This window comes from Chiloscyllium plagiosum, chromosome 2 (assembly GCF_004010195.1).
Source record: "Chiloscyllium plagiosum isolate BGI_BamShark_2017 chromosome 2, ASM401019v2, whole genome shotgun sequence".
Lineage (NCBI taxonomy): Eukaryota > Metazoa > Chordata > Chondrichthyes > Orectolobiformes > Hemiscylliidae > Chiloscyllium > Chiloscyllium plagiosum.
Genome location: NC_057711.1, coordinates 15228553 through 15300641, shown reverse-complemented (window position 1 = coordinate 15300641; position 72089 = coordinate 15228553). Strand labels below are relative to the sequence as shown.

The 72089-nt window shown below is 41.5% G+C and overlaps 1 long non-coding RNA gene across 1 annotated transcript; it reads left to right on the top strand.

The window, feature by feature from the left end:
• The first annotated feature begins 27169 nt into the window (after positions 1-27169).
• On the top strand, positions 27170-55969 carry LOC122557155. Its single transcript, XR_006313759.1, has 4 exons — positions 27170-27326; positions 28935-29091; positions 53080-54535; positions 55378-55969. It is a non-coding gene; the product is annotated as an uncharacterized LOC122557155 (long non-coding RNA).
• Positions 55970-72089: the final 16120 nt, after the last annotated feature.

The window sequence follows — 72089 nt, the reverse complement described above, 5'->3', positions numbered from 1 at the left end:
ACACAGAGAGTGCTTCGTGTGTGGAATGAACTTCCAGAGGAAGTGGTGGATACAGGAACAGTTATGACGTTTAAAAGGCATTTCAATAGGTTTTACATGAATAAGGAATATTTGGAAGGATATGGGCCAATGGTAGGCACGTGCGACTAGTTTAAGTTAGGAACATGGTAGACATGGACTGGTTGGACCGATGGGTCTGCTTCCATGCGGTATGCCTCTATGAAATATAATTGAACAAAGAACACATCCTTATTCAATCATTATTTCTTCTCTCCCAACTTAATTACTTCCATGGACTCCAGCACATCACTATAAATCATTGTTAGAATATCTGAAGAAAATAGAAAAAGTCTTGGGAATACTCAACAGTTCAGAGAGTATCAGTGGAGAGAGAATTGGAGTGTATTACCTTTCAACAGATTTTCTGATGAAGTTCTGACAACATGTCACCTTGACCTGAGACGTTAACTCAGTTTCTCTATACAGGTGCTGCCTGACACACTGGGTATTTTAGAGCATAGAGCATAGAAAAGTACAGCATAGAACAGGCCCTTTGACCCACAATGTTGTGCCGAGGTTTAATCCTAGTATAAAATATAATAACTTAACCTACGCACCCCTCAACTCACTACTATCCATGTGCATGTCCAGCAGTTGCTTAAATGTCCCTAATGACTCTGCTTCCACCAGCACAGCTGGCAACGCATTCCATGCATTCACAACTCTCTGTGTAAAGGACCTTCCTCTGATGTCTCTTCTATACTTTCCTCCTAATATCTTAAAACAATGAGCCCTTGTACCAGTCAATCCTGCCTTGGGGAAAAGTCTCTGGCTATTGACTTTATCTATTCCTCTCATTATCTTGAATAGCTCAAACAGGTCTCCTCTCTTCCTCCTACTCTTCAGAGAGAAAAGTCCAAGCTTATTCAACCTTTCTTCATAAGGTAAGCCCTCCAGTCCAGGCAGCATCCTGGTAAACCTTCTTTGCACCCTCTCCAAAGCCTCTGTATCTTTCGTATAGTAGGGCGACCAGAACTGGATACAATATTCCAAGTGTGGTCTCACCAGGGACTTGTAGAGCTGTAGCAAAACCTTGCAGCTCTTAAACTTGATCCCCGGTTAAAGAAAGCTCAAACACCATATGCTTTCTTAACAACCCTACCCACTTGGGTGGCAACTTTGAGGGATCTATGTATTTTCACACCCAGATCCCTCTGTTCCTCTACACTGCCAAGAATCCTGTCTTTAATCCTATATTTAGCATTTGAGCTTGACCTTCCAAAATGCATCACTTCGCATTTATCCAGTTTGAACTCCATTTGCCATTTCTCAGCCCAGCTCTGCATCCTGTCTATGGATTTTTTGTTGTTTTCATAATTATGTTAAAACAGTTGGTCTGGTTATGAAATCGCATTTTGATGTAGCGTTTGGTAGTTAATATTGCAATATTTGTTTGCGTTCAGGTTTTGTAAAGGACCCTCAATCTGCAACTCAATTCTCTAGGGTCACAATGAACTGTGTTAAACACAAAAGCCATTATAAGCATCAGCACTGGACTATCTATTGTAAATGCAGGCTCTAAGTTAAACTGTCCTGAGAGCCAGTGCAGACAGAATGGGCTGAATAGCCTCCCGATGCAGCATAGCCATTCTATGACATGAGATTTAGAAGGAGGTTCACCAAGGAAGGCTCAGAAGATGAGTGAGCAAAGCAGAGAAGGAGCAATCAATTATTTGTTGGCTAGAAGACAGTCCTCTGGCCTTCCTCCACCATCGAGATTGGGAGTCAGACCAGATGAGTCATGAATTTACAATAGGTCGCTCCCTGAGTACAAGAGAGTTTATTCGCTCTCCAGGATAATGCCAAATATCCCATAAGTGTGCTGGTGACAATGATGCAGTCCCAAAGCTGTGTTCAGACATGCAATTTCAAAATTGAAAAGTGGTGTCAAAGACTAGCGAACTATGAGGGTGATAGTGTTAATCTTCAAACGTGCAGGTGCATGGCAGATACAATTCAATGCAGAGGAAGGTGAAGTGATTTATTTTGATAGGAATTCAATAGACAGACTACATAAAGGAAAGGACACAACTATAAAGGGATGCAGGAGCAGAGGGATGCATTTGTATATGTACTTAAATCATTCAAAGTGGCAGAACGAATTGAGAGAGCAATTAATAATGTCCACCGTACCCTGTATTTTTATACGGACATGGAGCACAAAAAAGGATTTATGTTAAACCTGTATAATATCTGGTTTGGTGCTCAATGGGTGTCTTGCATCCAGTTCTGAGGACCACACTTTAGAAAGATGTGAAAGCTTCAAAGAGGGCCTGGAAACAATGCATGAGAGTGATTCCAGCAATAAGGAACTATGCACAAAGTTTGGGGAAGTTAGGACTATTCCCCTTGGAGAAGAGTTGGTTAAGGGTTCAAATGTTCAAAATTATGAAGGATGTGGACAGTACAGATGGAGAGAATCTGCTCCCTTTGATGGAAGGATTAAGAACAGATTTAAGACAATTGAGAAACAAAGCAATGACGACAGGAAGTAAACCTGTTTTACCCAGCGTTGTGATTGGGATCTGCCTGAGTAAATGGTGAAGGCAGAAACAATCATGGCCTTCAGAGGGCAATGGAACATCATCTGAAAAGGAAACATTTATAGGGCTACAGGGGAAAAGTGCACGAACAGCTTTAAGCGGGTTACTCTTCCGGGGAGCTAAGACAGACACAATGGGCCAAATGGCTTCCTTCTGCACAGTAATCAATCTATGTTTCATTGATTGTTTGAATGGTAGAAGATGACGAATGTCTCTAGCAGTTGGGAAAGATCTGGCCTTGGTGGATATAGGTAGAGGTGCATCAGGAGTAGTTGATGACACCAGCAAGGAGAGTTTGCAATCAGCAGATCGCTTTCCTTGGCTGAACATTTATTGCCCATCCCTAATTGCCCTGGAGAACGTTGTGGTGAGCTGCCTTGTTGAAGCATTGTACTCTGTGTCCTGTCGGTGTGGTACTGTAAGGGAGGGAATTCTGGGATCTTGACCCAGTGACAGTGCAGGAACACACTGTCCTTGACTGAGATGCCTGATGGATCAAGGAAAGAACTCTTGTTCATCTCACATGATGAGTCATTAAAAGCATTTACTTTTTGCATCTGACTGCTCCGAACTCCTTTTCCCGGCGGGTTTCTTGAACTGCTAAATTCAAGTTAAAACCATGTTCTCCCTTGCCTGACCTAAATACAGCAAGGTGAGTTACCTAGCCATGGCAAGACATATACACCCTCTCAACTCAAATGAGGGATAAGTCGTGGCCTAGTGGTACTATCACTAGACTTAATTGAGAGACCTGGGATTTAGGTTCAAATCCCACCATGATGGAATCTGCATTCAGTAAAAAAATCTGGATAAAGACTTGAATTATGACTGTGGAACAATTGTTGGGGAAGATTCCATCTGATTTACTAACGTCCTCTGGCGTAGGGCTGGATAATAAATACAAGCCTAACCAGAGATGCCCCCACCTTGTGAATTAATATTGTAAAAATGAAAGGAGGTGATTTGTGTTCCAATTTCTAATGTTTAGTGGTAGGAGAGGGCTGGTGGGCTAACATTGTGTGTTCCACTTTATCTTCTAGTAGAATTAATTCAGATGCATGAACGTTCACTGCATGATAAGAGTTTACTCTCATGAGAGGTAAAAATGCATAAAATGGCACAATCCTGCCCAGTGTTAGCACAAGGGGCTTTGAACTGAAGCAAGTTCTACTGTTGACCTGTTTGTTAAACATCGTGGTTATTTGTCCCACAGCAAAAACCAATGCAGTTACTTAATTATTGCACAAGCCAGTGGCTGGAACACTTAACAACTAACAACAACTAAAAGCTTCACTAATTAAGGTAAATGGTGTGATTCTTATAGTGAGGATGTAAAAGATCCCCTGGTGCTATCCAAAGAGGTGTAGGGCTTTCTATCCAGTGTCCAAGGAAGTATTTATCCATCAAATCCACATGTCTGATATGATCTAGTCATTATCATGTTGGTGTCTGTGGGAGATTGCTGTGTGCAAACAGGTAGCTGCCGTTACTACATTCTGACAATGAATACACTTCAGAATTAACTTCAGAATGTCTCTCAAAGGGCTTTGGGACAGACTCAAGTCTTGAAAAGAACTTCACAAATCCAATTTCTTTCCTTCTTCTTCTTGTCAATTTAGCAATTAAACTGGAATATGCATAACCTACGAGATGAATTTGACACAGCAAGAAACTTCCACATTTCTGAGCCGCAACAAAGACCATTAATGTCTGTCTTTGTAACCTGAGCAGTTACTGGCCCTGCCTCAGCTCGTCTGCGCTGAGGCCCTCATCCATGCCCTCCGTACCTGCACAATTAACTCCACTGACCTATGTTCCTTCTAATTTCCCCAGTCACTATGCAGATCTCCCCGCCTTTTGGGCAGCAGTAACTGGAGAAACTGGAACTGAATGTGAATGGCAGATAGTGTAATCTGACTTCCATAAAGAATTTGGGATAAAGAGTCTAATGATGATCATGAAACCATTGTTGATTGTCAAGAAAACCTGTATGGTTCATTAATCCCCTTGAGGAAAGGCAACCTGCCTTCCATACCCGGTCCAGCCTACATGTGATTCCACAGCAATGTGACTAACTCTTAACTGTCTTCCTGGCAATTGGGGATGGGTAATAAATGCTGGTCTATCCCTCATCCCAGGCGTGAATACAAGAAAAGTGAATGCATTGATAAACACAGACCCTTGTGGTAGCAGTGCCTGTCACCTTCACCCTGTCACCCCTTACTGATCTACAATGGTGTCCAGTTAAATAATCCCTCAGCTTCAAATATATCATCTGCGCTTTCAGATCCTTCAATAGTCTTGTACCTCCCTACTTCTGCCATTTCCTTCCACACCACAATCTTCTGAGGTACTTCCACTCCGCCATATCTTTAATATGTAGAAATTTATCAATATCTGTCTTGAAAATATTCAATAACTGAGCTTCCAGAGCCCTCAGGGGTACAGAATTCCAAAGATTCATCTGAGAAATTCCATTTCTTCTCAGTCTTAAATGACCTAAGCCTCATTCAATCATTCCTAATTTCCTACCTCCACTCCAGCCAGGCAAAACATCCTCCCTGCATCAGGTTTACATTGAAACACCAAAAATAGGAGAAGGAATAGGCCATTTGGCCCATTAAGCCTGCTCCATTGTTCAACATGGTCATGGCTGATTATCCAACTCCGTGCCCATAGCTCTAAGAACTAAATCTATCTCCTCAGCCACTTTCACACATCAAATTCAAATCTTTTCACCTTATAGTTTAAATGTAACAAGGAGAATAACAAATTACAGGTAAAGCTACAGGTGCAGTTACAAGATGTTGAAAAAAACTCTGTCAGCAGGTAGAGATTTGTTTTGTAATTCACTCTGGCAACAGGCCAGAGCATAGGGAAACAATGGGGAAATGGGTTAGGGAGGCCTGTAGTAACCTGAGGGTTACAACTATGGTTTCACTCCTGCATTTGCTGGCATTTCTGTATAACTACAGCATACTTGTGGAATGCTGAGACTGAAGGCAGGGCAGTGGGTAGATATGAAACCGTTAGGCTGGGGCTGCTTTCCCTGGAGTGTTGGAGGCTGAGGGGTGACCTTATAGAAGTTTATAAAATCAGGAGGGGCATGGATAGGATAAATAGACAAAGTCTTTTCCTTGGGATTGGGGAGTCCAGAACTAGAGGGCATAGTTCATGATTCTACTTCTTGTCTTAGCAGTGGCAGCTTCCCTCATGATGTGCTGGGCTTCGTACAGCCCCACTTAAAAGGGGTCCAGACCCAGGAACATACACTGGTGGATATGGAATGATTCAACCCAACACAAGTGTTCCTCAAAGAGTAGAGTCCACCACTCCCTTCCCAGAACATTCAAGCTATTTTTAAAGACAACATACAACATAGGCGACAGGAGAAAACCATTCAGCAAGTATTTCAACTTCCCTACTTTTCCTCCTTACCCCTTGATACCTACCTCAAGCAAACTATGAGTCATGGAAGCTTCAATGGAACTTAGCATCCACAGCTCTGCAGGGGAGAATGCCAGATTTTCAAGACCCTTCTGTGAGTTTCCTGGCTTCACTCTGGCTCTAATTTGGCAATGGTTCCTCACCTTTTCTTGAAAGACTGCTGCAGTCCTCAAAGGGTTAATGAGAGGCTTTCCATCCAGAAGAATTCGAAGCAGCCTTCTGAAAGTGGACAATGGTCCCAAGTAACATCTGGCAATCTTGTGCGCCCATTAAGGATACAAAGTTTAGCAGTCACGAGATTTGTTTATCGACTCAGGAGTGCAATATTGGAGGGAGCTGCCAAAAAGGTCTCGGATCAAGCTCCAGTCCTTTGACAAAGGCAGGCTCCCAGCACTCTGAGAATAAGTCAGTTCCTCTGGCCTTTGGACTAAAATAATATTCAGTGGCTCCAGCCTCAAGCCTGTTTAATGCATCTGTCCCGAAGTCATAATTACTCGGTCAACATTACCAGGCTAGCTTCCAACAGGCAGAGTCACTTCTTAACTCTCAGGGCCTTTTTTTTTCACTTTGCTGTTTGATCTATAGGTAAAAATGTTCTGAGCTGGGAGACGGGTTTCGGGGAACTCAATATAGAACAACAGTTTGGAAATGTTAATTTAAAATGTTTTATCGTGGAATGGAGGCAGGGCAAAGACATATTTTGCTTCAGTCAGATTAGGATTAAGAGAGAAAGTAATGTAAAAGCTAACACCTGGGAATATTCAAAGATTAGCTACCTAAAGCCTGATTTGAACCGTGTGGTGTTTATCAAATTGTAGCAACCGTGCCTCCCCAGAGAGGTTTACGGTACATTTGTCCGTGCAGCCACGTGGAACATTAAATTCGGTTTCTAGTCTGGAGCAGGCCAGTGCTAGCCATTCTATTTTTAACACAGCCACGGAATTGGGGCTTACACATGTTTGAGGCGGGTGTTCTTCTCAAGCTCTTTCATTGCTTTAGTTACTGCGGCCTGATGAGTTATCCATTTTGTATTTACAGTGGGTCAAAGCCCAGACATTTCCCACAGGCGCCCACAAGGCCATCCTGACCTAACTGACATAGAGCAGGGAATAGACTTCTATTTCATTCCAGGGAACAAGAGGGGAGAGAGAGAGAGAGAGAGAGAGAGAGAATGTGCCTGAGTGAAAAAGGAAAGAAGCCTTATATCGAGTGAAGGAGTCCAGCTCTTTTTCTCTGCTGAGTTGAGTTGCGCCTTAAAAAAAATCTAAGGACACACTGATTGCAAGATGTTTTATAGATTTTGCAACTTTACATTACAAATAGACCTAATTCTTGAACTCAGTGGCTTGGTGAAAATCCCAAGCAAACATGATGAGTTGGGAAGAAATTTTAGACGTAAGCTCGGAACACCACTGATGTGAACTCTGTTGATGGTATCCATAATAAAGATTACATCGAGGAGGTGAATGACATTAGATACAGTGCCGAATTAAACCACGAAAATGCATTATTTACTCCAACCGAAGACCAATGATATCTATATGTCCTTCTGGTTTATTTCTGCATTCTTGCAATTCTGTCCTCCTACACATTCTCAATTTCCTTCACTCTCCCAACGATGGATGTCCTTTCAGCTTTGGAATTCCTTCCTCTCCACTTCTGAATCTCTCCCCTCTAAGCTTAAGACTTGCCAAGTTTATGTGCGCCTGTCCTAGTATGTGACTCAGTGTCAATTTCTATCTGACCACACTCCTGTAAACCATCTTGGGATGTTAAAGGCACTATATAAATGTGAGCTGTTATTTTGGTAGGAATACATGCCCTTGTTTGGCACTAAAGATTTGAGAAAGAGCGTCACATTAATCGGAGATGATAACCTCCCTTAGCTACATCCCTGGAATACCTCTCTTGCTGAGAAGTTATTCCAGGAAACGCAGTCAGCCAAACAGCATCTCCATCCCAGTTGGTCTCCATCAGTAATTGCTGGCAGTGGTTTTGTTTCCTCTCTGACAAATTAATATTGCAGTGTAAACTTCATGAAAGCAGAGATTGCCCAAATGGATAAATACAAGATTTAAAATCAACCATGTGGATTATCGGACTAACATCAGGAAGGAGAACCACAATTAAAATGGCAGAGAAATTGGATAATGACTGACAGAGGTACTTTGGGTGGGGAAATGAGAAAGACTGGACAAGAAATGGATACAATTCAAGTGGCAACACTTGGTAGAGAGAAGGTTTGTAACGTTGCTCCTTCTCCATGCCAAACATAGATAATACACTTGTCATTCACTAAATCATACTCTACATTTACAGTCCAGTGCAGCACTGAGGGGACACTGCAGTGTCTGTGGTGCCATCCATTATATGCTATGTTTAATCAAGAACACATTGTAATGAAAATTTAGTCAATTTAAGGCTGCTATGCACATTCATACCAGCAGAGGGGGTTGAGAAGGCGAACAAAGATGCAAGATTAACTACTTGAAGCAGTTTAGTTTCTTACTGAATCTTATTGTTTCTCCTCAAGATGTTCACAGTGGTGATGAAGGGTACTTTCAAGCATATACCTTTTAGAAGGTGTTTATCTATCTTACAGAGACTGCATTTTAAGAAAAGATGTTGCATCCGTAATCTGTTGTTCAAAACATACAACATGTGGTCTCAACAGTGTCGTGTATAAAAAAGTATAGCCGCACTACCTTTGTATTCAGTTCTCCTCACAACAAACAACAATATTCTATTTTCTTTCTTAACTACTTGCAGTAGCTGCATACTAATGTTTTGCACGTTCATCGGTTCGCGAGTGTTCTCTGATTACTGGAGCTGTTGCCATGACGAATGCAGCAAATAATGACAAATAAATGTTTATTACTGGGCAACATATCTCAGATTTCTCAAATGGGGACAGCTACACTGTGCATTCGCACTGATCTTGCAAAAATAATCAAGAAAATAGAATCAAAATATTCAGACCTACAGAAAAGAGTTTTTTTGGAAGGAATGACTGCATCCTTGAAATAGAATTTTCCTGTATTCCAGAACATTGACATTGCTTATGACCAATCTGCCACCTTTTGGAGTTCTTTGAGGAACATGTTTTGTGTGTAAAAGGGAACCAGTGGATGTTTTGTACTTAGATTTCCAGAAGGCATTTAATAAGGTGCCACATCGAGAAAAGGTAAGATCTGGTAAGATGACAGGCACAAACATGACTGGCTGAAGGGTCTCTTTATGAGGTGCAAAAACTCTATGATTCTCTAAGCCAATTAACCAAAGGGGGATGATGGCCCAGTGGCATTATTGATCAACTATTAATCCAGCGACCCAGACAATGTTTCAGGGGCTGGGTTTGAATCCCACCACGGCAGATGGCAGAATTTGAATTCAATCTGGAATTAAGAATCTAGTTCTGACCATGATAATTGCAGATTGTTCAGAAAATCCCATCTGGTTTGCTAATCTCATTTAGGGATGGAAACTGCCATCCTTACCTGGTCTGTTCTACATGCGACTCCAGACCCACAGCAATGTGGTTGGCTTTTAACTGCCCTATGGGCAATTAGGGATGGGTAATAAATGCTGCCCTAGTCAGCGTTGCCCACAATTTGTGAATAAATAAAAGAAACAATATTATATGGGATTGAGACCACTCCACCAAGCAAATGTAACTTTGGTGATGATGAATAGGTCACATATGAAATCAAACCACAATCTCTCTAGCCAACTATGTCACAAAGCAGACAAGCGAGGCAGAAAATTCTAGAAAAGCTTGGGTTAACATGATTACTACAGATTTATGGTCAGAGCTACTGAAGTTAAGGCTGTCAACACTGCATTTAGAGTTCAACTTCAGTAAATACAGAAAGGTACCACATATACATACACCAAAAATGGTGAAAGAATTTAACCAAACTATAGGTGGATGACCTTGAATATATTTTTATGTTGTCTTTTGGATACAGTTACCAGCCACTTGTGACAGTGACCATTCATGGCTGGGAAGTAGACATTCTCACAGATCTTGGAGCATCTGTTGGTGTCATTGGAGACCAAACGTTTAACTGAGATGGGGAACCCTACTTGGAAAATGTGAGTCATTTGCCATTTTCCATTACAAAATCTGATCTGCACACAATTTGCAATTCCACACATAATACACTGCAATGCCTAGAACATTCTCGAATTGAGTACTCATTGCATGGTAGAGCAACCAATCAGTGTTTGCTCAAGCAAATACAATGTCAAATCTTTGTGATTCTCTCAAGATGTCAGACCCAACTCCAAGACTGTGGTTTGAAGTTAGTGCACACTGGTGAATACCTGTTAATTCTTACTGACCACTGCTGTAAATTCCCAAATGTGGAAATCGTTATATCTACTTCAATAAAAGCAAGACTTGAGTAGATTTTTAGTTTGCTTGGGATCCCACAACCAGTAAGAAAATATAATTGATCCTATCTCATCCAATACTAATGAGTTCAGTAAACCTGAGAACAATTTAGGCTTTATCAAAAAATCACATCCCTCTGTCCACTAGCTAAAGGAGAAGTTGAGAGACATTTATGTACCTTGAGATAAGTGTCAAGTCCAACTACAGTTCAGATCAAGAGATTCATCACTTTGCAATTTACTGTAAAGAGTCCATCTACCTTCATTTTGCACACCCTGTGTGCACAGCTGGGGACTGTATGAGAGGGCAGAATGGAACAGAAGGACCAGAGGAAAATAACTACAGAGTGAAATATGAAATTTAGGACTGAAAATGGGAGATAATGTGCTAGTGAAATGCAATGACCATGTTGAAGAACAAACTTATGGCATCCAGCCTTTGTTCTGACTAATGCAAAAAGATTGCTGATCACTGCTAGGTGAGGTTTGCAAATCATCGCATAAATCACTCATTCTCCAACGCCTTGGATGACCATTCATAAGTGTTGAGTCCCATTCCCGTTGAATCAACATCTCTTAAATGACAGGATGAGTTAAAATGACATCACACCTGATATAAGACAATATCCTACTCATGAGAGAAGATGTCTGCTTTTTTTTGACTGAATATATTATATAGCAAAATATTTTGAAACTGGTGAATTTCAGACTATCCTGCCATGTCCAAGTATGGTTGGCCTTCATCTAAAATATTTAATAGCATTTTTTTAGCCTTTGTCATTGAGACAGAATTCCTTGAAACATTTGTGGAAGACAGGTGAACAGCTGCAAATATGAGAAAATAGTCTTGCATTTTCCCAGAGGCAATTATTAGATGCATTTCTTGTGTGTATTAATGTTTCTACTGCCGCAGGAAGCTAATACTGCTTGATGGAAAGCTCAGAGTCAAGAGTGTGGTGCTGGAAAAGCTCAGCACGTCAGGAAGCATCCGAGGAGCAGGAGAATCAATGTTTTGGGCAAAAGGCCTTCATCAGTTCATTCCTGTTGTAGGCTTATACCCAAACTGTCGATTCTCCTGCTCCTCGGATGCTCCCTGACCTACTGCGCTTTTCCAGCACCACACTCTTCACTCTGATTTCCAGCATTTGCAGACCTCACTTTCTGCTACCTGCTGGAAAGCTCAAACACTGCTCAGAGACTGGCTAGAGCAGATGCCAGATCTTGTTCGTGTAACAGTAAATTCAGGATTAATCAAGAATTACTTTGGGTTAACTTACTGTCTGAAGGGGGATGAAGGAGACTGCTCTTGACTGAGACAACTGTGCAAGGGAAACGAGTCAAACTGCTTCTTCAGTTGCTCTATTGGCTCTTTGTATCTAATGATGTACCATTGATTGTCTCTGTTGAGTTATGAGCAATGTGTGGTCAAGTCGTGACAAATGGAAAAAGGAACAGATCAGCATTTCATTGCTAATTTACACAAGGATTTAGAATAGATTTCCTTACTGGGAAGGAGGAAATGAAAAATGCCAGGAAATTGCAGACAAGGGAATGTTCAACGAGTGAAATGAGAACAAGCAGGATGAAATGAGTAACTCGTGTAATAAATAATCAAAAGTAAGGCAACCCACAAAGACACTCTGAAGCTCTCCTTGCAACGTGGCAATCTTGACACTAAGGATTGGGAGGAGCTGGTTACCAAGTATTCAATGTGGCGATAGCCTTTCCTTCAGGCTGCATCATGCTATGAATCCTAATGTCTTAAAGGTAAGGCAGAGAAGGAAATCTCATTGGGCATTTTGCTCCTGGTGATCAAACAGCTGTGGGTTAAAAATCAGCTTGTTCTGTCACATGATATCTCATGACATCATCCTCAAATTGAGGAACAGGCAACAAATATAATTCACAGCAATATGTGCTGAAGGATGTTTGAATGTGTACCTTTTAAGTGTGTTGGCGATCCAACCCAATAAGTTTGACACTCATTTTGACAACTAATAGGCAACCTCATGCAATGAGATACAACTCTTGTTTTCATTATAAGCTGTAGACTTTCAAAGTTATGCCTACAGCACACTTTGAATTTTACAGCCTCTCCAATAGTTTGTTATGGTCCAGGCCAGACACCCTGAACATTTCAAGAAGGTAGCTCAGACCCTAACTTTGCCAGTTATTTTAGGCAGGTGTAAGTGGATATTCCAGGAGAGATGCAGTTGTTCAAACTACTGAGTTTTAAACAAAACAGAATTTATTTACAAGATTACAGAATGAAACACAAACAGAAGAGACCAGAATACTGAATAACTTAACCTATCCAAAAACCCAACAGATTATCCCAACTTAATAATGCTGTTCCAAATACTTGCAACAATCCCCCTAAACACCCCTTGGCACAAAATTTAAAGTTGAACACAGGGTCTGAGAGGAGCGAGAGAGATGGCAGAGGGACTCAGCATGGAACATGTTCTTCCATACAGCTGTTTCTTGGACCAGCAGTCTCGAACTGACTGCCATCTTTCAGTAAATAGCCAGACTGCCAAAACCAAACCCAACCGGAGAAAAGCTGAGCTGGGAGGACTGGCCACTTCCCTTTCATTGTACAAGTGTTTTTTTTAAACTTTAAAAACCTTTTGCCTGAGGCTGTATCTGTTAGCTACAATCAAACTTCCCCAAAAACCCATTCAAGCCAGACGTTTTGGAATCGCTGCTTTTATGACATCGCTGAAAAAAAGCCAAGGGCAACATAACCTTGCTAAAGGAGCAGCATCATCACAAATTGCCTATTGATCTGATTGGCAGAGTTTTCACTTGAAAGTCCTAAGAATCAAATAATTGGGATCCTTTTTTCTTTCACCTAAATGCTGCCCCTTGATAGCCCATTGTTAGTAAACTTGAGGTCCACATGTTCTTTGAAGCCTTCTACTGCCTCTACTGTTTGTTGGATACCCAGTCTTGGAAGAATTGCAAATTTTCTCCAGTTAACGATGAAGAAGAGCAAACCTGTAGTTGCCAATCCCAGCATTATCTCTATGTCCTTGCAATATATACCATCCCCTTTCCACAGCAATGTCTCATGCTGGTCCAGGCTGTTTGTAACTCTGATGACCAATGCAACACTGAGCTATGCTTCTATCATAAAATAAGCTTAATTTCACATTCATATCATTTCCTGTTTCTGCCCCTATATCAGCCTTACTGTTGTTGAAACTTTCTACCATAAGACCATGAGACATAAAAGCAGAATTAGATCATTCGGACCATTGAGTATGCTCCACAATTCAATCATGGCTGATATACTTCTCGACCTCACTCTATTGCCTTCTCCCCATAATTCTTGATCCCCTCACTAATCAAGAACCTTTCTATTTCTGTCTTAAATACACGCAATGACTTGGGCCCCACAGTGTCCTGTGACAATGCGTTCCACAGATTCATTACCCTCTGGGCTGAAAAAGATTCTTCCTCATCTCAGTTCTAAAGGCTCATCCTTTCACTCTTATGCTGTGCCCTTGGGTCCTCGTCTCTCCTACTAATGGAAGTATCTTCTCTCCATGTTTACCTCTTCAGGCCTCTCAGTAATCTGTATCTCAATCAGAACCCCCTTCCTCATCCTTCTAAATTCCACTGAGTAAAGATTGAAAATCCTCAACAGTCCTTCATATGACAGGTCCTGTATTCCAGGGATTATTCTTGTGAATCTCCCATGGACCCACTCTAAGGCCAGCACATCTTTCTGTTAGTGTACACCAAAAGGTGTGGTCTGACCAGAGTGTTATCCAGCCTCAGCAGTATATCTCTGCTGTTGTACTCTCGCCCTCTTGAAATGAATGCTAACATTGCACTTTCCTTCCTAGCTGCCAATGACCTTCCTTCCTAACTGCCAACTGAACCTGCATATTAATCTTAAGAGAATCACGAACTCAGACTCCCTTTGTGCCTCTGATATCTCCAAAGCCTTTCCCCATTTAGAAAATAGGCTCCACAATTTCCCACATTGTATTCCATCCGTCACTTCTTTGCTCTCTCTTCTCTCTAGGTCCTTCATCAACTCTAGACTCAGTTACTCTGATGTTGTCTTGGGCAGTCTTTTATCAAGGAGAAAGTGAGGTCTGCAGATGCTGGAGATCAAAGCGTCACTTCTTTGCTCTCTCTTCTCTCTAGGTCCTTCATCAACTCTAGACTCAGTTACTCTGATGTTGTCTTGGGCAGTCTTTTATCATCCAGCTTCCATCGGGATGTGGAGCCTGAGTGACCTTGGTAGATTCCAAACTGATTGCCAATGAGCTGACTGTTGCTGACACCATCACCCACCTCCCCACATCACCAAGCTGCTGTGATGTCGTCGGTATGGTATTGTTTGGTCACGGCCTTTTCTAACTTATAATTTTCTGCCTTGCTAATGTGGTCCAGCATCCCATATCCCTCTAAATCCTTTCTGTTTATGTACCCAACTTTTAAATGTAACTGTACCCAACTCCACCACCTCTGGCAGTCCGTTCTATACACGCACCATTCTCTATGTGAAAAAGTTGCTTCTTAGATCCCTTTGAAATCTTTCCCCTCTCGCCTTAAACTTATGCCTTCTAGTTTTGGACTCCCCTACCCTGAGGGAAAGACCTTGGCTATTCACACTATCCATGCCCCTCATGATTTTACAAATAAGGTCACCCCCTCTGACTCTCCAGGGAAAACAACCCCAGCCTATTCAGCCTCTGCCTCTCCTTATAGCTCAAACCCTCCAATCCTGGCAACATCCTTGTAAATTTTTTGTGAACTTTTGAAGTTTAACAACATCTTTCTTGTAGCAGGGAGACCAGAACTGATATGAAGTATTTGAAGATAATGTATCTGTGAAGGACTTGAGCATGATTTATTAATTTAAAGTGCCATATATATACAAGTTATTGTTATTCTTTTGAATGGTCTAGGGTCAAATCTAATCATTTAATAAAATTTAAAGTTGAATATCCTATACAGTAAGCATGGAATTTCTGTTTGTACTCTTGGACATTGTTGAAATCAGACAATTGTAGTTTATAAGACATTTGAAATGGGCAAAGGGATAAATTTCATCCCGCCAGCTGGTTAGCTCTCAGACCAAGTCATTGACTGAAACCTATTGCATTGGCTGATCTGCTAAATTTCATCTCGACCTTTTATTTAACAAAAGGCATGCTTTTCCTCAATACTACTAAAGTTTATTTTAAGCAGAATGGTCAGGGTTACAGATTTTGCAGTAAGCATTTCCTTGTTTATATAAATACATGATAAGCAAAACTGAGAAAATGCCATTGACACCACAATGAGGTAATTGCTTCTGCCACTAGGAATTTATAATTTTTTTTCCCTCAGGTTTGTTAAAATCTAAGATTAAAAATTCTTTGGATTGATTATAGTTATGCCAACTTGGTGCTTGAGTCACAGGCAACAGGACACTAAAGAACTAAGTCATTAACTACACCAGCTCGGAACTCAAGACTTACACACAGCAGCGGCAAGAAGCATGTCAACTTCAGGGCTAATTTTCTGCAAGCTGTAATAATGATCATTAGCAAAGGTGTTTAAAGATTGCATTTAAGCATTATTTGCTGATTTATGTGAAAAGTCCTATTTTGGTGCATTGGTTTGCTTCCATGTGTTATGTTAAGACCCTGGAGCTATCTCAGAGCTGCTCCTCACTGGACAGAAATAGTACAATGTGGGTGGAGTTAGAAAGAAGTGAGCGAGAAAAAGAAAACAGGGTGGGCTAGGAATAATTCTGAAGTCTAATCAAATGAATGTTGGAAATAATTGCCAGAGCAGCCAGTGGAGTAGACTGAATAGCATTAGACTGGAGAGTTAGTGGAATAGACTTTCAACAATGTAACAGCAAGATTAGAGATAGCTTTATCTCTGTAAAACCTCACACTGTAGTATTTAATCTTAATATGTAATAAACAGTTTTATAAAGAAACCAAAGCTTGAACACAAGTTTTGATCTTGCTTTCCGCTTCGTTAATGTACCTTGGACCCACACTCATAGATGATGACGTAAAGCCACACAGCAAAAGACCATGGCTGCAAACCTGCTTTACTCTGCCCAATGGCATCTGTCTACACTGCACTTCTTGGGGTGCTCTAGCTCCAAAAGCTCTGAGTTTCCTTCACCTCACTCTCCACCTTAATGAAGCGTGACAATTGTCTCATTTTCAGTAGTTCCAATAAACTCTCTAAATGCATTCTATCGATTGCAGCTCTCTTCTTCCATTTCTCTCCTCTCAGAGCCTAGGTTGCATGTGACTGTTGAAATACAGCATTATTAGCATATTCATTTCCCCGTTATGCCACACATATAAAGTCACACAGCACGGAAACAGACTCTTATGTTTAACTAATGCTCACATTTAAGTGCGGAATACAAAGTGATAATCTGATTGGGGAGATTCCGAAAGCTAAGAGCTTGATAGGATAGGTAGAGATTGACTGTTTCCTCTGATAGGGGATCCCAGACCAAAGGATCAGAGTTTGGTCAATTAGGGTGGTGTTTGGAAGTTCTTAATCACTCAGAGGATAATAGGAATGAGGAAATCTCCCCCTCAAAATTTTGTTGGAACCAAATAAAAATTACAATATTGATTTTAGTTGCTTATTGTTGATTATGCCTTGCTGTTCAGTGGAGTTGAGGTACAGATCAGGCTAAATGGCAGAATAGGCTTGAGGAGCTGAATGATCTATTGTTGTATTCTTTTGGTTTGCATATTAGAGGGAATAATGTCGGATTTGTATGTAAGGAAAGATATGAAAGAATCTAACCTCTTGAGACTGCTCCAACATTTGAAAGGGGCATGGCTAATCTCAACTTGGCTTCAACTGCACTTTCTGCTCATGCTCTATAACCCTTCAATTATTGCACATTAAAAATCTAGATTTGCCAACTTGGTATTTGTCTGATTGGAAACAGGTTTTCTCTGGGCATCAGACTCCTTACCCACATTTCAATTGTTTTGGTCCTATATTTAGAACGGTAATAAGCGCAAGCACTTGCCTTTTGGAAAAAGGAAACTACGCTTTTGTCCAAGATAATTTTTGCATGGTGCTGCAATCCAATTATTTAAATATTTACTGTCAGTGGAAACCAAGTGTTTACTCAATTGAAGGGCAGTTCGAAATCTTTCTGTGAGTTTGCCCTCAAACTGCTCTGTGACTGAACACAGGAAAACAGGAGTAAAAACTGTTCTCTGACCCAGGCTGAATAAATAAAACAGCAGGACGACTCATTAAATTGTGAGATGCAAGACACATAATGTAATAATCAGTAACTGAAATAGCCCAGCAAATCACTGCTGTACCAAACTGCTACGCAAAAAGTCAAAAAGAAATGAAACTCTACAGGTTACTGGGTGTTGACCGGAAAGCTGGAAATGATGAGGGTGCTCTGTCAAGATTGTACACAATCCTCCTCACTACTGAGTGTGGGCTTGTGATAAAATTGGGAGAGCTGTCCCACAGATTAGTCAAGGAGCCATGTTTGTTGTATGGGCATGCCAGCTCCCTAAATTCTTTGAGCTGTTGATCATAATGAAGTTGCCATCATCATCCTCTCCAAGGGTAGGAAGCTACAAAGTATTGAAACATAGAAAATAGATGTAAGAATAAGTCATTTGGCCCTTTGAGCCTCCACCACCATTCAATAAGATCATGGATGACCATGCAATCAGGGTATCCCACTCCCACTTTCACCCCATACCCTTTGATCCCTTTAGCCGCAAGGGCCATGTCCAGCTCCCTCTTGAATATATCTAAGGAACTGGCCCCAACAGCTTCCTGTGGGAGAGAATTCCACAGGTTCACAACTCTCTGAGTGAAAAAAGTCTTTCTCATCTCAGTCCTGAAAGGTTTGCCCCTTATTCTTAGACGGTGATCTCTAGTTTTTGGACTTCCCCAACATAGGGAATGTTTTTCCCACATCTAGCCTGTCCAGTCCGATCAGGATTTTATGTTTCTCTGAGATTTCCCCTCATTCCTATAAATTCCAGTCAGTACAAGCCCAGTCAATCCAGTCTTTCTTTATATGTCAGTCCTGCCATCCCAGAAATCAGTCTGGTGAACATGGTCTGCTTGATCTAGTGTGATAGAGGGATTTCTCGGTCGAACTGGAAGAGCATTTTCTTGTTCACTCTTAGTGGTTTTGCACATTAGCAACTGGTTGATGTGACATTCATATGATATGCATTGTTACCGAAACTTTGTGGAGGGCTGTTTGTTAGATCTCAGACCTTCAAGATCCTCAGCTCTTCTGCCCATTGATTGTCAGGACATCCTCAAAGTTGGTGCTTGCAAACATTAACCCTTTCAGACCTATATATAACAATGCTGATTGAATGTTTCCTTAGAGATAATGCCCTGGACACCATCCTAGCCATGCCTAAATATAGTCTGTCCCACGGACAGGACTGACCCAGCACAGATGGTAGTAGAGTGGTATCCAGTCAGTAGGGAGTTGGTCTGGGAGGCTTTAACATTTATGCTGGACCAGATAAAGTCTCATCTCAAAATTGCTGAGTTCTGTATTATCAGAAAACAGACCAAATCTAACTTGGTCAATTACAGTCCCTTCAGCCTACTCTTGATTTTTCTTTTGAAGATATAACTATGAAGATGGACAAGAGAGAGCCAGTGGATGTAGAGTACCTGGACTTTCAGAAATCCTTTGATAAAGTCCCACATAGGAGATAAGTGAGTACAATTAGGGCACAAGGTACTGGGGGCAAAATACCGACTTGGACTGAAATTGGCTGGCTGACAGGAAGCAAAGAGTAGTGACAAAAGGGCCCCCTTCCGGAATGGCAGGCGGTGATCAGTGGGGTACCACAAGGTTTGGTGCTGGGACCGCAGCTGTTTACAATATACATTAATGATATAGATGAACGAATTAAAAGTAATATTAGCAAATTTGCTGATGACACAAAGCTGGGTGGCAGGGTGAAATGTGAGGAGGATGTTATGAGAATACAGGGTGACCTGGACAGGCTAGGTGAGTGGACAGATGCATGGCAGATGCAGTTTAATGTGAATAAATGTGTGGTTATCTATTTTGGTGGAAAGAACAGGAAGGTAGATTACAATATAAATGGAGTCAAGTTAGGTAAAGGGGCAGTACAACGAGATCCAAGTGTTCTTGTACACCAGTCATTGAAAGCAAGCATGCAGGTACAGCAAGCACTGAAGAATACTAATGGCATGCTGACCTTCATAACAAGAGGAATTGAGTATAGGAGCAAAGAGGTCCTTCTGCAGCTGTACAGGGCCCTGGTGAGACCGTACCTGGAATATTGTGTGATCTTTTGGACTCCAGATTTGAGGAAGGACATTCTGGCTATTGAGGGAGTGCAGCATAGGTCAATTCCCAAAATGGTGGACGATCATATGTTGAAAGATTGGAGTGACTGGGCTTGTATACACTTGAGTTTAGAAGGATTAGAGTGGGCCTGATTGACACGTATGAGATTATTAAAGGATTGGACACTCTGGAGGCAGGGAGCATGTTTCCACTGATGGGCAAGTCCAGAACAGAAGATATAGTTTAAAAATAAGGGGTAGGCCATTTAGAACAGAGTTGAGGAGAAATCTCTTCACCCAGAGAGTGCTCAGCCCCAGAAGGCAGTGGAGGCCAAGTCTCTGGATACTTTCAAGAAAGAGATGGATGGAACTCTTAAGGATAGTGGAATGAAGGGTTATGAAGGATACTAATTGTGGATGATCAGCCATGATCATAATGAATGGTGGTACTGGTTCGAAGGGCCGAATGGCCTGATCCTTCACGTATTGTCTGTTGTCTATTGTCTATTATCAGCTGAATGGAAAACGTGTCATCAACAGTGCTGTCGAGTAGCAAATGTTCAGAAATAACCTTCTCACTGACCCTTTGCTTGGGTTCCACCTGAGCCACTCAGTTCCTGACCTCAGTCTTGGCATGGCCTAAAGAATGGAACTCCAGGGGTGGCATGAGACCACCTTGATCTTTAATCTTAAGGCATTCTTTGACTAAGTGCGGCTTCAAGGAGACCCGGCAAAATCAAAGTCAATTGGCAGCAGGCGAAAGCTGACATGGAGTCATAAGGAAGATGGTTGTGGCTGTTGGAGGTCAATCACCTCAATCCTATGACAGCTCTCTGGGAATTCCTCAGGGTAATGCCCTAGGCCCAACCATCTTCAGCTGCATCATCTATGACCTTCCCTCCATCATAGGGTCTGAAGTGAGGATCTTCACCAAGAAATGCACAATGTTGAGCACCACTGATGACACCTCAAGTCTGGAACACTCTGTGTTCATATGCAACAAGTTCTGGATGTCATTCACACTTGAACTGATAAAAGTAACATTTGTGCTACACATAACAGTGTTGTCTGGCAGAATAATATTATGTATTGGCATAACGTGGGGCCATGATTGAAGAGAACTGATTTCTTTCAGACGTTGCATGGGTTATGGTCGTTGGTTTTCATTTGACCTGCATTAAAAGAGGAATCCTGTTTAAGTAGTGACAAGGATGTTCCCAGTGGCTTCTGCTTGTTGCAACATATATGGATGAATCCACATTGATCATGAACTAGGAAATGCAAACGTAGGTGATCAACTCTCAGAATCATGTCCTGCTTAGAAGCCTTACCTTTCCTCATAAATGCTTAGACCAATGTAGCACAGAATCTTAGAAATCTTCATAGAAGATGCAAAGAGAAATAATTTGCATTTATATACCACCTTTCACAGCGTCACGGTGTCTCAATGATTTTTGCACAGCAGTCATGACTATAATGTTGAAACAGAGCTGAAAATGTGCAGCAGGTCAGGCAGCATCCAAGGAACAGGAGAATCGACATTTCGGGCATAAGTCCTTATCGGGTGACTTCATCCAGAGAATTTCCCACAGATAATCCAAACATCAGTGATAAGACCATAAGAGATAGGAGCAGAAGTATATCATTTGCTGACCTGATAATCTTCAACTGAACATTCCTACTTTCTCTCCATAACCCTTGATTGACTTACCGATTAAGATCTACCTATCTCAAACTTGAATATGCGTAATCACCCAGGCTCTGCAACCCTCTTGTGGAAAATAATCTCACAGATTCGCTACCCTCTGAGAAAAGAAATTCCTCACCTCTATCCTGAATGGACAATCCCTTGTTTTGCGATTTTGCTCTCTGTCAACTCTCCCAGAAGGGGAGACAACCTCTCTGCATCAATCCTGCATCATATAAGATTCTGACAAGGGTAGATGTTGAGAGGCAATTCTCCTCTGGTGAGATAGTCTCAAAATAAGAGTTTTGTCTCAAAGACTGAGTGGAGGAGAAAACTCTTCCACTGCGAAGTTTGTGAATCATTACAATCTGTACTGGAGAGCTGTGGGTGCTCAGTCATTGAGTATATTCAGGACAGGGATTGATTGATTTTTATAATTTAAGGGAATCAAGGGATCAGGCAGAGTAGTAAATTTGAGGTCAAGGTTAAGAAATAATCTCGTTACATAACAGAGAAGACATTAAGGGCCTTGAAGCTTACTCCACTGCTATTTCTTTTGTCCATTTCAGCCAGAATAACATAACTATTGAGTAGGAACAGAGATATAGCCTGCAGTCAAAGGCTTACACACTGATGTAGGACATTTAGGAATAGGCAGAATGCAGGTCACTGAGTGCACCACTCTGATCAACTTCCTCTGACAGGGGGAGGTCGCCACAGGATGTGTATCTCATGATCGTTGCTGTATGCGCCAATGCTTTCCTAATCATAAACAGTGAGGGAAAGAAAGTCAGGAGCTGTCTGCCTGCAATTTCTCAGTATGAGCTCCATGTATACAGCAGTCCGCACTGGGCACCAATTTGTATAATCAACATTATTTTGTATGTGAGTTCAGCTCAGCAGATTGTGCACAGATCTGGGTCAGAAGACAATGGTTTTGACTAAATGTTGAAGTGGAGGAGTGTAATCTATGTTGCAATCACTGAGAGAGAGATGAATTGGTCATTTGCTTTAGAGCAAAACAAAAGGTTAACACCTCATTGCAGTACTCATGGGGTGCTACACTGTCTGAAATGCCATCTTGAGGAAGAGATGGTAAATTAATGTCCTTCTTAAATGATGCAAAAGAGTCCACCTTGAAGGAGAGTAAGGAAATTCTCCCTTGTGCCCTGGTCAGTATTTATTGCTCAATTCACATTGCAAAAACCAAAAGGCTCAAATGTCAAAGATACCCATCTGAATCATTCACAATCCTGCTGCACTGACTATGTGATCATTGCCCGAGCAGTTGAGATTTCGAATAGGAATTTATCTGGTGTCTGGAACTGTCCAAGAAAGTCTCCCTGACGCATCAGAGGGCTTTCACTCATGCACCTGGATAGTTACTGTGGAAATGTTAGAGGAATTCAAACCTGGGGAACTATAAAATTGATCTTCACTTATTCACATCCATCAGACCAGACTCCACTTGCATATGTCTGGACAGCCAATCTGATCGCCTAACCCACAGACAGCTAATAAGACCCCACATCCTCAACATTGACTTTCCACAGACACCTGACCCCAACCCAACATATATATATATATATATGTTGGGTGTATGTATATATATATATACACATACACCCTTGCCCGTTTGGACATCCAATTGACCTTTCGTTTAAGGAGAATTCCTGCCCAGCGCATGTATCAATCTACATTCTCACCTACTTACCCTCCCTCTGCGACAAGAATATTCTTGTATAATTCCTGCAAAAGCTCTATATAATGCCTGCAGGACTGCATTACTCCTAAACAAAGTTAAAAATCACACAACACCAGGTTATATTCCAACAGGTTTATTCGGAAGTACAAGTTTTCTGAGCACTGCTCCTTCATCAGGCAGCTCGTGAGGCAGGATCATAGGATTCAGAATTTATAGTAAAAGATCAAAGTGTCATACAACTGATGCGATGTGTTGAGTCTTTAATCACTTAGAATGGGGTTGCAGGTTTCGATTCATTGGTATGTAAGTCCCAGAACTTCTTTCAAGTCACAGTCAATACATCGCATCAGTTGTATGACACTTTGATCTTTTATTGTAAGCTCTGTGCCCTATGATCCTGCCCCACTAGCTACCTGACAAAGCAGCAGCACTCTGAAGGCTAGTGTTTCCAAATAAACCTGCTGGACTATAACCTGGTATTGTGCGATTTTTAACTTTGTCCACCCCAGTTCAACATTGGCTCCTCCACATCATTACACTTAGAGATACCATTTGCCTTTCTAATTTGTTCTTTCACCTGCGTATCAGACAAGCTATTCTTGGATTATCCATTTTTTGGAAAAAAGGAAGGGCATAATGACAAGAATGTTCGCAGGAAGAGTCTTGGTGATAAAATTGCAGGTGGTGTATACAAAAGAAAGGCCATTGCCATGGAAGAGAAGTTAAATGTTATAAACCTATATGAGCATAAGGAGAGAAGATGTGATATAGCTCGCTTAACAGGAATGAGGGAGTCTACCTTACGCACCATTGGAGACAACACTGAAAAGATTAAAGCAAGCTGTATTGCTGGCAAAAGTCTGAGTGCCAGTAAATCTGAGAGGTCACAGCCAAAGGAACTTGAGGAGAGGCTTCAAAGTGTTTGGATAGAAAATCAAACAAAAAGGTGATCTGGGATAACTTTTCTCACCATAAAGGAGAAAGACTTATCCATTTATGAAGATCTGAAGAAAAAAGCTCAAAATCCTGCAGATGGCCTGCCTTTAGTGCTAGCAGTGGGTAGTTGGTTGATTTTAAGAGCCGCTATGCATTCCATAACGTAAAGTTAATTGTTGAATATGCCTGTGCAGGTGAGGAGCATTCGCTGTCATTTCTTTCCATAGTAAAAAATATAATAGACGAAGAAGGCTACACCTTTGATCAAATCTTCAGTTTGGATGAGACAGGTTTATAGTGGAAGTGAATGCCAGCACGAACCTACATTTCTAAGAATGAAGCACATGCTCCAGGCTTTAAGGTGGCAAAGGATCATATGACCGTGCTGCTTGCCAATGCCAATGTAGACTTAAAGCTTAAGTGGTGGTGTACCGCTCTGCCAACCCGCGAGCCTTGAAGGGTTACCCCTAAGTCTCCTCTAGGCCCCTACTTCAGGTCAAGCAACAAAGGGTTGGATGACGGGGCAAATATTTTCTGACCTTATTGTTGATGTTTTGGAAGATGTTGTTAGACGGTATTGTAGGCAAAAAAAACTTGGATTTCAAGGCTCTCCTCATCCTGGATAATGTGCCAAGCCATTCTGCCACCCTTGGTGACCTTTATGAAAACATCATAGTGTTATTTCTATCTTCAAACACAACCTCTCTCATTCAACCCATGGACCAGGATGCAATAGCAGCTTTTAAAGCTTATTATTATTCATGACACACATTCGAGAAGCTGACTGCAGCTACTGATGAGGATAATGAGGATGGTATTCTTCAATTTTGGAAGAGCTTTAACATCAAGCATGTTATTGACATTATTGTGGAGGCCTTGTGTGATGTCAGTAAGGTCTGCCTGTACGCAGTTTAGTGGCAACTTCCTCTGGATTTTTTTCCAAGATTTTAAAGGATGTGAACCGTCAGAGGAGCTCCAAAAATCAAAGAGCATTATGTTGGTCTTGCAAAGCAGGTTGGCTTTGAAGAAGTTGGAAGTGAGGATACTGAAGAGCTGCTCGAGTCCCACTGTGAAGACCTCTCTACAGCTGATCTACAACAGCTTGCTACTGAGGGAGAAGTGGAAGCTGGAGAAGAAAAACATGAAGTCCAGGATGCAGCACCACGAGAGTTTTCCACTTATCTCTTGTCTTCCATCTTGAGGGAAATTGAGAGGCACTTACAGCTCTTCAAGGGCAATGATCACAGCACAGAACACAGCAGGGTAACAGTTCATTCAATAAGATGTCATCTGGCACCCTATGAGCAGCTTCTTCAAGACAGAAGAAAAAGGCAAAGCAGCAAAAACTGGATGTCTTTTTTAAACCAACCCGCAAGAAACAGCCAGAAGCTAATCAACCCAGCCATCCACTCTGCAACCATAACTGCACCTGAAGGTGGTGATAATGATGATCTTAGGACCATGCACTAACAATACTTTTTCAATGTAATGAGTTAACTTTGCTTTTATTTCATTAATAAATATGAGTTAAACCTTCATTCAGGCTGTGCTATACTTTGTGTTAGGATTTTGGGTGATTTTTGAACTATCATGACTGATATGTTTTGGTGGTCTACCCCTAACCCCAATGTTCCCAAGGGCCCTTTATTTCTATGAAGCAATTTTCTACTAAGTGAGGTTTCGCTGGAACGCAACTACGGTGTTATAGGAGAACTAGCTCCAAGAAGGCAAAAGTAAGGAAAACAGATGCTGGAGATTAGAGTCAAGAGTATGGTGCTGAAAAAAAACAGCAGGTCAGCCAGCATCCGAGGAGCAGGAAAATCGACGTTTCGGGCAAAAGCCCTCCTCATTTCCTGATGAAGGGCTTTTACCCGAAATGTCGATTTCCCTGCTCCTCGGTTGCTGTCTGATCTGCTGTGCTTTTCCAGCACCACACTCTTACCTGTACCAGGAAGCCTACCCCTGATACATCAGACACTCAAATCTGACCGACATTATACCTGACTATTTGACACTGCCCATCTGCCAACCTAGATATCTGGTCCACCTGGAACCCTACCCCTTCACCCATCCACCTACCCACTGCTTCGCTCCCACTCCCACTCACCATTACTAATACCTACAATAAGTAGCTGTCAAATTAGCATTTGGAATCTTTAAACATTTTACTTCCTGGAATATGGCAGCTAGTGCCATAAAAAGAGGGTGCAATTCAGTTTCTGTGGTGATCCATTTTAGTGCTGCCTATGTTGATTGTATTGTTTTGATGGATCTTGTATTGAAACCTGCTGATAAACTGCTGTGGAGGTAAATGGGCAACTGGTTGTCTGATCTGAATTGAAATAGAGATTCCAACTCTGATCAGAGAATTTGCACCAATATTAGTCCTTATTACTTTGCTGCTTGTAGGAAGGAGCGTGCTGTGCATAAATTGCCTGACACTTTTTCTATGTTACATCAGTGACAACACTTCAAGAATTGTCAATAATGAATTGGCATATCCTGAGGTAGTGAAAGGCACTATACAAATACAGAGATAAAATGTAGATCCAAAGTTCACTCTGTCTGTTCAAATGATTCAGATGGCCTTTAAAGATCTAATAACTATTGGCAAAAGAACAGAAAGCTCTTCAGGCGTCTGTGATAACATTCCCACAACTAATCTTACCAAAGCCACTGATATAACTGGTTATTTATCTAATTTGTAAGTTCAGCGAGAAAGATAGCTGGCACATTGCCTTACAATAAAAGTAAGTATTCCTCTTCATTGAATGTGAAGGACTAAGTAGCACATCTTATTTTTACATTTGTTTATGTGGCACGGACTTTACTATCTCAGCCAGCAGTTATTGCCCATCCCTAATTGCCCAGAGGGCTACAAAGAGTCAAATGTATTTTTGTGGGTCTGGAGTCACATGTAGGCCTGATCAGATTTATTTTCCTTAAAGGGTGCTAATTAACTAGATGGGCTTAATTAACTAGATGGGCTTTTGTATTAATTAACAACAGCTGCATTTAGGCCAATTTTCACTATCTTCCACAGTGGGATTTCCCCAGAGCATTTACCTAGGCATGAGTCCTGTGACATTACCATTACACCACCCACCTCCCTAATCTCTATCTGAAGATGTTAGGACAGTATCGTATTGCAAGCTCCCTGTTCTTCACAACTTCTCAATGATGTTCTTCAAAATTGTGGGAAATATCTGCTGTTGTGCAACAAATTATCAAATAAGTAAGTCCAGCAATTTTTTTTTCAGTCAAAGAGTGGAGTTTGCACATTCTCCCCGTGTCTGCGTGGGTTTCCTCCGGGTGCTCCGGTTTCCTCCCACAGTCCAAAAATGTGCAGGTTAGGTGAATTGGCCATGCTAAATTGCCCGTAGTGTTAGGTGAAGGGGTAAATGTAGGGGAATGGGTCTGGGTGGGTTGCTCTTCGGAGGGTCGGTGTGGACTTGTTGGGCCGAAGGGCCTGTTTCCACACTGTAAGTAATCTAATCTATTATGAATGCTCTGACTAAACAGATGACTCAAAATAATAGCGAACATTGCCTGCGCTCTAGGGCTTCCTGAACTGCATGTGAAATATCCTCATGCACATGTTCTGTGTCATAAGAAATCAGATTTGGCCAAGTCACCCACACTCCATTTATCCTGCTTAGTTCCACAAAAGATTTCCAAAAACATCAGACAATCTAAATCTAGTAGCTGTACTCACAAATCATTGCCAAGATGACAGGCTATGGGTTTTGTTCCTTCAGATGTACATGGTCTGTTCTTCGGCTCAAGAAATGTATAGTCTTTCCTTTGCTGCTATTTTCTGCACTGCTAACTTCAGATTTAAAATAAAAACTGTACTCTTCAAATTGCATGCAGAAAGTCTTGAATGTCAAGCAAAGAGTTTAATGCTGCAAATAGCACAGAATGAGTTTTGAAGCAGTATTGCAGAAATATGTTAATATAGTAATTTAAACAAATGCATTAAGGGCTTCATGCTAGTAATTATGCAAATCGGACTAGTAGATTAAATTAGATTAGATTCCCTACAGTATGGAAACAGGCCCTTAGGCACAACAAGTCCACATCGACCCTCCAAAGAGTAACCCACCCAGACCCTGCCCTATATTTACCCCTGACGAATCCACCTAACAATATGGCTGGGAAAGTGAATAGCTATCAGTGGAAACTGTTAGTGGCTAATGATGGGTTGTGTGTTTTAACAGACTATTTGATAACAAGGCCTGGTGTGTAGGGGTGGGGCTAGGAAATGGGGGAGATCAAGCCCTAAAATTATTGAACTCGATATTGAGTCCGGAGGGCTGGAGGGTCCCCAAGTTCAAAAATGAGATGCTGTCCTTCCAACTTGCGCTAAGCCTCACTGGAGCACTGAAGTAAGCCTGAGACAGAGATGTTGGCCAGGGAACACAATGGTGTGTTAAAGTGGCAGGCAACAGGGAACTCAGGGTCTCTTTTGTGGGCAGAATGTAGATGTTCTATGAAGCAGTCAGCAGTGTATGCTTCGTTTATCCAGTGTAGAGAATACCACATGGTGAGCAGCAAATGCAGTTGATTAGATTGTGTGAAGTGCAGTTAAAGTGCTGCTTCACCTGGAAAGTATGTTTTGACCCTTGGATACCGAGGAGGGAGGAAGTAAATGGGCAGGTGTTACATCTTCGACAGTTGCAGGGATGGTGCCGTGGGGCTGTGCAGGGTTATTGGAAGTTAAGAAAGGGTGGACTAGGGTTTACTCCTTATCTTTTGCATAGAAACTGACATTTTCCTAGCTACCATCAGCTCTGAGGAAAGGTCACTGGACCCAAAGTGTAACTTTGATTTCTCTTCACAGATGGTGCCAGATCTGATGAGCTTTTTCAGGAACCCCTGTTTTTACACCTTATGGAAGTAATGGTTCAATCTGTTATGTATCCATGGGCTGCAAGAGAGAAAGGTGTTTCCCCTGTCTAGAGCTCTCAAAGCTACACTACAACATTGAAGACTGTGAGGTGGGCAATGGCCAAATCACGTGTCAATTTACTGTAAATGTGGAGTCGAATGGAGGGAATAGATCTCCATATCGCAGCTCTTACTGCAGGAAGTGTTGTCAAGGAGGATGCTCAGGCACTACGTAGTTATAGTGAAAATCCATTGTATTTTGCAATACTACAGGGTCAGTGAGGGTCTAAGACATAAGGAGCAAGCTTAGAATGTAGGATAGTTAGTCGTATTCACCAGAGAGTGGACTCCCTCATGTGACTCAAATCGCTATGGTTCAGGATCTATTTTTACACAAACATCTGGAAAACGTGTGAAAAATGTTGCCCCTCATGTCCTTTTTAAAACTTTCTCTTCTCACCTTAAAAAAAATACCCCCAAGTTTTGAACTCCCTCGCCCCATAGAAAATACCTTTGCTATTCAGCTTATCTATGCCCCTCATGATTTCATAAACCGATATAAGGTCATCCCTCAACCTCTTGTGCTTTAGTGAAAAAAGGTCCCATCCTATCCAGCCTATTTCTATAACTCGAATCCTGCATTTCCGGCAATATCTTGGTCAATCTTTGATGAACTCTGTCCAGTTTACTAATGTCCTTCCTAAAACCGGCTGACCAGAACTGCATTCACTACTCCAGAAGATGCCTCACCAACATCCTGTACAAACACAACATGACATCCCAACTCCTGTACTCAATGGTCTGAGCAATGAAGGTAATGGATGGAAGGCTGGTTTGCATGATGGACTGGACTGTGTCCACAATTTTCTGTGGTTTCTTGCGGTCTTGAGCAGACCAGTTGTCATACCAAGCTGTGATGCATCTAGAAAGGATATTTTCTAAGGTGCATTTTTAAATATTGTTAAGAGTCATTGTGAACATGCTGGCTTTCCTTCACTTTCTGAGGAAGTAAGAGGTGTTGGTGTGATTTCTTAACTGTAGTGTTGATGTGAGTGGACAGGACAGATTGTTGATGATATTTACTGCTAGGATCTTGAAGCTCTCGACCATCTCCACCTCAGCATCATTGATACAGAGAAAAGCATGTCCTTCGCTCCATTTCTTGAAGTCAATAACCAGTTCTTTCAATTTGTTGACATTAAGGGAGAGATTGTTGTCTTTATGCAATGCCATTAATCTCTCTATTTCTTTCCTGTACTCTGTCTCATTGTTGTTTATAGTCCGATCCACTATGGTGGTGTCATCAGCAAACTTGTAAAGGGAGTTAGAGCTGAATTTGATTACACAGTCATGAGTGTATAAGGAGTACACAGCCTTACGAGGCACTTGTGTTGAGGATTATCCTGGAGGAAGTGTTGTTGACTATCCTTACTGATTGTGGTCTGTGGGCCAGGAAGTCAAAGATCCAGTTACAGAACAGGAAACAGAGTCCTCGATCTTGGAGTTTGGAGCTGGATTTGGTTGGTATTACGGTATTGAAGGCAGAACTAAAGTCAATAAGTAGGAGTCTGACATAGGTGTCCTTGTGATCCAGATATTCCAGGGATGAATATAAGGCAGGGGCATCAGCCTTGGACCTGTTGAAATGGTAGGCAAATTGTAGTGGATCAAGGTAAATTGGGAGGCTGGAATTACTAAAGCTACTGCTATTAAGCTTTTGATGCATTTGATGGATGTCAGAACCACCAGATGGTAGTCATTAAGGTACGCTGACTGATTTTTTATTTTGCTCCAGGATAATAGCAGCTTCTTCAAGAGGTGGGAAGCTCCCATTGTAGTAAGGAGAGGTTAAATATGTCAGCGAATACTCCCACCAGCTGGTTCATGCAGGATCTCAGTGCACAGCTGGGGCCTCCATCCAGGCTGGTCGCATTCTGTGGGTTCACTCTTGAGAAGATCAATCAGACATCTGCAGCGGTGACTGTAGGTACAGTGTACCTCAGGCTGTCGGGGCAGATAACATCATTTCACTGAACTTCTGCTCAAAACGAGCATAGAATCCATTTAGTTCATCATGGAGGAATACATTGCTTCCTTAACTGCAGCATCGTGTCTGAAAGCAGCTCACCACCATGTTCATCAGGACCATTAGAGATGGGCAAAACATTCTTGCCCAGCTAATGATATCCACCTCTCATGAATGAATAAAAAAAGTCATTTCATTTTCGAAGGAGGGAGGAGTGAATGCCAAACTTTCTCTCCACGGTGAGAATCTGATTTTTGGGTTCATGAACAAGACCATCAGAAATAGGCCATTCAGTCCATCGAGTCTGCTCCACCATTCAATAAGATCATGAGTGATCTCACAATCCTCAATTCCACTCTCTCACCTTTTCCCTATAGCCCTTCATTCTCTTGTTGATTAATATCTATCTGTCTCAGCCTTGAATGTACTTAATGACCCAGCCTCTCCAACTGTCTGTGCTAAAGAATTCCACAGACCATCAACTCTAAGAGAAGAAATTCCTCCTCATTCCTGTCTTAAATTTTTGACCCCTAATTCTTGGATAATGTTCTCTGGTGAGTGACTCTCCCACAAAAGGAAATAAACTTTCCATAGTTACATTGTCAAGCCTCCTAAGATTACGTCTTATTTTTCTATATCCTATCAAGTACAGCCCAAACCTACTGAACTTCTCCTCATAAGACAATCCCTCCATACGGGGTATCAGCCTAGTGAACCCACTCTGGATTGCCTAAAATCTTTTCTGAGGGTAGACGCCATAACTGTTCGTGGTCCAACTGTGGTCTGATTAGTTTCTTATACAATTTTGGCAAAAAAAACCTGGTAAACTCACCAGTTTTCTCATCTCCTTGGGAAGTGAAAAATTCTGTCCTTAGTAGCATAAGAGCAGAAAAACTAGGAGCAGGAGTAGGCCATCAGATGCTTCGAGCCTGCTCTGCCATTCAATAAGAACATGGCTGATTTTGTTTTGTGGACTCAGCTCCATTTACCTGCGCTCTCACTGTATCCATTAATTCCTTTATCATTCAAAAAATGTCTATCTTAGCTTAAAGAACGTTTACAGAAGTATAGCCCCCTACTTCACAGGGGAAGGAATTCCAGAGACTAACAACCCTCTGGGTGAAGAAGTTCCTTCTCAATTCAATCCTAAATCTGCTCCCTCTAATCTTGAGGCTATGGCCTCTTGTCCACATTTCACTTGCCTGTGGAAACAACCTCTCTACTTTTATCTTATCTATTGCCTTCATAATTTTATATATTTCTACAAGATTCACCCTCATTCTTCTGAATTCCAATGAACATAATCCAAGTCTAGTCGGTCTCTCTTCATAAGCCAACCCCCTCAACTCCAGAATCAACCTCGTGAACCTCCTCTGCAACCCCTCTTGTGCCAGTAGATCCTTTCTCAAGTAAGGAGACCCAAAACTGCACACAGACTCCAAGTGTGGCCTCACCAGCACACGGTACAGCTGCAACATAACCTCCTTGCTTTTAAATACAAATCATTTAGCAATGCAGGACAAAATTTCATTTGCCTTCCTAATCACTTGTTGTACCTGCAGATGAACCCTCTGTGATTCATGCACAAGAACACCCAGGTCCCTCTGCATAGCAGCATGCTTCAACTTTTTAACCATTGAAGTAATAATTCTTTTTACTGTTACTCCTAACAAAATGAATGACTTCACATTTATTAACATTGTATTCCATCTGCCAGACCTTTGCCCACTCAGGTAAAGTCTCTATGTTCCTCTGCAAAGTTTCACAGTGCTCTGCACACTTTGCTCTGCCGGTCATCTGCCAACTTTGACACACTACATGTGATCCCCAACTCCAAATCATCTATGTAAATTGTGAATAATTGTGGTCCCAACACTGCTCCCTGAGGCACACCACTAGTTACAGATTGTCAATCAGAATAGTACTCATTTATCTCCACTCTTTGCTTACTTTACCCTTAAGCCATGCATCTTTATCTTCGGCAGAAGCCTCTTGTGCAGCAGCTTGTCGAAGGCCTTTTGGAAATCTAGGTACACCATATTTCCCATTGTCCACCTTGCTCATAATGTCTTCGTAGAATTTGTTAAGATGTATTAAGGATAACCTGCCCTTCATGAACCCGTGCTGTGTCTGCCCAACGGGATAATTTCTATCTAGATGCCTTGCTATTTCTTCCTTCATCATAGATTCAAGCATCTTCCCCTCTACAGATGTTAGGTTAACTGGTCTCTAATTCCCCATCTTTTGTCTACCTCCCTTTTTAATAACATATTTTTATTAAGAAAAAATAGATTTTTAAATATTACAACAAATACAAAACAATGCAATTCAAAACAGTACAAAAATAGTACAAAACTAAACCTAAATAATAAAAAACATTCCCCAACCCACCCTCCTATACGAATGTATAAACATATATAGAGAAGTATAAAATTTAAAAAAAAAATCTAAACTAGCTATATAACTAACTAAATAAATACCCAACAACAAACAAAGAAACAATAATAGCTCAGCCCAGCCAAACAAAACACTCATACATTCACAGCTTCCTCCTCCCTGGATATTGGACTCATGAAACACAATCGTTACAGCTATATAAAAGCCCTTGTTAGTGTGGCAGATAAATCTGTGTCCAGGTATTTCAAAAAGGGTTGCCATGTCGTGTAAAAATTCTCAGTTTTGTGGTCTACCATATTTGTGAGAAAATCCAGGGGAATATGCACCATGACAATCTTCTGCCAACCCGACAGGCCTGGGGGTGGTTTCTGATATCCAACCGAGCAAGATATTCTTCCTTGCATAGAATGTAAGAATATTGAAAAGTCTGCAGGAAATACAATGGGTAGGCCCAAAAGGAGCGAAATAGGGTCCTTCTCCACCCCTACACCTAAAATCCTCTCCATTGCACCCACCACAGCACTCCAATATGTTTGAAGCCTGTCACAAGACCAAAGACAATGAGTAAGAGTGCCCGTGCAGACCTTGCACTTGGGACATGCTGAAGATACCCCTGGGTTTAAATTTTGACAAAGGGTCTGGGGCTAAGTGGACCCTGTGGAGAATCTTCAACTGTAAAGCATGGGTCCTATTGCAAATTGATATCTTCCTTGCATTCTCCCAAATATCCTCCCAAACCTCTGAAGAAACTTCAACACCCAGCTCTCTTTCCCACATCTTGCAGAGTCGATCAGACTCATCTGAGGTGGCACCCCCCAATTGGTGATATAGAGTACTGACAGAGAGTGTACTCTTAGCCCTTAGTACCCCTCTTTCTATGTCAGATTTGTAGGGATCAGTCAAAAGTATGGTCCTTTTTTGAATAAAATCCCTAACTTGAAAAAAACGAAAGAGGCCTCTATTAGATAACTCATACTTCCGTACTAACTGATGAAAGGATATCATTACATCTCCCTCAAATAAATCACCCATGCAAGATATACCCCTAGCTGCCCAACATTTAAATCCTGAATCTAGCATACCTGGTTGAAAACTCGGCATACCCACTAAAGGTGTAAACAAAGATGTTTTGCCAATATTACCTTCCCTCTGCCGAATTGCCCTCCATGGTTTAACAGTATTATAACTATTGGGTTATGGCAATATTCCTTAACTGTCCTCACCTTGTCCAAAAACAGCAAACTAGTAAGGGGGCACCTTGCCTGGGAGACTTCGATATCTAGCCATATTGAAAGAGGGTCCCTACAAACCCAATCACTTATGTAGGTCAAAAGCGAGCTTAATTGGTAATTTTTAATGTCCGGAAGGTCTACTCCCCCCAATCTGTGAGGCAACTGCAGTTTGGCTAATTTAATGAGGGGCCGTTTACGGTGCCAGATAAAGGAGCTGAACCAACTGTTCAGTCTCCTGAGTGTTTGTTTATTGAAAATGAGGGGGAGCATCCGTATAGGGTATAGCAAACCAGGGAGAATATTCATCTTAATAAGCGCTATCCGACCCAACCATGAGACTGGAAGTGCCTCCCATCTTTGGAGATCTTGTTTAATTTTTTCAAATAATTGAGTAAAATTGGCTTTGAACAGCCAATCCAGAACTGGAGTAATGAATATGCCCAAATACACAAAAACCCCCTGTGACCACCTAAATTGGAATCGAAAGTCACTCTCAAGGGCCAACTCTTTTGTAAGACCGCCCATTGGCATAGCCTCTGATTTAGCAAAATTAATCTTATACCCTGAAAAAGCACCAAACGTGTGAATGCATTGTATCAGGCAAGGCACTGAGACTGCTGGATTTGTCAAGAAAATTAGAACATCATCTGCATACATCGAGATCTTATGTAATTTTGACCCCAATTTTGGAGCTGATATATTGAGATCCCCACAGATGGCCTCTGACAACGGTTCAATCACCAACATAAAAAGTAATGGTGAAAGGGGACAGCCCTGCCGGCTGCCCCTAGAAATATTAAAATTGATTGATCGTACCCCGTTGGTAATGACCACCGCGAGAGGTACACTGTAGACAACCTTTACCCGTCTTATGAAAACTTCACCCAGTCCAAACCGGTCTAGAGTATAGAAAAGGTACGGCCACTCAACTCGGTCAAATGCCTTCTCTGCATCTAAAGAAATCACCAATCCCTGTATTGACTGCTGTTGGCATGCTTGAATTACGTTAAGCAGCCTCCTAACATTATTGGAGGATCTGCGATCCTTTATGAAGCCCGTCTGATCCTCTTTAATAATAGAGGGTAACACAGTCTCCAGCCTTAACACAAGAGCCTTAGAGAGGATGTTAAAGTCCGCATTTAAGAGCGAGATGGACCTGTGTGAAGCACAGTCTTCGGATCCTTCCCTTTTTTAAGGATAAGTGAAATATTGGCCTCTCTCAGAGATGGTGGGAGACAAACATGACTGTATGAATCATTAAACGTATTCAGCATCGGGCCTGATAGTATACTTATAAATTCCTTATAGAATTCACTGGGAAGTCCGTCAGGACCGGGCGCCTTTCCACTCTGAAGCTGCCTCACAGCTTCCTGCACTTCTTGCTCTGATAATGAGGCATTGAGAAAGGACTGTTGTTCGGGAGTCACACCCAGGAGCTTCAGATCTCTAGAAGAGGATTCCATTTTGGCCTGCCGCTCCTCACAATTCTCAGACTGATATAACTTAGAGTAGAATCTCTGGAATACCACATTAATCTTTTTAGGATCACATGTTAGGTTCCCAGACCCTTCCCTAATCACTGTAATGGTTTGTGGGGCACTTCCCTTTCTGGCAAGGTATGCTAAGTATTTGTTTGGCTTGTCATCATGCTCGTATAACCTTTGCTTTGCAAAAGCCAGCTCCTTCTTTGCAAAAGCCAGCCACCAATGACATAGGTAGGAAGAGAGGTGGGGAGGTCATTCAAGAGCTCAGGGAGTTAGGCTGGAAGCTGAAAGCTAGGACAGACAGAGTCGTCATCTCTGGGTTGTTGCCGGTGCCACGTGACAGTGAGGCAAGGAATAGGGAGAGAGTGCAGTTGAACACGTGGCTGCAAGGATGGTGTAGGAGAGAGGGCTTCAGGTATTTGGCACCTCCAGGCGTCCACCCATCCTAATTCCCCACACAAACCCAATAACTGTTTAGTTTGTGCAGAGGGTATCGAGGGACCTTTAGGCAACCTGTCTACTGTGGCATCCATGAGGCAGTTAAAATCTCCCCCTATAATGATGTGCCGAGACTTGAGACTTATCAGTTTAGAAAAAGCATCTACCAAGAATTTAAGAGGATGAGCTGGGGGACAATAAACATTTAAAATGCCATATTCTTCCCCATTTATCAAGGCTTTAAGAATTACAAACCTCCCATATGTGTCTTTAACACATTCCAACAATTTAAATGAGAGATTTTTCCCTACCAGTACAGCCACTCCCCTACTTCTGGTATTAAATGATGAAAAATAAACTCGGTCAAATCCATTCTGCTGTAATTTCAGATGCTCCTTGTCAACCAAATGTGTCTCCTGTAACAAAGCAATATCCACCTTCTCCTTTCTAAGACTCAAGAGTACCTTCTTCCTCTTAATTGGTGAGTGACTTCCCTTGATATTACAGGTACACCATTTAATCAAATCATTAGCCATAATCTTCTGCAATTACATTTAAATTCCAGAGAGGAGGAACCCCAGCCACAAATTGCTGAGCCTTAGTGTCACATGGTCCACCAAATATAAAAACTACATAAACTAAAACCATTACATTTAACAAACATACAAAATTATTAAAAATAAAAAACAACAAAAACCAGAAAACAAACCAACATATAAAGCGCCAATAGCGCTGAGTAGGGGAACTCACCCCCGGCCCGGAGGGGGCAACTACCCGTCCTGAACTGCCCATAAATAGGCATCTAACCATCTCAACCACCTTCACTTCTCCCAGCTAGAGCCGCATCGCAAGCACAAGCTAAAAAGAATAAACATGCCATAGAATATCAATATGAATAAAAAAACATTCTTTTATAAAAAGAAGGGGGAATAAATACCCCACCCATCCTTTGGTATGCCGTAACTTAGAAATTTAAAATGTACATCTTAACCACCGCCAGACATAGTTTGAACAAATTATTATCAATAGAGGGAAAAAAAGGGGAAAAACAAAGCTCCAACTGGATTTCCTCCATTTCTTTTACAGAATGATAAACGCATAACCAAGCAACAATATTTATACATGCTACAATTATTTAAATTAGGTTAGTTTGTCCACAAAGTCTCTTGCCTTCCCTGATGTGTCAAAGAGATGCATGGATCCATCTAAGGTGATCCGAAGCACAGTCGGATATCTCAGGGAGTACTGAAGCCCAAGCTCCTTCAATCTTCTCTTGACACCATCATACGATTTTCGTTTTTGAATCACCGCTGCTGAAAAGTCCTGAAAAAACATGATCTTAGACCCCTCGTAAATTAGGGCCTTTGGATCCTTCCCCTGGAGTCTGGAAGCCTCCATGACTCTCTCCTTATCCCGGTAATGATGGAACCGCACCAGGAAAGGACGAGGGCGTTGACCCAGACCCGACCTCTGTGCTGCGACCCGGTGAGCCCTCTCTATCTTCAATCCTCTCATGCCAGTCTCCAAGTCAAGGAATTTCGGAAAACCAATCTTCAACAAATTCCGCGGGCCGCTCACCTTCCTTACCCTCAGGCAGACCAATGATTCGAATGTTTTTTCTCCTGCCCCTCGAGATTTCGAGAGCTGGTTCACCAGGTCCTGGAGAGTAATCGGCTCCGAGGCTGCTGCAGGCTGAGCTGCAGGCCCAGCCTCAGATGCTCCTCCTCCCTTTGTAGGCATTTTTGGACAGCTGAAAATACAGGTAAGTCAATTTTTAAATGTTTCTTGGGGCTCCACAATCTTTCCAATGCCACAAGAAATCCTGATGACCTGGGTTGGGTGGGTTAAAGAACCATCCTGCTCCTGCTGCGATGCGAAGCTCTGCAGTGTGATCTTCTCAGATCGCCGCCATCTTAGATCCCCCATCTCGCTTTTTAAACAGTGGCATCACATTTGCTGTTTTCCAATCTGCTGAAACTACCCCAGAGTCCAGTGATTTTTGGAAAATTACCACCAGTGCACCTACTATCTCTCCCACCATCTCTTTTAGTTCCCTGGGATGTATTCCATCAGGACCTGGAGACCTGTCTATCCTTAGCTCCATTTGCTTGCCCAACACTACCTCTTCCGTAATAATGATTGTTTCCAGGTCCTCACCTCCCTTCGTCTCTTTGTCAATTACTGGCACGTTATGAGTGTCCTCCACTGGGAAGACCAACACAAAATATATGTTCAATATCTTGGCCTTTTTCCTCATATCCCATAACTAAATGCCCCTTCTCATCCTCTAAAGGACCAATATTTACTTTAGACACTCTTTTTCGTTTTGCATATTTATGGAAACTTTTGCTACCCATCTTTATATTCTGTGCTAGTTTTTTTCTCACATTCTATCTTACTTTTCTTAATAGCTCCTTTTGTGGCTTTCTGTTGACCTTTAAAGTTTCCCCAATCATCTAGATCCCTGCTGTTCTTGGCCAATAGACAATAGGTGCAGGAGTAGGCCATTCTGCCCTTCGAGTCTGCAGCACCATTCAATATGATCATGGCTGATCATCCTTAATCAGTATCCTGTTCCTGCCTTATCTCCATAACCCTTGATTCCACTATCCTTGAGAGCTCTATCCAACTCTTTCTTAAGTGAATCCAGAGACTGGGCCTCCACTGCCCTCTGGGGCAGAGCATTCCACGCAGCCACCACTCTTTGGGTGAAGAAGTTTCTCCTCATCTCTGTCCTAAATGGTCCACCCCGTATTTTTAAGCTATGTCCTCTGGTTCGGCACTCACCCATCAGCGGAAACATGTTTCTTGCCTCCAGAGTATCCAATCCTTTAGTTTGATAGCCTCCCTTATCTTCTGAGACACCCATGACAGATTATCCCTTTCCTTAAAGTTCTTCCTTTTCACTGGAATATACTTTGGCTGAGCACTTTGAAAAATTGCTTTGAAAGTCCTCCACTGCTCATCAACTGTCCCACCACAAAATCTTTGTTTCCAGTATACTTTAGCCAAGTCCTCCCTCATCCTATTGTAGTCTCCCTTGTTTAAGGACAGGACCCTGGTATTGGAGTTTACCTTCACACTCTCCATTTGTATTCTAAATTCAACCATACTGTGATCACTCCTTCCAAGAGGATCCCTAACTATGAGGTCATTAATTATTCCTGTCTCACGACACAGGACCAGATCTAGGATAGCTTGCTCCCTCATCAGTTCCATTACACTCTGTTCAAGAAAACTATCATGGATACATTCAAAGATCTCATCCTTAATGCTACCCTGACTGAGCTGGTTCGACCGAATGACATGTAGGTTAAAAACCCCTATGATAATTGTTGTACCATTTTTACCAGCATTAGTTATTTCTTTGTTTATTGCCAGCCACAATGTGATGTTACTATTTGGTGGCCTATAGACTGCCTATCAGTGAATCTTTCTTCTTAGAATTTCTAATTTCCACCCAAACGGAGTTAGCCTTATTCTCCATGGAATCTATATCATCTCTCAGCACTGCCCTGATGTTGTCCTTGAATACCAGAGCTACACCACCTTGCTTACCTTCCTGTCTGTTCTGAGCAAGCACAAAAGTTGCTTGAAATTAAGAATAATTTGAAATTGGTAAGTCTTTTTCAGGCATATTATCAGGCATTTTAGCTGTGTTCAACACTGAGGGTGCTTTGCAACAATGTGATCATTTCATTGGACCCTCACAAGCCTCTCTTTGCCAGTAATGAAACATTTGCCTCCTGCGATCTTTCCTTTTTAAGCTCACCAACCCAACACCAAGGCAAAACACTAAACTATTTCTTTTGTTTTATTGCTCAAGCTCTTGAGTAATGCTGTCAAGTGTCTTCAGAATCATTTTATAGGAATGCGATTGCATTCTTGGACAAAATATGCTCTTTCCTGTGGTTAAGAAACTGTCATTATTGGGGCCAGATAATAGGCTGCCATGACTCAGTTGACAGGGCTTATGATTCGGACTCTTCTGTTTCCAATCTCACTGCAGCAGCTTGCGCTGACATTCCAATGCAGTATTGAGAGAGCACTGTAATGTCAGAAGTGCTGTCTGCTTGGCTGAGGTGCTAAAGTGAAGTACTCCCTTCCTTCTCATTTGTAAGTTCCAATGGCACCATTTCAAAGAAGAGCAAGGGAGCTCTCTCTGCTGTCCCGACCAATAATTATCACTCAACAAACATCTAAAAAGGTGATGAGCTGGTTCTTGTCATGTGAGAGCTTGCTGTGTTCAAATTAGTTGCTGTGTTTCTTCCTTCACAGCAGTAACAACACTTCAAACAGCACATTGTTGACTGTGTAATGCGCTGAGGCATTAGGAACATGGAAACATAGGAATTAGGAGTGGGCGGAGGCAAGTCAGCCCTTCGAGTCTGCTCTGCCATTTGACATGATCATGGTTGATCTTACCCTGGTCTCAACTCCACTTTCCTGCCTGCTCCCCATAGCCCTTTATCTGGCTTTCTATCAGAAACATGTCTACTTCTTTCTAGAATCTGTTGATTGATTCTGCCTCCGCTGCACTTTGGGGCAGTGAGTTCAACAGATCCACAGCCCCCTTTGAGAAGTAGTTTCTCCTCATCTCAGTTTTGAACTTACCTCCTCTCACTCTATGTCTCCGAGCTCTTGTTTGAGACTGTACCACGCAGGGGGAATAACTATTCAACATACACCTTATCAATCCCCTTTGGTATTTTATGTCAGATCCCTTCTCATTCTTCTGTACTCCAGCAAGTAACAAACCCAAGCTATTCAACTGATCCACATAGGACAGCCCTTTCATCCCTGGAATCAAGCTGAACCTCCTTTGAACTGCCTCCAGTGGCACCATATCCTTTGTCAAGAAAGGAGACTAAAACTGGACACAATACTCTTGACACAACACAGTGAGGTGTTGAAAGATACTATAAAAATGCAAGTTCTTCCATTCTTTGCAATCTAACCGACTGGTTGAGACATCCGACTGGGAGGTCAACTCAATTCCATAGGAACGTCTGTGATTGCCACTCCCAAACCCCTCTCAATAGTCATAGAGTCATAGAGATGTACAGCACGGAAACAGACCCTTCGTTCCAACCCGTCCATGTTGAGCAGATATCTCAACCCAATCTAGTCTCACCTGCCAGCACCCGGCCCATATCCCTCCAAACCCTTCCTATTCATATACCCATCCAAATGCCTCTTAAATGTTGCAATTGTACCAGCCTCCACCACTTCCTCTGGCAGCTCATTCCATACACGTACCACCCTCTGTGTGAAAACGTTGCCCCATAGGTCTCTTTTATATCTTTCCCCTCTCACCATAAACCTATGCCCTCTAGTTCTGGACTCCCCAACCCCAGGGAAAAGACTTTGCCTATTTACCATAATCATGCCCCTCATAATTTTGTAAACCTCTATAAGGTCACCCCTCAACCTCCGACGCGCCAGGGAAAACAGCCCCAGCCTGTTCAACCTCTCCCTGTAACTCAAATCCTCCAACCCTGGCAACATCCTTGTAAATCCTTTCTGAACCCTTTCGAAATGGTCTTTTCGATAGGAAGGAGACCAGAATTGCAGATAGTGCTGTACAGTAACCACTGGAAAGGCACCTTGTGCTTGCTGAAGATATATTTGGGATTGCAGTTGTACATTTTTCCAGTCTGTAACATGCATGAGTTTCCAATAAGTCAGACTGATCCCTTCAGATTTTTCAGATGTTTGTGATGTAAATCTGACATATGCAACTAAAATGGGTAAGGAACAAAGTGATTGGAATACAACTTCAGAGGGTCTCTCAATCTGCTATCGCCCTGGATTTCAAGTATCACTCTGCAAAATCTTGGTTGATATCCCAGTATAGCACAGGGGGTGTGCTGCATTGCCAGAGCTGTTATCTTTTTAGATGAGCCATTACACAGTTGCTCCTTCTCAGGCGAATATAAAAAACTCTACTTCAAAAAAAAACAGTAGAGTTATCTTTCACAGTGTGCTAGTCAATGTTTATCCATCAATTACTATAAGCAGATGACCTGGACATTATCACGTTGCTGCATGCGGGATATTGCTGTGTGTATATTGGCTATCGTGTTTCCTAGATTATAACAGTAACTGTAAGTGAAAAGTGCTCCGTGAGCTGTGAAGAACATTGGCAATTCTATGATTACAAAAGGCACTGAATAAATGCAAGTCTTTTAATTTTATCTTCCTCATCTTAAACTGGGGCAGTGATGCCAATTGTAGCACTCCATCTTCTTGTCCAGTTCTGTTTTACTACAATCTTTATTTAATGTGCAAACCATCCTGGCAAACAAACTTGTAATTATCAGATTTAACTTACAAACTCACATGTTAAAGGATTCACTTGAATTTCCTTTGCATTTTATTTTAATGAAGGTGTTAGGCTGTTAAAATCAATTAATGGCTTTGCTAAAATGGTAAAATAAAGGTTTTAATGTTCCATTTACTACTGCAGGTATCTGCATATAATTCAACTTCCAAAGCCTTTAAAAATCCCTTGGAAAAATCTGAGTCAACTCATATGTTGTGTGATTGGGTGGTTGCTGGTTTGTAATATCATTGTTAGCTAATGCAAAGTGTTGGTGTGTTTTAAACTCCCAATTCAGAATGCAGCCTCTGTCGGTAGTTGGGTTGCCTGTGCCAATTACCATATAAGGTAAAAGTAAAATAGTAAAGTCACCATAGCCCCAGGGCTGTTCTCTTCTTAAAACCTGTTGGATTATAACCCGATGTTGTATGATTTTTAACTGTTCTTAGAGTGTGGTGTACTGTCTGAGGTACTGGTAAGTAAAACATGCATTTGTTGGGTGAAAAATTGAGGTTGTCTTCTAATGTCATGGCTAATAGGGGGAAGTCAACTTAAGCAGTCTGTGTATGCCAAACCATGATATTGGGGATGAAAAATGGTGTCACCTTAGATGTTGTGATGACAGTACTAATATTAAACTGCCTGAGGTAAACCAACTCATCTCCCAACCCTGTTGCTTGAGAAATGATTGGCCAGGTAAATGGATATCACGAAGGGGCATAATTCTCCGAGACACCCGCACCAATCAACCAAACCAATGGCTCAACATTTCAACTCCCTGTCCCACTCTGCTGAGGATATGGAGGTGCTGGGCCTCCTCCACCGCCGCTCCCTCACCACCAGACGCATGGAAGAAGAACGCCTCATCTTCCGCCTCGGAACACTTCAACCCCAGGGCATCAATGTGGATTTCAACAGCTTCCTCATTTCCCCTTCCCCCACCTCATCCTAGTTTCTAACCTCCAGCAAAACTGTCCCCGTGACTTGTCCGGACTTGTCCGACCTGCCTAGCTCCTTTTCCACCTATCCACTCCACCCTCTCCTCCCTCACCTATCACCTTCATCTCCTCCCCCACTGACCTATTGTACTCTATGCCACTCTATCCTCACCCCCACCCTCCTCTAGCTTATCTCTCCATGCTTCAGGCTCTCTGCCTTTATTCCTGATGAAGGGCTTTTGCCCGAAACGTCGATTTCGAAGCTCCTCGGATGCTGCCTGAATTGCTGTGCTCTTCCAGCACCACTGATCCAGAATCTGGTTTCCAGCATCTGCAGTCATTGTTTTTACCTCGATAATTTTAAGGTGATTGGAGGAAGGTTTAGGGGAGATGTCAGAGGTTCGTGGGTGCGTGGAATGCACTGCAAGCAGTGGTAGTAGAGTCAGATACATTAGGGACATTTAAGCAACTCTTGAATAGGCACATGGATGATAGCAAAATGTAGGGTATGTAGGTTAGTTTGATCTTAGAGTAGAACAACAGTATGGCGCAACATTGAGGGCTGAAGGGCTGAAGGGACTGTACTGTACAGTACTGTTCTATGTTCTATATTCTATGTAACATCTAAAGGTGACATTGTGAGAGTTAACCAGCTTGGAAGTTACAAATGGAGAAGAGGACCAAGAGTGTAATTGTGTAGTGACTCTATGGGCTGTTCATCCAGGTATGACTTCTGGAAAGAAAAGATGTGAACTGTACTCTATGGGATTGTTGTTAAAAATCCACCTGGTTCACGAATGCCTCTTAGGGAATGAAGCAAGTTGTCCTTACCCTGTGGCATTCATTCAATTTCAACTGACCTGCCATTAGAAAAATCGTGAGTACTTCGTATTAACCTGGGACATTGGACAATACACCATCAGGTTTATCATGTTCATAATTGAGTAAATATTTCATCATGTTTAATTGGGATGAGAAACAGAAAAGAAAGTATTGGAAATGCTGGGGCCTTAATGATCTTGCAATAATTTAACTCTAAGAGTTTATTGGAAATAGGTCAAGGAATAAGAAAGCTTAATAATAAGAATAAATAACAACTAATAATAAATAAAATAAGAATATAAAAGATTTGATCAAAGTGTGTAAAGAGACTTGGTTTGTTAATAAGAGAGAGCAATTTTGAAGTGACTGGCAAAACAAAAATGGAATCAGCATAAGAAAATAACCCTTTTGAGCAAAAGTGAGTAGGGTTTGGAATGCATTGACCAATCAGGTCTTGGATACATTGCTAATGTTCAAAACAGAACTGGACACATTTTTGAAGCTACTAACTTTGCAGGAAGATTGAGATGGGGCTGAGAAATGGAATTAACCAGGTTGTTTTCAAAAAAGCCAATGCAGCCTCGACAAACTGAGCAAGGACCTCATTGATTTTATTTCTTGGGAATAGATTTCACTATTATTTAGATTTGAGGATTTATTGAAAATTTATCATAGTTTGAATTAATCTTATAAGAATATTTCAATGGCCTTGAAACATTAGACCAGACCTCAAAGCAATGGACAAATTTGGATTAATTTAAATGAATGTTTTGTTCAGATCATCAAATGTTCGGATAATCAAGTGCCAGATAACACAGTTTAGCCTAGCACCAAGACCTTGTGATCTTGTTAGGATGATCTGAAATTCGGATAATCGAATGCCGGATAATTAAGGTTCTCTGTATACATTACGCCAGTACTGAATTAAAATCCATTTAAGGTTCAGGGCTTACATTGCAGCTGAGGGTCAATAGGAGAACATTTGTCATTATTATTTTCATGGGACATGGGTCTCCCCAGCTAGATCAGCATTTATAACCCAGTAGGTAGTTAAGAATCAACCACATTGCTGTGGATCTAGACTCACCAAATTTCCTTCCCTAAAATGCATTATGGAACCAGATGGTTTTTTTTATGATAACGAACTGTGGTTTACATAGTCACCATTCATCTCGCCTTTTATTTCAGATTTTAGTTGGATTCAAATTTCACTTTCCGCCATGATGGGATTTGAACCAATGTCCACAGAATATCAATCTGGAGCTCAATATTGTTAGTTTATTGCCATCACTCTACTGCCTCCCCACACTCAGAGTGTAATTGTTACTCTGGTTGGAATAATTCAGGACCATCCTCCATCACATTACTATTTGACACATTGAGACCAATGTTTATGATCTCCAAATCACCTACCCTTCTTTTCTTGCCCAGTTTTAACACAGACAGATTACAAATAGAGGATACTCCAGAGGCCCCATTTGACTAAGAGAAATCCTGGTAAGTGGACACTAGGATATAATCAATGACATTGAAGCTCTTTGAGTCTCCCCAGTGGTATTCTTTATAAACTACTGATGAGGCATACTAAACATTTGGAAGCACTTTGGAGGGCTGCTCACAACCACCTAAAGAAGGAGCAGCACTCTGAACGCCAGTGCTTCCCAATAAACCTGTTAGACTATAACCTGGTGTTGTGTGATTTTTAACTTTAACTGTGCACACCCCAGTCCAACACCAACACCTCCAAATTACAAAATGTTTCTTCAAATGTGGAGACGAAGGAAGAAGAACTGCAACTAAACTAGAAGTAGCATTGCATCATGCGGACAGCGCTCAATATAAATTAATAAGAATTAGGCTTGCTAGGCCGGCACACAAGACATCATTAACCTCTCCAGTTCATTGATGCTGTACATTATCATCTAAAAAGTGTGAGTCATTACTTGCAAGATGGAAGGAAAAATGAAGAACTGAATGTGTATATCAGCTGACAGGAATCTTTTGGAAACAGAAAATGCAATTAATGCTATGGCAACTTAATCGATCTTGAATTGCTTGCACCTGCCTCCTTGTGTTGAGTGCATTTTAGTTGTGATTGCTGAGGGATTGGAAGCCTGTAGTCCAGGGCTATCATTGAAGAGATTCAGATCAGTTCTGTTCGCAAGCATTTGAGTTGACAACTCTCTAGAGTTGCGCTGGACTTTAAGGGTCAAAGGTTAATCTCCAGATCATTGAAGAAATTTAGGAGAAAAAGCTCTTATAGGGAAATTGTTCATCTCTTGGTTAAGATCAATGTTATGATAATGCAAAATATGGGCTATTCATTTGGAATACAGAGGAACCTCAATTATCCGGCATTCGATTATCCGAATTTCAGATTATCCCAACAAGATCGCAAGCTCTTGGTGCATGGCTAAACTGTGTTATCTGGCATTCGATTATCTGAGCATTCAATTATCCGAACAAAATACTGCCCGCCCACGTCATTCGGATAATTGTACCATCGTCCGATTTGGTATCTGAGACTTTCATGGACTGAAAAGAGAAAGAAAAATACTAACGTAAAATAGCTACAGGCATCACATGACCACAAGTGGACAAGTTTAATATTAATTAGAAAACAGATGACTGAACTGATAAAGCAAACATTTTATCCGAAGGTCATGAAGCCGTTTTTCATCTGTTTGTCATTTGCAACTTCAACAGAATACAACACCTGAAATTATCAAGCTTAGATGCAACAAACTCAGACTGGAAATGCACAAGCAGGCTTGTATTTCATGATGCTGCTTCTGGCAAAGAGATGTTTGGCCTTACTGACGGTTTGGGGAACTCCCTATTTTCCAAGAAGAAAGGACTCCTGTGTCAATGCAGAATGAAAGAATAATCAGAACAGCAAGAACTCATGGGATAGCTGCACTGTTTGCTATTGTTGATGATCCAAGACACCAGGTGAAAAAAATACATCTCAAAACACGCTGAGCATGTTGAACCCCATGTTAACCTTATTTTGTACTAGATACTTTCCCTTTTTAACTTTGTACAGATGTGTGTGTGTGCTTAACATCATCACTATTTATTTCTCTTAGAACTAGCATTTGATATTTCTTTCACCCAATTAAGTCCTTACTGCTACAATAGAAATTACTTAACTGCATTTTAATTAGAGAGAGATGTGTACTAAAGACAGCACGAATTTATACTGTGGCCAGTTGGGATGTGGAAGGAGGGGAGCTAATTCATCCTTCCTCACCTGATGGTCACATCACCGTAAAGCATTGCTGTTTGGAGGGGCTTGAATGGATGCAAGCTGGCTGCTACATTGTCATAATTACTGTTTCTAAAAGGAAATTCAATGTCTGTCATGTGCTTTGGGATATTGCAAAAGGTGCTACATAAATGCAAGGTACTTTTTCTTGTACCAACTGAGGCAAGAAGGATGGATGGCAAGGTTCCTGTGCTGAGTCTTGGATTGTTGATTGGATGATATGGTTGCATTTTGTGTTTCAATCATCCTTCCCTCTATAGGTTTGAAGGGATTTTCTCTGCTTATTTAATGTTCAAGTTGATTATTCCAGTTTGTGAGTTGTTCGTGTGCAGCATCCTGCCACAATAATTGTCCCACACCATAAAGTAGGATCACCAAGAGCTCAGCTAGTGCATGGGCACTATCTCCTGTTAACTCCTTAAATATATAACAACCTTTATCAAGTACAGTGTCAGCACTTGCTGCTTTGTTTGAAAGAGAGCCTGTCAGCCTTGCAGATCATGGTTTCAAACTTCCTCTAGGTGGCAGGGATTCCTGCAACTGAGAGTTGGCTTGTTCGATGTGGCCTCAGTCATCACAGGGCCAGAGCAATTCTCCTGCTTTAACAGAGGACAAAGCCGTGCCTCAGAGAATCACTTACAACCTCAAGGTGAAGCCTGGCGCAGTCTGGAGCCAATGGCTGGTGTGGACTGGAAGCTGGGTGCCAGTGTGTTCCGGGTTGGATGACTGTTATTCTGAACTTTCATTTCTACAATACTGGGCTTTTTACTTCTCTATTTTTCTAAAGTCTTGTAACTGAAGAAGCTGTATCTCAGTACCTTTGTACCTACGATAGTTCTGTAAGTGGTGACTTATGAACTTTTCACTGTAGTCATTTGAGTGCATTTGACAATAAAGCTAATTCTAATGAAAAAGGAAACCTGATAAAGGGCTCCGGCCCGAAATGTCGATTTTCCAGCTACTCGGATGCTTCCTGACCTGCTTGCCTTTCCAGCAACACACTCTCAACGCCCAGAGGGTTGATGACGGATAATTCAGCAAATGGAAGACAGTAGTTTGATGGGAATGGTCTTTAACTAGTATTTGGAAGGCTCAAACATTTAGATTGTGAATCAACGTAAGTTAATTCTTTCACAAACCACTCAAGTTTTATTTAATATAAAGTGGAGATTTTTAAAATTCATTCACAGTATATGGGCACCACTGCTGGAACAGCACCCATCCCTAATTATCCAAAGGGTAATTAAGGGTTAACTGTATTGCTGTGGGTCTGGAGTCGCAAGTAGACTAGACCAGGTAAGGACAGCAGAGTGCTCTTCCCTAAAAGCCATTCATGAATCAGATGGGCTTTTCCTCAACAATTAACAGCAGTTTTACATCCATCATCAGACTCTTAATACCAGACTGTTATTCCACTATCTACCATTGCAGGATTCAAACCCAGCTCCCCCGAACATTGATAATCCAGTTCTGGATCAGTGGTGCTGGAAGAGCACAGCAATTCAGGCAGCATCCGAGGACAGGCAAAATCGACGTTTCGGGCAAAAGCCCTTCATCAGGATAATCCAGTGATAATCCTAGTGGGCCATTTCCTCCCCTGACTAGGGAATATTTGCAGATTGTGGGGAAATAGCTGGGAAGTGGGATGAATTAAAATCATTCTTTTAAAGAGCCGGTACAGACATGAGGGACTTATTGCCCTCTTTCTGTGTTGCACAAATCTGTATTGATCAATGTTAAGTGTTGACTGGAATGATGGATAAGGAGAATGAGTGTTATTCCACTGTCACAGTAATATCAAACACATTTTAGGCAAATGTGCATTCAATTTGTTAGGCCACCTTTTTCATGCACTGAACTTTAAAAGAAAATAGGTAAAAACGAGGACTGCAGATGCTGGAAACCGAGTCTGGATTAGAGTGGTGCTGGAAAAGCACAGCAGGTCTGCTAGCATCCAAGGAGAAGGAAAATCCTTTTTAAAAAAAAGCCTACCATAGCTGAACCAGAGGTGTTGTCAGGCTGTTGACCTATGGGGGTATCAAAAGTCATACTGATCTTGTCCTCCACATCTTTACATTCGCACATCTGTACTTACAGTCAGAGCTGCTGCAAAACAACCAGGTGTATTATCTCCTGCTGACAATGGACAATCATGTCCACTCGATATTTATTCCTGGTCTGTGTTACTCACCTTCCTGATATCATCTGTGGCTCAGTCACAAGGGCAAGTGGAGAGACAGATAGTGGTGAAGAATCAGGGAGACTGCAGAAGAACTTGGACAGATTAGGAGAGTGGGGAATAAGTGGCAGATAGAATCCTTCATGGGGTTATTCACTTTAATAGGAAGAATAGAGGCAGAGACTATTTTCTAAATGGGGAAAGGCTTCAAAACTGAAGCAAAAATGGATTTAGGAGTCCTAAACTTAAGAGAGTCACGATTCTTATAAGGTTAACAGGCAGGTTCAGTTGTAAGTTAGGAAGGCAAATACATTGATAGCATATATTTCAAGAGAGCTGGGATACTAGAACAGAAATGAACTGCAGAGGCTGTATAAGGCTTTGGTCAGACTGCATTTGGAATATTGTGAGCAGTTTTGGGCCCTGTATCTAGGGAAGGATTTGGTTGGTCTAGGAGGGAATCTAGAGGAGGTTTTCAAGAATGATTCTGAGGATGAAGGTTTCTCATATTGAGGAGTGGGTGAGGACTCTGGGTCTGTACTCTTGAAGGATAATGGGAGGATCAGATTGAAACTTATAGAATAGTGAAAGGCTTAGATAGTTGTTTTCACTAGTAGGAAGCCTAAGACCTGAGGGCACAGCTTTAGACTGAGGAGGATGACCCTTTAGAACTGAAATGAGGAGGAATTTATTCAGCCAAAGGGTAGTGAATCTGTGGAATTCTTCATTGCTGCAGAGGGCCATGGAAGCCAAGTCATTGAGTGTACTTAAGACAGAGATAGGTAAATTCTTGATTAGTAAGGGGATCAAGGGCTACAGAGGGAAGGTAGGAGAATGTGGTTGAGGAAATATCAGCCACGCTGGAAATGTGGAGCACACTCAATAGTCTGAATGGTCTAATTCTGCTCCTATATTTTACAGTCAGTAACACTGTCTGGTCTGAATCTGAAGATTGGGGTTTCAAGTTGCATCCCAAGCCTTGGGCAATGAGCTCTTGATAGCTCAGCACAGAAGGGTATGCAGCAGGCTGGAATAACCAACTTCAGAGTAAACGGGCACCCCTGCCTGGTCGCTCAGACAGATGTCTTGAAGACATTCAGCCAGCAGCTTGCCCCCAACAATGTCTCACAAACAGCTCTATGAAAATGAACAGATCATCTATTGCTTTAACGTTGGTTTAGAGATAATTTTTGTTAAGGGACAACTCTTTGTCATGGTGCATGGACACCCGAAGTGCTAAACTGAATCTATCAATCATGTTTCAAAAAAAAAATTGTAGAAAGACAGACTCATTCATAAAAGATTGTAGCACATCCTATAGTTGAAAATGCCCAGGATGGTTGCCATACCAATACTGTTGAAGGAAATTTCAGGCAGGTTGAAGTCTGAGCAAGACGCAATGGTCCCAATGAGGCTACAATGCTTTTTTAATACCTTACATTCCAGATGATATGAAAGTATAAGCCCTGCTTTAGTTGGAAAACCTTCTTTAGGTGATTTGCTTGTAATCCCAAACTCTGATAATTGATGGATTTGGACTGATTGTGAGAGCCTATATATACACGAAAGGTTTTAATCCAGACTTGATCCAAATAATTGATGAAGAAAAGGAGATTGTAATATAACGGGTGTTAGAATGGATGCACAAAATCGTGGAAGTATGTTTGACTTTTAGAAACAGCAATGAGTCAAGAAATTAAGTAACAAATCAGCCCAGGTTTACCATAAATATCAATACATGATATCGTCCAAGGATGCATTTTGGATCTGCATTTTTAGGTTGTGAAGGTGACTGTATAAACTGTTCATGGCCTGGATGAGAAACAAGCAATGAAGGACTCAGAAGCTTGAAAATGGGTTAGTGATAATCTGTAACCCCAAAAGAGTTTTCAGGCAGACACAGGTTTTGGCAAATCTCTTGACATACCATTATTTCCCAACACGTGATTATCCTGAACATTGCTTCTCATAAGCTATTATCCTGTATAATGATCACAACGCACTGTAATCATTCACATTCCCCTAATAGGTTCTTCCCTTCAAGCTTCAAGTTTCTAGGAGTGAATATCACCAACGATTTGTCCTGGTCCATCCATGTCAATGCTGCAATCAAGGAAACACACCAATGCATCTTCTTCCTTCGGAGGTTAAGAAAATTCAGCATGTCCACAATGACTTTTACCATTTTTTATAGATGCACCATAGAGAGCACCTTATCTGGATTCATCACAGCTTGGTATGATGATTGCTCTGCCCAAGTCGCAAGAAATAACAGAGAGTTGTGAATGCAGCCCAATCCATCATGGAAACCAGCTTTCCTTCCATTGACTCCACCTATATTTCCTGCCGCCTCAAGAAAGCAGCCACCACAGACAAAGAACCCTCCCATCTCAAATTATACTCTCTTCCACTCTCTTCCATCTGGCAGAAGATACAAAACTTTGAAAACACATATGAACAGCTTGTTCTCCATTGTTATCAGGCTTATGAACGAACCGCTCATATATGAGAGTTGATTCTGCATTCTGTTCTATTACCCTGATGCACTTACGTAAGGTATGATTTGCCTGGTTAGCATGGAAAGCAATACTTTTCACTCAATCGCTGTACATGTGACAATAATAAATAAAATAAAATCAGATCAAAACAAATCATATCAAATCAACACACTATTATCCTGCATAAGGATCTCAGTAAACTATTATCCTGCACACTACTCCCATAAGCAGCTATTCACTGGAATATGGAAGAGTACAAGGTGAATGAAATATATAAGACCTCGAGGATTCTTAACAAAGTGAATATTGAAAAGGTGTTTCCTCTTGTGGAAGAATTTAGAAGAGAATAGCAATTTATTGTCACTTTTATTGATGAAAATGCAGTGGGATGTGGGTACGTCATCACAATCTGGCACCATTTTAATTACAGAAATTATAAAAAGAAATAATTGAGACAAAATCAGGCCAAAGTTCATCTTTTGTTCCCTCCACAGTTCCTGGGACACAGTGCCAAAGCAAGGATTTCCACCACATTGCCACTGCTGAAGCCGCTGTATCGCCGCCATTGCCAGAATGGACAGAGTGGGCCCATCGGGTGCTGATGCCGCTGCCATCGCCCAAACCATCGCCACTTCAGTCGCTGGCCGGAGGTTGCCGCATTGCCGCCATAGCCACACGGAATGAACCAGAACCACTGCGCTGCCATTGTTACAGTCACTTGGGGTCATGGTTGAAAACTAGGGGCTTGCCCATTTAAGACAGAGATGAGGAGAATTTATCTTTCCCCTAAGATTGTGGGTCTTTAGAACTCTGTTCCTCAAAAATGACGAGAATCAGAGCCCGGAAATGTTTTCAAGGCAGGCATGGATAAATTTGTGAGAAACAAAAGTGTGGCATGTGAAATGAGTGGGAATGTAGAGTAATCAGATCAGCCATGATCCTATCGAATGGGGGAGCAGATTTGAGGGACCTACTCCTGCTCCTAATTTGGATGTTCATATTCTAACACACTGTTATCCTGCGCGATGATCAGAGCATACTATTAGCACACACACTGCCACTTCTACAATGTCATCCTATGTGTGCCTGCCAACACAAAATCAAGCTGCTTTCTTTTCCCAACACACTATTGTCCTGCACATCTGCTAGTACTAATTCAGGGCCTAAAATGTTTCATCAGGGGATTCAAAGATGCATGCACAAGTGATTGGCCAGCGTGATTGGCCAGCATTATTGCTGCGCCCACCCTCTCCCTTGCCCTTTTGAATGGATCTACATTGCCCATGAGATGCCGCAGTCTCCTACGATTAGAAGCTGTGATGTTAAAAGTTCAAATTCTGTGGTCTGGCTTTCAGAGCTGGTTCTTTGTAGTTCTGCATTCACAGCCCTACACTGCATTCCATTGTAATGATCAGCTTCAATCGCGTGTTTTGATCCTGTTTCCCCACCCGTCCCGCAAAACCATGGATAGCCTGAAAGAATTAAGAGCAGGAATTAGCAGTAAGCATGTGCCGAGATGTCGTTCTTTGAGGTCGTCACTTAAGTGGACAGTTGCTGTTTACCTCCAGTGCTGAATGCCACCGCATGCCCTGTGTTCAGTTACTCTCAGAATGAAACTTTGAAGAAATTCGAACCCCCACAAAAATCCTGTTCAATTGATTTTATTTAATTAGCCATCTCCTGTGGCCTTTCCAATTGCCACTGTTCCGGTGCAACTTCCTCTCCTGACAGATGTGGGGCTAAGCCAATGCCAATTCTCTGCTCCTTCCTGACAATGCCTCTTTTTCTCTCTCCTCCATATGCCACCCTGCCATCCTCCCAGCCCATACGTTCCCCTCCAACTGTTAGCAGAAGATGCACTGTTTCGGTTCATAAGACTTTTATGAAGGGCCCATGGCTGCAAACTCGGTGGTACACCTACAAGATGTGTGGGACCCAAATTAAGCTAAGGTATTATCTGCCTTTCTGAATCCAAACTTCACTGCCTGTCTTGCCTTGGCCTTTTTCCTCTCTTGAGCCTCTTAGGCATATGTTTTGTGAATCACCAGGGCCAAATGTAGCATTTGTTTCAATATCCCCATTAATTATCTAATTGTAAGATGATACAGCCCACAAGGAGGCCTTTTGGTCTGCTGTGCCTATGCTAGCCCTTTGAAAATGCTCTCTATTACATCCCAATTCCCTATTCTTTCGCCACAGCTCCATACATTTAGATGTATTTACTCAAATTATCTTCTGAAAGTTATTATCCAGTCTATTTCCATCACCCATTATGGTTCTCTCTTTTTAGAAGCTCAATCTCCTTCCTCTTTGAACCTTCTGTCATCACCCCTCACAAAGCTCAAATGCCATTGAGCCCTCCAACCATCTCCAACCATCCTTCCCTTTCCAAATCACTTGAGCATGTGATGTTTCCCGGGTTCATATCCAGCCTTTCTGAAATTCCATCCTTCAAGTCCTCCAATTGGGTTTCCACCCCTGTTACAGTCATTAAGCTGCTCTTATCAAAATTCCAAATGAAGTCCTTTGTGAATAAGCTAACTGTTCCCTCTTCATCTTTTTGATCTGTCTGTAGTATTTCGTATAGTTAACCACTTTCAAACTATCTCCACTACCCAGCTGGCTGGGTCTCCCATTTTCTGGATTAGTGGTGCTGGAAGAGCACAGCAGTTCAGGCAGTCTCCCTTTGTCTGTTTTCTAAACTTATCTAGATAATCATTGACCAAGCTTATGTCCATCAGGCCTAATATCTTCTTAAGTGATGCATTGTCATATTTTGTTTTATAATACAGATCTGAAGTGTCTTATGACTTTCCATTACATCAAAGATACTATCAGAATTGGATTGTTATTGTTTTAGATAGTGTATTCCAGATCATGACAACTTGGATAAAAATATACTCCCCACCACCCTTTAGTTCTATTGGTAAGTAGCTTACTTCTGTGGCCCTCTGGTTACAAGGCCTGCTGATACTGAAAGCAATTTCTCCTTACTCATAAATCTCCATAATTTTGATCCTCTTTAATCATAGATCACTTTGATCTTTTCTACTCTGAGGAGATCAAATGCATTATCTCTGGGCTCACCGCATGACAGAAGTCTTTCATCCTTTCTACCCTCCTCTGCTCTCTCTTGAAGGACTTGTCATCAGTCTGAAAGTATGGTGCCAAGAATTGGCCACCACATCAGAACTGGGACCTAAACATTGCTTTAAAAGTTGTCAGGATAGTTTACTTGCATAGTTCGTGTCTATATTTATAAAGTCAAGAATCCCATATGTCTTGTTAACATTCTTCTCAACTTATGTTGCCTCTTCAAAGTCCTTTGCTGTTCTTGTGCCCACACTCTACCCTGAAGATTGAACCTTTTAGTTTGCATCCTTCCTACCAAAACCAATGTTAATGTGTCTGAAACGGATCTTAGGAGTTCTGATTTAGGATTGAAATACTTACAAGGCAACAGACCAAACCTCAGCTGTCTTAAAGCCCATAAGTTTAAACAGGGATACATCGTGAAGTAACAGGAATGAGCAGAAGGGGTTATGAGTGGTACAGGGATCAAGGCATGATTGCTTGGGGCTTGCTGGTGGTCAAGAGGCTTGCAGTTCAAATATCTGTTAGGTGTCAAACAGAGTGTTCTTGCTTGTTTATCAGAAGGTCCCCAGTTCAGATTCCACTGCAGAGACTTCAGCAGCAAGTTTCAGCTGCCACTCGTGTGCTGCTGAGGATGCCATCTTCTGCATGTTGCATTACCAGGGCTCAATTATTCTTCTCCAGTGATTGTTGAAGATACCATGGCACTGCGTTTTGAACAGCTCCGGCTACTATTGGTCTTACAAATATCACCATTAATCATGTACACATTGCCCTTTGTGGGAGCTTGCTGTCTGCATGTTAGCTACTGCAATTCTGGTGACCTGCCATCTAAAACCACAGCAGTCTTTGGGTCATAAATACTACAGTGTTGAGAAGCATCGCTTCTGGACATTTTATTTAAAATAAGGACGATCATCATTAAAATGAGCTACCAGAAAAAGCAGGCTTCTAGAATTACCTGTAGGAGTTGGGCTTACCAATGTTTGGTACAAGTGATACATTTCCCTGAATGTCTTTGATATGGCTCATCTCATGGGGTAGGAGGGAAAGTAGCAGCATGGATGTGAAATTGTCTGCAAGATGGAAAACAGACAGTAATGGTCAATGGATGCTTTTCAGGCCTGGTATAGGTTTATCATGGAGTTCCGCAGTCTGGGACCCTTGCTTTTCCTGATTGACATTAATGTTCTGGAACCTTTATATACAGGCACAGCTTTAAAGGTTGTAGACAATATGAAACTTGGAGCTATTGTAAACTGTGGGGAGGGTGGTGTAGAACTACAGAAGAATGTGGACTCATTAGTGGAATGGGAGTCCAATGCGGAAAAATGTGAAAAGATTCATTCAGATAGAAAAAACTATGGAGAGCTACAGTGAGGAAAAGGGTACCAATCCAATAGGAGAGTCCAAGAGCAGAGGGACCTGGGTGTAAATGTTGCAGGGCAGGTTGAGAACATATTGCATTAAGCATAGTTGGTTATCTCAGTTGGCTGGATGGCTGGTTTGCAATGCAAAGTGATACTAACAGCGTGGATTCCATTCCTATGCTAGATGAAGTTACCATAAAGGGCTCGCATTCTCACCTGAAGTGTGATGACGCTTGGGTTAAACAACCAGTGGCCATCCCTCAAATCAATGAGGGAGTTTGCTCAGATTATAAAGGCTTTATCTTTATTAAAGACATTATTAATAGGAGCACAGAGAATAGGAGCAAGGAAATTATGTTGAACTTGTTTAAATACTTGTTCTGCGGAAGTATTATATTCAGTTCTGGGCACCAACTCTTAGGAAATATGGGGATTAATTGGAATGGGTGCAGAAAAATGTCATAGAAATGGATTCATGGATTATGAATTTCAGTTATGAAGATAAATTTTGAGACTGTTTTCATTGAAGAAGGCAGATTGAGAACAGATTTGTTAGAACTATTCAAAACCATAATGGATCTTGACAAAATAAATATGGAAAATTTTGCCAACACATGAAAGGATTGAGAATGGGATGGGAAAGTTTAAATTAATTAGCTAATGAAACAATTTTGACATGAGGCGAAATTTATTCACACAGCGAGTGATTAGGATCTGGAATACACTATGTGGAAGTCCGGTGCAGGTGGGTTCCACTCAGATGTTGAAAATGGAGCTAGATTGTTATTTGAAATAGAAAATTGTGCAGGTTTACAGGGAGAAGGTGAATGAATGGTACTAGATGAATGGGTCATTTAGAGAACCAGTGCAGTCATGATGGACAGAGTGGCCTCTTTCTGCAATGTAACAATGTGCAATTTTGTGAAGTGAGATTTTTTGTCCAAATTATGGCCATATATCAGGGAAACTCCACACCTCACACCAGAAACTCCACCTGATCTATACGCTGTTGGGTGCTAGTCAGATGGAATGGCAGCCACAATCATCTGCTTCTTCCCATTTTATCCATATTCAAGTTTTGAGATTTATGGACAAGAATTGTATTTAATTGCCTATGCATTTTTAGCCTGAGAAGGTCAACTGGGTGCTTGGCTGGGCTACATCAAAGGGTAGCCGGTCAGGCAGGATCCGAGGAGCAGGAGAATCAATATTTCATGCATAAGCTTTTTATCAGGAATTAGGTTTATGAAGGGCTTATGCCTGAAATGTCGATTCTCCTGCTCCTTGGATGCTGCCTGGGCTACATCCAGCATCTGCAGTCCTCAGTTTCTCCTACTTCAAAGGGTAGTTAACTTCATCAATATTGTGATGAAGGCCTGATCTGTTGAGGACAATGTTTATCTACATTGAGCATTCAATGTAACGCAAGACTCCCATGGAGCCTCTTAGAAGCTTTCCAAAACAATAGGTGACTCTGAGCCAAATAACGAGATATTATCAGATCACCAAATGCTTGGTCAATTATTTAAGTTTAAAGTATATCTTAAAAGAGGAAAGTGAGGTGGAGCAGGGAGAAGCGTAGGGAGGGAGTTCCAGAGTTTAGGACCTAGGCAACTAAAAACATGGCCACGTCAGAGTGATTGAAATTGTTGGTGCTCAAAAGGCCAGAATGAAGTAAATGCAGATGACTCAGAATGTTGTGAGGCTGGAAATGGAAATACTGAGGGATGATACAGGGATTTGAAAACTAGATTTAGAATTGTAAAATCCAAAGATTTCTGGAGAGGATGTCACTATAGACAGCAGGAGCAATGGTGAAAGGAGCCTTGCTGCCAGTTAAGACATGGGTAACAGAGTTTTCGATGATCTCGAGTGTACAAATGGTAGAATGTGAAGGTCAACGATGACTGTGTTGGAATAGTCAAGTCTGGGGTGACCAAGACATGAGTGAGGAGTGCAGCATAGATGAGCTGAGACAAGAGTGAAGTCAGCAATGTCAGAGGGGTAAGTGGACAGTGTTGGTAATCATGAATATGTGGTAGGAAGCTCATCTCAGTGTGAAATATATGGCAGCAAACACAGCAGGTTTCACTCCTATAGGACAATCAAGAACTTTATAGTTTTTCCAACAATCTAACTTCTCAAAAATTTCAGAGCTGAATTTAAGGAGAAAGTGAGGACTGCAGATGCTGGAGATCAGAGCTGAAAATGTGTTGCTGGAAAAGCGCAGCAGGTCAGGCAGCATCCAAGGAGCAGGAGAGTCACCGTTTCAGGCATGAGCCCTCTCCTCATTCGATTCTCCTGCTCTTTGGATGCTGCCTGACCTGCTGCGCTTTTCCAGCAACACATTTTCAGGGCTGAACTTAACTCCTGTTCTACTTCGGTAGAATTAGTTCTAAAACATCGCATCTTGCTTTCATGGCCAGCCAGTTGATGAGGGACTTTCTGATTGCTTTAGAAGGAGGTTGTTGATAAACAAAGAGAAACTCCACCTGGGATTATGAAGATAACTTCTCTATGGTTTCTCTAGCAGGAAAATAGAGATTAAGATGACACACCAGGAGAAGGTGGGGAGACAATATTGTCACACGAGTTGACAATTCCCAGGTTTGATGGTTTTCATCCTCGGGTCTTAAAAGAAGTAGTCAGTGTGATAGTTGATTCATTGGTTTTTAATTTTCTAATACTCATTGGATTCAAGGAAAGTTCCTTTAGTTTGGAAAAAAACTAACATTATTTAACTCTTATTAAGGGACAGAGGCAGCAATTAGGAAGCTACAGGCAAGGTAACTTATTATCTGTCAGAAGGAAATGTTAGAAGCTATTATTAAAGGCATTATAACAGGGTACTTGGATACATTCAAGGTAATCAGGTAGAGTCAAAATGGTTTTGTCAAAAAGAAATCGTAAATTTTTGGAATTCTTTGAAAAAGTAAAATATGCTGTAGATACAAGGAGCCAATGAATGTATTGTACTTAAATTTCCAGAAAACATTTGACAATGTGCTACATCAAAGGTTATTATAGAAAATGAGCCCATGGTGAGGAGGTAAAGATATTGGCCTCGATAGAAGATTATCAGGCTAACAGGAAGTTGTAAGTCGGGATAAATGGATCTTTTTCATGTTTGCAGAATGTCACACATGGTGTGTCTTAGGTGCCAGTGTTGAGGCCTTAATTCTGTAATTTATACAAATTATTTTGATGAAGGGATTAAAGGTACAGCAGGTAAATTTGCTGATTTCATGTAGATAGGTAGCAAAGTGAATTGTGAAGAGGATATAAAAATTCTACAAAGAATATAGTTAGGTTAAGTAAGTGGGCAAAGCTCTGACAAATGCAGTACAATGTAGACATTGCAAAATTCTCCATTACAGCAGAAAGAAAAAAGGAAGCTTATAGTTGAAATGATGAGAGGTTCCATAGCTGTGAGATATAGAGAGTTCTAGTGCACAAATTGCAGAAGGTCAGTATGCAGATACAGCAAGTATTCAGGAAAGCTATTAGAATGCTATGGTTCATTGTGAGAGGAATTGGATGCAGGAAAAGGGAGGTTATGGGAAGGTTGTGTAGGGTATTGGTGAGACCACTATTTACTGTCTGGCGTGTTGTGTACCCTACCAGTTGTATGGAAGGATGTCAATGCATTGGAAACAGTTCCAAGAAAGGTTACTGGACCTGAATAAGCAGATTGCCTTATAAGAAAAGGCTAGACAGGCAAGGCCTGAATTCACAGGAATTGCGAAGATCAGAGGTAACTTAATTGAAACATATAGGATCCTGAGGGAACTTGACAGAGTGCATGTCAGAAGGCTGTTTCCTCATGTGGAAGAATCTCGAACTAAGGGTCATTGTTTCACTGTAAGAGGTCATCCATTTAAGACTGAGAAGAGGAAATTTCTTTTCTCTTGGAGGGTTGTGAGTCATTGGAATTCCCTTCTTCGGAAGGCAATGGATGCAGAATCTTTTCAATATTTTCAAAGTAGAGGTACAGAGATTCTTCCTTAACGAGGGGATGAAACATTATTGGGGATATGCAGAAATGTGGACATGAGTTTGGAAACAGATCAGTTGTGATTTTATTGAATGGCCCCCTACTCTTGTTCCTTTTAATTATATTAGATTCCCTACAGTGTGGAAACAGGCCCTTCAGCCCAACAAGTCCATACTGACCCTCTGAAGAGCAACACACCTAGACTCATCTCTCTTTGACTAATGCACCTAACACAATGAGCAATTTAGCATAACCAATCCACCTGACCTGCACATCTTTGGACTGTGGGAGGAAACCGGAGCACCCAGAGGAAACCCACACAGAGACAAGGAGAATGTGCAAACTCCACACAGTCACCCAAGGCTGGAATCAAACCCGGGTGCCTGACACTATGGAGCTGCAGTGCTAATCACTGAGCCACCGTGCCGCCTTGTTTGCATGTCTGTGTTTTCACATGGAAGAAGTGAGACAGATGACAGCATAACATCTGGAGTTTGTCAGAAGACATTACAGCATCACACCTGGACAGAGTAAGAGCAAGAGGTGTTCCAGCAATTTGTTTTTGTCGGGAGTTACACTGCCACCATCTGGAAGAGGTAAGAGTAACAAGCACAACCTTTGCCGATTTTAGGCATTGGAATTGTGTGACATGTCATGGGTTTCAAAAGACAATATAAGTACATGTTTAATTTCATTCTTCATATTCCCTTAATACTAGGCTAACAAAATCTGGACTGTTACATTAATTTGAATATATCCTGCTTAACAATTTAAAGCAGTTTAGAATCCAAGGGTAAACAGTGAATAATTTATTTGAAGTAAGATGTACACAAAGCAGATTTTTGTTTAAAAATTAAAACTGTCTTCTGAACAGTCACATTTGAAATGGATGAAGCTCATCTCAGGGTCAAATATACAACAGTAAATCCAGCAGGTTTCCATTCCTAAAGGGTATTAGCATGGAAAAGGCATGCTCTGATGAATCAACCTTTCCTTTTCAACATACTGGAACTATATAAATGTTACCATTTCCCAAAAACGTTTGCTTTGTATGTGTCATGCATTATGTTTTGTCAGCTCAAAATACTTCCCTGTAAATCCCAAACAAGTTCATATCTATCACGGAACTCCTACTTAAGTGTCTACCAAATATTTGTGGCTCATTTAATATATTCCATGTTGCAATACTGCAATATCAAAGGCTCCTTCACTCAAAGGGCAGTAAATTACTTGGAAGCATTCATGCTTCTTAAAGAGTATTTAATAATATTATATCATCAGATCATTATAGTCGGCAAGTAGCTGACATTTTAAAAAGCATTTCTTTTTACATATTCTTTCATGGGCTGTGGGCATTGGTTGCCCTTCTCTAACTGCCCTTGAACTGAGTGGCTTGATAGACCATTTCACAGTCAATCACGTCGTTATGGATCTGGAGGCACATGTAGACTAGAGAAGTTAAAAACAGCAGATTTTCTTCCCTAAAAAGCATTAGTGAACTAGACGGATTTTGTATAACAGCTGATGATTTCATGGCCAATTCCAGATATATGTATATTGAATTTAGACAAAAGCTGAACTCATAGCCTCCAGTCCAGACACTTCAACTGCCTGTCCAGTCTCACAAAGAAATTAGTATGTGGATGTCACCTCCATGTAAAAGCACTTCGCAAATTCTTTTATTTCTTTAGAGGGGAATAGAAGGATCTATCGACATTTTATTTCAATGATGTTATGTGTGAGTCAGCGCAATGAAGAATTTCTACCCAGTTTCATTCCTGTTTCAGCAGCGCTCTGAAGCAGACAGAAAGGTGAGTCAAACTCTGCCCATGCCCCTATTAGTATTAATCCAACAGCATGTCCTGTGGCTCTAAAGCAAAACAATAATGAAAGCAATTCATATTTTCTGACTCTGCCTCATTCAGAGGGAAGCTTCAAGCAGTTTTAGTGGAAATCTGCATTTGTATGTGTATAGCTCTCATCCTATAGTATGCATGACAGAGGTCACAGACTGTCCAATTGGACTAACAGGATGTATGTTATGAGACTGTTAAATGCATAACTCATAGCTGTCTCAGTACATAGCATTCTCTTTTATGCCTCTAGAAGGATGTGTATTCAAATCCTACTCAGAAGATTTAGCAAAAAATCAAAGATGACACTGTCAGGGCAGAACTGAGAGAGTGCTGTACTGTCAGGGGATGTAAGTCTTTGGATGAAAGGTTAAACCAAACTTCCCTCTGTCCATTGAGTTGAACTCAGAAGATCCCACAGCACTATCTTGAAGAAAAACAGTGGACTTCTACTTGACATCCTTGTCAATATATCCTTTATTCATCAAGACTAAATTTGATTCACCAGTGACTGGATAATATGTGGGACATTCTGACACCTTGCTGTCCTACAAGTGACTGTGCATCAGAAGTACTGAATTGACTGTGATTTTTTGAAAGGCAGTACATAAATGTAAGTCGTCCTGTGGTACACTATATGCAGTTTACTGATAGACTATGATACCATGCTGTCTGGTTTTATAATTCAATAATCTGAATGGGTCCGACATGCTACAATAAATTTGTTTTGACTTTTCTAATGCATTTTTAATTCACAAAATGAAATCATTAATAAAACCTCCTAATGAGAACCAGCATCCTTTTGTAATGAAATGATATTTCCATCAGTTGTGGTTTTGGAAATACATTGGAACAATTCTCCTTTGCATCCCCCTCCCCTGTGAACTCACATTCTAAGGTAAAGATTCTGGCCTAGATTCTATGACTATTTCCCACTTTTCTGGATATTTTTTTCTCCCTGCTTGTCAAGAGAAACTGTCCAAAAAGCTTGCTTGGAAAGATTGCTACATTTCACGTGTTTTTTTTCTAGTTTGAAAATTATGTGCAAACGAAAATTGTTAACAAATACCCCAAAAAAGATTCTTGCCAAATTTGGCTGCTTCCAAAACTTCATGGCAAGCTTGTGTATTTTTATGACTGCAGAATTACTTAGAGGAGCTTAGTGCCAGAAAGTTACAAGAGAACTAATCATGCTATCAGTTCAAGCAGATTTTTATTTCAGAGTGTGAACACAATAACACAAGAAATAGGAACAGGAAAAGGCCATTTGTCCCTTTGAGCCTACTACACATTTCCATAAAATCTGAGCTGATCTCATTGTAGCCTTAGCTCCACTATCCTGTCTATTTTCCCAAATCCTTGACTCACTTGTATACTATAAATCTGTCCATTGACTACATTCAATGATCCAGGCTCCACTGTTCACTGAGGAGAGAGAGTTCAAAACATTAACAATCCTCTAAGAGAGGAGGCACCTCCTTATTTTCACCGAAACAAGAGACCCATTACTTTGGAATTGTGCCCCATAGTTCCACTTCAGCTCGTGACAGTAATATCTTCTCAGCATCCACCCTGTCAAGACCCCAACAATCTTATCCATTTCGAAAAAGATCACCTCTAATCCTTCTCCAAATTCCAAATGAGTGTAGGCTCAACCTGATCAAGTGTTCCTTAAAAAAGTCTTCCATTCCAGGAACCCATTGAAGTGAGCCTTCTCTGAACGGCCTCCTGTGCAAATATGTCCCTCTTTAAATAAATTGACAAAATGAACTCAGTAATCCAAGTAGTGTCTCACTGGCATCCCGTAGAGTTGAACAAATGTCGACTTCTCCACCTCATGATGCTGCCTGGCTTGCTGTGTTCTTCCAGCTTCCTGCCTATCCTGTACAGGTGAAGCAACTGTATATTTAATTTTTATTTTGCTTTTATATATAATTCTCCTTGCAATAAAAAGCACCTCTCTACTTCTCAAAAACTTGTTGTATCTGAATGCCAACTTTTTAATGAATCATGAATAAAGACTCCCTGGATCCTTCAAGTATTACAGCATCCTGCAGTCTCTCTCCATTTAAATAATATTCTGATTTGTCATCCTTCCCATCAAAGTCAACAACTTGCAATTTTCCCACACTATTGGGACTGTATTCCCTCCTACCCATTGTGGGTGTGGGTAAACCCTAAAGAGTGCAGCCATTGAAGAGGGAAGGTCACAAACTCCTTCTCAAGAGTAATTAAGGATGGGCAATAATTACTGATTGTTGTTGAAACTTTATTGCTGGAACAGCACAGCAGGTCAGGCAGCATCCAGGGAACAGGAGATTCGACGTTTCGGGCACAGGCCCTTCTTCAGGAATGAGCAGAGAGTGTTCAGCAGGAGAAGATAAAAGGTAGGGAGGAGGGACTTGGAGGAGGGGCGTTGGAAATGTGATAGGTGGAAAGAGGTCAAGGTGAGGGTGATAGGTCGGAGTAGGGTGGAGGCGGAGAGGTCAAGAAGAAGACATTTCCAACTCCCCTCCCCAATATAGAGGAGACCTACCTTTTATCTTCTCCTGCTGAACACTCTCTGCTCATTCCTGAAGAAGGGCCTGTGCCCGAAACGTCGAATCTCCTGTTCCCTGGATGCTGCCTGACCTGCTGTGCTGTTCCAGCAATAAAGTTTCAACTTTGATCTCCAGCATCTGCAGACCTCACTTTCTCCTCAATAATTACTGATCCAACCAGCAATGCCCACATCCCATGGATGGGAAAAAAAACTGCCCACATGCTTATCCAATGCAAAATCTTTGTAATTGGCTCACAACTTGCTTTCCTATTTATTATATCATCAGCAAATTAGATGCAATCCACTCTTATCCCTTCACCCAAGTCATTGATACAGATCGAATTCACATAGACTAAATAATCTAAACAATACCCAACACTAGAATAGGGTGGAATTCATGTGCTGTCATGGTTGAAATACCAGGCATTCTACATTAATAATCTAATCAAATGTGAGTTGGAGACCCACTGTGGCAGTTAAAGAACTTGATTCAATTTTTTAAACTGATTTCACCGCATTGGAGCGCTTCCTTCTGCAATTCTCGGCGCCCTCTGTCTTGCAACTTTCCCAATGCCGAATGGCCACAGCTGAACGAAGGCTGACCCTATCTCATCAGCCTCTTTGGGCGCACTTTTCTGAGCCCGAAACAGTTTGGGGATTGGGCAGTGGCTTGAAAAATCTAAAAGAAAAGTTAAGCTGAAGATGGAGCCTTGCTTTCTATCGCGTTTGACAACCGAACACTTTCAATGTTGGACGAGCAGGAAAGTCCAGCGCCCAGTTAGATTGCACAGAACAATCCTGGCTTCGTAGAGGGCTATGAACTCAGTGCTGCTTCAAATTACCCTGCTGAGAAGGAAGCCCTGAATGAAGAAATTGCCCTGCTGTCCCTGTCCCGCCCAGTTCATCCTGAGATGAATTGACCCACCCCTCGGTACCTTTGTGCAGCTCCTGTCCCTTGCAGCAAGGAACAGTAGCTCTCGTTTCTGTAGTTCGCAGCCATTTAATCGGCAATGCTTTAACTTTTAACTTTTAACCCAGGCCCGCCTGAATTGGTGGGCAGCCCATTATCTGCTACCTGATATTCCTGGTCTCTCAGGTCAGTCCTGACAGCGTGTATCGTGAAATTTACAGCGCTTGGCTGATGCACGGAAGAGACAAAGGGCCAAACATTTCTATGGTTGTGGCTGCAGTTTTGTTGAACTCTGTAAGTATTTTAGAGTGCACAATTATTTCGTTTTAACCAATTAAGCTGTACCCAGAAACATAGAAAATCAAAAAAGTAGGCCATTCGGCCCTCGGACTCTGCTCTACCATTTAATATGATCATGGTTGACCATCATGTTGCAGCTGTTCCTACAGATTTCGATCCCCTTATCCCTAAGAACCATATCTAACGCCTTCTAGAAAACAACAGTACAAAGCCTTTGTTAACGGGATCCAAAAAAATTTAACAATTCAATTTAGAAAACCTCGAGACCGGAAGACATGGAAACATAAGTAGGCCATTCAGCCCATCGTCTGCTCCATCATTCAATGACATCACGGCTGATCTAATAACCTTCAACTCCACCCTCCTGCTTCTTTTACCCATAACCCATGTGTTAGGTGCATTAGTCAGGGGGAAATGTGGGGAATGGGTCTGAGTGGGTAACTCTTCGGAGGGTCGGTGTGGACTAGTTGGGCTGAAGGGCCTGTTTCCACACTGTAGGGAATCTAATCCAAAAAACCCTTGATTCCCTTCCTGATCAGAAATGTCAGCATTGAATATGTTTAATGATCCAGCCACAACAACCCCTTGTGATAAAGAATTCCATTGATTCACTACCCTCTTGAGGGAAGAAATTCCTCCTCATCTCTGTCTTAAACCCTTTTATTCTGAGATTATGCCTCCCATTCTAGACTGTCCCACAAGGGGCTAACAATTTTCCATATCTGCCCTGCAAATCCCCTAAGCATCTTTCAATAAGGTCATATTTCTAAACACCAATGGGTACAGGCCCAACCTACTCAACGTGTCCTCATAAGGCAAACTCACCATATCTGATATCCACCTAGCGAACTTTCTCTGGATTGCCTCCAATGCCAATATATCTTTCCTTAGATTAGGAGCCCAGAATTGTTCGTCCAGAGCCGAATCTTAATTATTTTCCTATAATCCTCAAAGTCTTGGTCAGTATCTTCATGTCCAGTTTAATTTGCGAAAAGTCCGAAGTCGGTGATTATTGGGTTATGTGACTACATACAGAACAGTTAAGGTGCAGAGGTAGCAATTCGGCCCATCGCGTCTGCCCTACCTATCCCAATAAACAGTACCATCCTCTTACCCTTTCCCCACAGCCCTGCTCATTATTTATATTGAAATAACCATGCAATGATTACTTTGTAGTGAATGAAACCGCTTTAATCTTTCAGACAGTGAATTCTAGACCCGAATCATTCACTGTGTAAAAAAGATCGCTTCTTACTTTCCGCTTCCTTCTTTTACAAACCGCTTTCAGTCCGTGCGCTCTCGTTTTTAAATTCTTTAATAACGTCAAACCTTAAATCCTTCTGGAAAGACTTGGTTAAACCGAAGTTCATACCCTGAAAATCTGCTAGAACACGTTCACACATTGTAGCAAGCTTGTTATTATATAGGTATACTGCATTCGCCACTCTGAGATTACAGCAAGGTTGACAACTTTAATTTCCTCGCTAAATACCAGTGAAATTGATTTGAGATATTTATAACAATTTACGTTTCGTTTATTTTTGTTCTTTTATTAAAATTCGACAAAAACACAAGACTTTCTGGTAAGCATTACATGAGAGAGATAACAATTAATAGATTAAACTCATTGATAAATTAAATCCCGAGAAGATGAGGCGGAAAATCAAAATTAACACGGATCCCCAACATTAAATTCAGCACATTTTCTGAAGTAAAGCCGAATAAATCTCCTTTGGTCTTACTTCCAGCGGTCCTCTCAGTCCCGTTGGTTAGTTTATGACTTGGCTTTGAAGGGAGAGGACTCAGTCAGCGAACAGAGTAAACGCTGAGAGAGCACTCTGCGTTGAACAACATAGTCACTGTTCAGGGAGTAACTCTCAACGCGTTCTCTTCAAAGCCGCGCAGCGAGTTGGCACCGTTAAACACAAATTTTCTGTGCAATAATTGTGAAAACAAATTCCTCACTTCGGAAGCTGCGGGGTTTAAACGGGATTAAAATGTACCCCACACTCTGTTAGAGCATCCCCTCATTTAGCATTGCAGGCTTTTGTGTGTGTTATAAACATATAAGGTTTTAGAGACATGAAAGAGCGCTGGGATTTCAGTTCTTTTGAAGTTGCTGCATCGGCCTGTGTGTTTTGGTACAAATGAACAGGAAAGTTTTTTTTTCTCTGTATTAAGTCCCTCTTTATTATGCAGGAGGCCATCCAACAGTCGAAGCCGGGGGTTCTGTGCAGTGGATGATCTATGTTAACAGGTTTGAATACGGATTTAGCAAATGATTTTTTTTTAAAATCTTCAGCTCCACAACAGCAGCATGTTCAATCCTGGTCACAGGAACCCCGTTAGAAGATACTGGGGACTGATACTGCTGGAAATAAAATAGGTATGACTTAACTGGTTAGAATGTAGTTTTAATTTTAAAAAGAGTTAAACAACATTACAATTGGAAGTAAAAGACGAAAGATCCAGATCACTAGGTTTTTTCAATATTCTTTATTATTTTCGTTTTTTAAATCCAAAAACATTACGCCCCCACCAAAAGAAATATTTTATTAAGTAACAGTATCAAAGCTGGCGAAGTTCTCTCTCTCTCTCTCTCTCTCACACACACACACACACACAACTAGGCTAAAAATCTGTTTGGAAACAAATAGATTGTGGACAGCTGTCACTATCTGAGGTAGAATGATGACTTAATGTTGATTAGCCAAACAGACCTTTTGAAGTGACTGTGCCAGGAGCACACAGTATGTCTGAACTGATCGCTATCAGTCTCTGGCTAATGGTCCACTTGGTGCCATGGACAGTATTCCCCGAGTCAGTTAAAGGTAGATACAGGAGTCCCTTTAAAAGCGCCTTTCCAATCATAGGCATTGCATGTCTTTTCCCCTTACCGAGGTCAATATCTGAGAAAAAGCAGACGCAGTTCTATCTTTGTTTTTTTGGCGTTTCACTACAAAGGGGCAAAACCTTGTCCCTTCCAACCCCCACCCCCCGCCGCACTCCATCTCAGTAATATTTCCTTCAGTGGGAGAGAAAGGCTGTGATGTACTAATAAAAGATATCCCTCCCTACCTTCTCTCAGTAATTGTTTTTAACTGAGAGAAATTAAATAACTTTGGGGTTTGATTTATTTGATAAGGTCAAGTCAAATCAGTTCCCGCTTCTGTTGGTCTGTCAGGCTTACCCTTTTCAAACACCAGCATTAAGTAATTTCAACTTCAGTACTTCAGCGTTTTCCCTCCAGAACAGGAGCCACCCTGGAGCGGATCCGACACAGTAACGTGTCCTTGGGGGAAGGAAACATTCACACCGTACCCAAAATATTTTTCTGAAGTAGGAGATTCCAGAATAAATGCCAGAATTCTCCCAAAACTTGACGTGTTTAAGAGTACGAATTACCAGAACCGATAATGATAATCAGATTATACTTGAGTTAGTATATTGATTGTGCAACTATGTGAAACTGACAGTCTTAGGAACAGTCTGACACTTTAATTTCAGTCACATTGCTGCCCATTTTATGTCTGCCTTTTCCTCTTAGCTTTAAGTGATATATCTAGAACTGTATTTTCAGGAATCTAGGAACCAGTTTTGAGTGGATTAAATTTGACTCATAAAACACCGAAGGTTATATTTCTGAATTTCAGATGCATTGAGAAAGATGGAGAGTCCCATATTTATTTTGGAATGGGAAATCATTTACAACTCTTTCCTGTTGATGGTCTCATATCCTTACTCAATGAAGATTCAAGTTCCCAATCTTTTTGAAAAATTAATGGATTTTATTTGCCCGGTTTTCGAGACTTTCTTTTTTTGGGAAAAAAACCTTCCCAAATTTCCCGTAACTCCATCAATTTCCTGTTTGTGCTGTTATATCTAGGCCAGAGGGCACCTTATGGACTAAATATAACTTTTTTTTCGGTGGAATTCATTAATGGTGTTTAATCACTGAAATGTTTACAGCGAAGCTACATTTCCGGTAGTATTGACTTGTTTTAAAAAAGTGAGCGGTCAATTGAATGAAATAAATTGCATTAGGAAGGGTTGGTCTGTAGAGGGGTTCATTGGAAAGAATCCACCAAATCCACTTGGATCCGCTCATTATGTCGACCTCCCCCAAATGTGTTTAAGCAAATTCTGACTCACTTCGTCCATTCTGCGAGAGATTCTGAAATGGCGCACAGCATTTTACTTCGTCCCAATTCAAACAGCAGTATTTCCCAACAAAATAGTTAGATAATAATTAATAATCTCAACCATAAAATGCTAATAATGAAGATTGTTAATTAACAAGCGTTTATCTGCTTCTTTGACAAATCAGATTCAATCCAACCAAACGTCCTGGGTGAACACGTAGATGCTTTTAGAATGATAGCTGAGCTTTTGCATTTATGTAATGAAACGGTGTGCATGGACGGTTTCATCTATTGACTCCGACTGTTCCTGCCTGCTTATTTCTGTTTCTCTCTTTTGTTATCACTTGCTTTATTGTAAATTCACTCAGACTCTAATTTGGAACCATTCACTCATATTCACATCGATTAGAACGCAATGTCATCTCGTGCCCTCGTTTATTTTCTTGAAATAATAATAAAAAATATTTTTTTTGATTCAGTCCCAGCACAACTGAATCAAAAAACATTTTTTTAAATTATTTTAATAAAGCCAGGGGCTTTTTGCATCGAAGTTAAAACGAAATGGGTTTAAAAATGTGTGTTTTTTTTAATTTTAATCTATCGTTCAGTGTATTTCAGTCAGTGTTGGACCCTTCTGAGCAATGCTGAGAGATTACCAGGTAAACACTCAGAGCAGCTTGGATAGATTCTGAGGAGACCGCCAGGGGTCCCAGGCATCCATCCATTCCCTTTTCCTTTTGTGCCAGTTCTCCAGGTGAAATGGACAGAAGACAATCTGAAGACCTATTGACATCCAAGCGAAAAAGACAAAATGCGAACAGCACGGTAGCTCAGTGTTTACCACTGCTACCTTACAGCGCTAGAGATTCCGGGTTCAATTCCCACCTCAGGCAACTAGCTGTGTGGAGTTTGCACGCTCTCCTCATGGAGTGGGTGTGATCCGGTTTCCTGCCACAGTCCAGTTAGGTGAATTGGCCATGCTAAATTGCCCCTAGTGTTTCGTGTAGGGGAATAGGTCTGGGTAGGTTGCTCTTCGGAGGGTTGGTGTGGACTTGTTGGGCCGAAGGGCCTGTTTCCACACTCTTTCTGCTCTAAAGAAAATATAAGTGCGAGTCACTCGATAAAAAGTAGCATTTTTTTTTAGTGCGGGGGTGGGGGAGGATTTGGAAAGTGCAGTTTAACAGGAGATTTAAGAGCTCCCGAAATCTCCACATCCTGACCAACGCCCCGCGCGTTTCTGGTCCCATTTGAGCGATATCACCAGGTTGAACAGTTTGGGGCCGATTTTCAATTTGCTGGG